The 63,154-nt window shown below is 39.7% G+C and overlaps 1 protein-coding gene across 1 annotated transcript; it reads left to right on the top strand.

Moving 5' to 3' along the window:
• The first annotated feature begins 40,526 nt into the window (after positions 1–40,526).
• On the top strand, positions 40,527–61,566 carry RRP15 (ribosomal RNA processing 15 homolog). Its single transcript, XM_066546412.1, has 5 exons — positions 40,527–40,642; positions 43,892–44,166; positions 45,998–46,095; positions 46,919–47,120; positions 60,901–61,566. The coding sequence occupies exons 1-5, from the start codon at positions 40,576–40,578 to the stop codon at positions 61,051–61,053; spliced, it is 795 nt and encodes a 264-aa protein (XP_066402509.1). The 5' UTR covers positions 40,527–40,575; the 3' UTR covers positions 61,054–61,566.
• The last annotated feature ends 1,588 nt before the right edge of the window (positions 61,567–63,154 follow it).

Here is a 63,154-nt window from a genome sequence, read left to right as displayed (position 1 = left end):
AAAGTGGGAGCAAAAGCTATTAGCCTCCCTGAAAATACTGTGAAACTCCATTTTCTGGACATTGACAGCTTTCATTACTGGTTCTGGGTAGCATGAAATGTATTTGCCTACTTCTCATTTGCCAACAATGTTCAACAGGAAATCGAAGCATCCCCGTATGAAGTTTAAAACCCAGGGCTCCTTTCAGCTTGTGCAGGGAAGACAGGTTAAGGGGGGAGCAATGTGTCTGTAAAGTGTAGGCACAACACAGCTCTGTGGGCCAGATCATTGCCCTCACTGCTACTTTTAAATTGTTTTTACTCCATTTCCTTAACTGGCACTGCACTAGCTGCATTTAACAAAAGGGCTGCTGGGTTGGGGAAAATAAGCTTGAAAACAAGCACTTACTGTTCAGTGGATGCATGTGAAGCCAAAATGCCAGAACAAAGCTGAGGTACCAAGAGCTTTTTAAGCCTCATTGAGAGTCCTCCCGAAGTTTGAAAATGCATTTAAAAAGAATTAAATCTAACAACATATTTTAAAATAATCAAAGAAAATTGTATTGGAAATAGCCATCCCAAACACACAATAAATTGTCTAGCCACATTTTTAAATTAACCACAAAGTGTGATATATAAAAATCAGCAATAACATTTTACAATTCTAATAATAACATCCAGTCTGCAGGCGTGTGATTCAGTACACATTCCTTGGGAATGTATTTGGCCTTTGGCCCTGTGTCTCACAGGGCTCCTGAGGAGAGAGCAGCATGACTATAAATTTATGACTGGATTACCTGTCATGTGTTATTCCTTACCTAATTGTTTCTGTAACCTATCGTTATCCTTATTATTGTTCTTTCCCATTATCCACTTAGGACTGTTTAATGTATGTGTTGTAGGGGAAACAATGGAATTCCGGTCACTACTGCATTTTTTATGAAAAGGCTATTTTTATCCCAAAGTACAAACAATGTGGCTATAAATATTCCCTGTCCTCCACATATTGAATTTTGATTCACATTTAAACATTGATTTCAAAAATATTCTTTTCCTTTTATGGTTAATACAGAAACAAATGCTGTAAATTAGAGCTGGATTCTGGGGAGAAAAAAAAAATACCCTCTGCTCAGGACCTTACAGCACTGGGTGACTGGAAATAGTTGGATGGGATGGAGGAAAAGAGTAGATGCACACAGAGCTGTGGGTAGGCAGAGATTAGGGAGCAAGGGCTTAGGCAAAAGCAGCAGCAGCCTGGAGTACAGGATGAGGGGAGGCAGGGAAGGAGATGGGCACACAAGGAGAGCACCCACTCCTGTGCTTCAGAGTGACAAACCCTACTTATCCCAGATGGCTCCTTTGGCTGTCCCCAAGCACCTGTGCCATACTGCAGGACTCTCTTGGCTCTGGATCTGCTTTTGCCCTTCATTTAGCTCAGAGTGCCCTTTACCCTCTCTGACAGCTTGGTATGATGGATCTTGATGACATTTAGCCAGAATTTTCTTAAACTTTATGTTTAATTTAAAATCATCCATGACTGCATTCAGATGACTACTTCCTTGGTCACAGATATAAATCTGCTACCAATAGGAGTAGAAAAGGCAACTGTAAGTAAATTTCTTTGACTGTTAAGATTTATTCCTGGTATTTCCCACTAAATCTGTGGTAGTGAGATGAGAAAATCTTTCAAACTGGTAGAAAACATAGTATTAGTATATGCAATATTTTGTATAGCTGTAGTAGTTCACAATTGTTACAAATATGACAAAGCCTCTCTCTGCACTTTACAATTTTAAAATATGAAGTCCAGTTTCCATTGCATGAGGTAGAGAGGCATTATGCCTTTGAGTATGTGGTAAAATAAGGACATAGCAAGGGTGACCAATGTGGTCAAGGACATAAAAATACACAGGCTGTAGCCACTTGTTCCTAGAGGCTATTTAGCAGACTTAAGGTAGACAGAAAGTAAAAGAAGCACAATTGAAAACCTGTTATTTTTCGTTTAAAAATCATTATTTTGGGGTTTGACAACTATGTCTACTTAAAAAAAGTTGAGTCAGACTTCCTTGGTAGAAGGTATTCTATAGACACTTATACAAAGCTTCTTCAGCATGGTTTGGAAAACCCTGATACTTTAGTCATGGCATTTCATGAGATAAACCAGCCTTTTTCAACATAGGAATTAATGTGGAGCGTATTTTAGAAATAAATATTTTCTTTACTTATTTTAGGCCACTTGTCATAGTTTAGAATTTTAGTCCTGTTTTGGTTTTTTTTAATAGCAAAACGTCTTAAGCAATTTTATGTTTTGCCTTCAAGGGACAGTAACAGAAAATCACATCACACAGCAGCTTCTGCCCACGCTCACTAGCTAAAACCATAATAGCATATGTTAATGTATACTATCTAATGGACTTTTAATTCTCTTATAATTTAGGGAGTTGTAAAGAGAAAGGAAAAATGTGGAGGAAGAAAAAGAGGATATCAGTATGCAACAAGAATACATTTATAATTTTTGAAGCTTTAATTTGAAGGAAAAGGTAGATTTACGTTGCTGTCAGAATAGCATTACCATTACCTCTTTTAGAGAAATGTTCACTATTCAAGTATACCGTTTAAAACTCTGTCAAAGAGAATTTCCTCTTTCAAGGACTGTTTTTCTAAAAAACCAAAAAAAACAAACCAGAGAAAACAGACCCTGCTTATTCTCCTTCCTGACCTATTCCTCCAGGTTGACAGAATGGCCAGCTTGGAGACCAGACAAGGTTCACATGAAAGCAGGAATATTGGAAGTACTCAATCACTGAGGCACAAGAAATCTCTCCTCTCTCCCCAGTTTTATAGTATTGTTACTCCACTGAGCTGAGTCTGGGAAGAAAGTTGAGCAATCAAGCAATTTACAGTAAGCTCTGTTTAACTGCATGCTTTGGAAAGTAGGCTCATATGATATAATAGATATTCTGTCCAAAAAAATCCATTTTACTAAATTGCTACCAGGTTCAGTTTTAAATTGGTAAAGATATAACTCTTATTTAAAGTCATGTTTTAAAGTGACACAAAATAACTTTTGTATTTAAACAGACATCAGAGCTTTAACCTGCAATGGCTCTGGACATTCCTAAGTGAGGTGCTATTTCTGTTTGTCCCATTAGAAAGCCAGAAATACAGTCTTTCCAGAGGTATAAATCACATGTTTTTCTTTCTTAAGTATCACAAATACCAGATCTTAAACCTGTCACTGGTGTTGGAAAGTATATGGGAATAATGGAGCTCAAGCCAGTGCAATTTTAGAGAGGAAATTCTAATTTTTACTGAAAGAAGATAATTCATTCTAGCCTCTTGTTTCTTTGAAACATGGCAGCTCAGGGCTTTGGCATGTTAAAGAAAGCATATGTTAAAGTAATGTCAGGCACCTTCAATTACAAGCACTGACCCCAGCCTATGAAGGCATTTAATCTTCTAGTTATACTTAAAGGTGTGCTTTGAGATGGACATCTCATATTTGAAGTTAAGGAATTCCATCTCAATGGAAAAGTCCTTTTCAGGAATTACATAAAATTAAATGAAGGATAAAGGCTGCATATTCAACATAAACTAAGTTCCATTTTTAATTCCATTACTGTCTCCAGTAGAGGAAGGACAGAAAACAAGGGAGCATCCTCCACCCTTTGAATTCTTGTACACACCATTGGTATTGCCCCAATATGGAAAACACAGGCTCAGCATTTCTGCAGCATCTCTCAAGAAGCTGATGGGTGCCCCAGAAAAGGAAACTATCTCACTCATCTAGAGATGTAGCTGTCTACAAAGGTGAGTACATGATGCACCACAGAGAAAACATCTTCTATTTCCCCTGTGCAAGCTGTAGTTTATTCCTGCAGATAAACAGTAAGGATCCTAACTAGATCACCATAATGGATACATTTCACTGGATATGTTATTCCCATCTTAAAATGGCATTTGAGCACATCTCTGATTTTCTTTAAGACCTCAAATTCTTTGCTGGGTTAAGGGTCAAACAGGTATTATATGCAACAGAATTAATTCTGGTTTATGTATATTTGTGTGTGTGTGTGAGTCATTTTGTTTATGCCAAGTAAAATAAATGCAAAGACAAGCATGTTAGCAGCAAAGTGACCCTTTAGAAGTCCTAAAAAATTACTCTTGCAGTCCATAGTCCAACATTTAATAATGCTGAACTTGATAAGGGATCTCAGAACCTGAAAAAGGAGATCTGAAAGGCACCTTTATAGAAAACAATTGATTTGCTTCATTTCATTGAAATGGCTAATGCTTTGATGGTTCATATTTACAATAGCTTGTCCTGTTCTTCAATGGAGTTGATATGTTGGAGTCTTTAACATCATAAACTTGATCAAAACTTCCTGGGTAATAAACAGAGCGGATTTAAGATGTGCCCCCCCCCCCCCCATCATACTACTGCAGCCCATCTGTGTGCCAATTTGTAACTAAAGACATCAAGAAATGTGTTCTTCATGCTCAGATGCCCTTGGTAGTTGAAAATAGTTCTGAGAGCTCAATATGCAAACTGGGTTCAGAGTCTGAAAGACTTCAGAGTGAAAGATTTGACCTTCTGTAGTAAAAGGCTGTATCTGGCTAAATCTATTACTGAAAGTAGAGATTTTACACACTTCACAATGAAATCTGGGTTTTAAATTTTACCTGCCTTCAAAACAAACCCAAATCTGAAACAAAACCAATCCCCAAATTTCTCCCTATCTTTCAGCTAAGCATAACTGTCTTCCCAGCATCCCAGAATTTCCATCAACAGGGAGAGTTTCCATGATCATACATAGCCATATTTGGGGGTGAGGAGTGGGGGGTGGTTGAAGGTTTTGGCAGCAGAAAATGGAAACTTTGACTTCTCACTGTCACACATGAGAAGTATCACTCCTGCACATTGGCAACTCTGTGTCATGACCACTGTGTCCCAGTGATGGGACATTCTGGCAGGACTTCTAGGAAGTTCATCTCATCTCATCTCATCTCATCTCATCTCATCTCATCTCATCTCATCTCATCTCATCTCATCTCATCTCATCTCATCATCTCCCCTCATCCTGTCTGCTCAGTTAATTATTTATTTGTCAAGAAGAGTAAACAAGGGGATAAAAAAATAGATAATCCTTTGTCTCGCAATGCTGCAGAAACAGTGTGGCAACTGGGTCTGAGAACTAGACAACCACACTAAGAGCAAAGTTACTTATCACACACTTTTATGCTGGCACATATCACTGATCATGTTTTTCGTCATGCTAAATTACAAGTAACTTTGAAATTTTAAGTGTGTATTAGCAACCTTATTTATGTCTGTCTCTTGAAGCTTCCTCCTTGCTTTCCATTCCAAGGGTATGTCAGAGACTTAGCAACGACAGACTATTAGGACTAGAGAAATATATTTGTAGTACTTGCTGCTCCCACATTTCACTTTGTCATTTGTTTGCTTGCAAACCACTGGAGGCAGATCTCAAAGCCTATTTTCAGCTATGGAGATATGCAGATAGGTGTCCATTGTGATTTTCACATAGACTTGGTGTCCAACTCCCATAAAACCAGTAACTTTATAAAACTGGCTCAGAATCAGAGCCTCCATCACAGACATTTCAACAACTACACTTCTTTGCATGACTACAGACTTATTAAATTCTTTGAGCAAAACTTGGACACTTTCAATATATTCCCATAAATACCTAAAAATAAATACTTCCCTTTATTCTTATCTACTATTGTTGCATTATAAAAAAAAAAAAAAAAAAACCTTGAAAAAAGGGGGGAAAGAAAAAATAAAATTGCAAGCAACTTGTGAAGCTCTGTCAACAATGGAGAGAACTTCCTGCATTGTTCTGCCTGATGTGCTGCTCTGAAGCAGCTATATGGACAAGTGTTCCTAAATATGAATCACCTTTTCCCTATTTGTGTGAGTCTAGCTGTTCTTTTGACACTCTAATACCATGAATTCTTTCAGAAGTATGATTGATTGGATCAAAGTATTATGCTGCTCTTTTTCTTAAAGCAAATTATCTGCATTGCTGGAGATTAAAATAGGTTTGTTTTCTAGCAAAAGTAGATCCATGTGCCTGGTCTTCAAAAAGACCACACTCTCTATCTGTTATGTTGCTCAAGAAAACTAAATATATTGATGTTTAGGAGAGATTTTCATAAAAGAATAAAATATAACTCATAGGAAAAGCATGTATAAATACCAGAAAAATTATAACAGTGAAATCACCTGCAAATTACAGAAAATGTCTAATCCAGGAGAGTAGAAAAAAGGGTTAAAAAAATTGCAAGAATTCTAGAAGCTCAGATGACTTTGGAAACACAGATCAAAAACAAAGAGACTGGAAGTATAATTAACTCCATTACTGCTCAGTCAAATGAAAACAGCTGTGACACCCTGTCTTATTTATGACAGCAGCAAATAGCTCTATTCCCTTGCTGGTTATTGCTGTAGGACAGCAGTGGTTCTACAGCAGGTGAAATAGAAACAAGCTGCTAATATTTATGTCACTAGATCAGGCTATGGATACAAGATTTATGCAGAAGTTCTATAAAAATATCCAAGTAGCTTTTATATCTTCTGCAGCAATCCTCTTCCAATAGCAAACTAAATATCTCTTTATTAAATATGATCCTATGTTCTAAGTTGTACTGAGGCAAAAAGGCAGCTCCCCCACTGCTGAAGATGAGAATGTATTTTCACTGCAAACCCAGATTTGTTCACTCTAAAACATAAATAAAAATCTTTTTAGCTCTCAAAACCACTCAGTTATTTGCAAATCCAAGCTACACTTTGTCAATGTGGTGTGGGATATGTGGTAGCTTGGTAAGAGAACTGTTTGCTGTACTTTGAAAAGCCTGTGCTTTTAACAATATGGAAAGCAAAGAAGAAAAACAGCTTTCAGATAAAACCCTTACTTTACTAGAAAATGTCATTACCTCCTTTGATATATTAAAAAAAAAATGTTAGTGGGCAGATTTCCTAAAGCAGTTTTTTACCCCACTGCTTTAATCACTGTGCTTACCACACCTAATCGCTCTTCTTACTCCGACTAACTGCCCATTAAATAATGACTGAAAATAAGATTGTCAATAACAGGACAGAAAATAAAGCAAGTAGGATGTTGCATACTTCACTGCTAACCTTTTTACCCTCTCCCCTCCTTATCACCCTTCCTCCTCCCATTCCCCTCTAGTTTTGATGTTGCCTGCACTCCCCAGCTTCACGGTGGATTGACACTTGCTCACTATCACAGCCCCTACCTGCACCCCCACAGATCCAAACCCCTTTATTTCTCCACCCCTCTTCCATTATGCACCAGGAATTTGCTCTCTAAGCACTTCACTTTGGTCCCATGGGGCCAGATTTTCTCTCAACACCCCCTGTCTTCCAGGGACTTTGGGCAACCCTGACATCCCTGCCAGAAGAGGTCATCTTCTCCACTTACCCCATGGATCCCACACCACAGTCACAAGTGGCAAACTAGGTCCTGATCCCTCTCCTAATGTGGGCAATATCATGTGCTTCTTCCCACTCCACCCAAAATGATGCTTCTCCCCTTCTTTCTGGTTATTTCACCTAAGGAGCATCATCAGGAACCAGCCTCTGGGGTTTGGCTATGCAGGAACACCTTTACACCGCTGTGTCACCATCCCCACATAACACAGGAATAACGGAACAGATGAATTTGGGAACCAGACTGATGCCATGTGTCTTTGTGTCCCCCATCTGCTTGTTGCTTTTTTTCTTTTTTTTAAATATTTCTCCAAAATCCTCAGTATTGATAATGTCTCCTGGAATTTTTTGGGCCTGTCTACAGCATATGCAAATAAAATGCCATCAAGATGATCATGAGGGTTTCAGAGGTAGGTAGAAACAAATCTGCCCTTTTTCTACCACAAGATATGTTGTTTCTACACAGATACATGGTTCTAAAGGGTTTAAGACTTTCTCCTCTTTCACTTTCACTGAAATTAATGTGCATAAATTGGCTGAATAACTGCACATGTGTTTAGGGATTTAGTTATGCATGAGCACAGCATAGAATGTGGTGAGTTTTCCAGTGTTAATGGTCCGTGGTCTGACCATTACACCTTTACCTGGCCTTTTTGCACCTGTCCATAAGAAACCATGGGCATCAGCTCTCTTTGTGGTAGCCTTTAGCATCTCAACTAGCCTTGAAGACACTTTTTGGTCCTTACTCTTCCAATGACTCATGGTAGAGAATACAGGAGTGAATCCCTGGATCTGACAAAGATGTGAGCAAAACTCCAGCTGGCCTCAGCTGTACTAAGGTTGAGCTGCTGGCAGCCTTGTGGGCACGTGCACAACGCACACATTAAGACTACTTGGCATTTTAACACTAACACTGAGCTACTGTTTCCAGCTCTTCCACAACCCAGATGTTGTTTTCCTCAATCTGGCAAAAAAATTTATCCAAGTTTTGAGTAGCAGTGGTAATAGCTGCAGATTTTAACTCACAAAGGGACGAATTTTGCCTGTGTTTACTTTCTGCAGAATGGAGAAGAAGCTCTAGATGCTTGTAGGAAGTAAGAATATAGTAAACATACTTTCTAGCCCTTTTCTTAGGCAATGAAATTACTCATTCCTGCCTAGTACAAAGGCTTAGCCCGACAAGGTAATTTGTGCAAGCAATGCAAATTATGGAAGTGGTAAAGGCATGCTTGGATTTGGATCACAAATCAAACTCTCCCAAACCTCACAGAGATCCCAAATGATTTCCCTGCTTCCAGGAGAGACCCTGCATTTCTTGGCTTTCAGCCTCCCTGCAGCTGCAGCACCATCCCAGCTGTGAAGGCAACACAGAGTGGCCAGCTGTGCTGGCAGGGCTGTGCTTCCCACGGAGCCATCCCTGTGCACCCTGCTCAGAGAGCTCTGGGACAGATGAGCTGAACATCCCAGGCAGCCACAGCCACCTGGGGCCACTTGCTGCATGGTGTCACTGAGAAGACTCAAGAGTGAAGTTTTTCATTCCAGCTTGGTGGAGATGCTCAGATTCTAAAGCTTTTGCCTCCTCTGGGTGAGTTATTTTGCTGTAGGAAATCACCTCCAGCTCTAGCGAGGTGTCACTCTGCAGCAGCCCTCAAGCATGGCAAAGCACAGAAGAGCCAGAGCTCAGTGAAAACCAGAAGTGGTCAAAAGCAGGGCAGGGTATAAGGGATGCTTCACAGGGCATGCAGCTGGCAAGGCTGGATCCCTTTGAATCTTGGGTTGGGAATGGGTTATAAGGGACCTGAGGCACCTGTACAGAAAGGGCTGGTATCCCTCAGGATTTAAGGAGCCTTGCACCCTGTTGGACAAACATGTAGGAGCACAGGACAGCCAAGGTTCCTCAAAGGATGCCACAGACCCAGGTTTGGATTGCTGGATCAAGCTCTGAGAGCTGACAGTGAGTCCTGGACCACTGTACAGGAAAACATCCTTCTCTTGCCTTCTGCAAAGGGCTGTGCCGAGCCCAAGAACATGGCTGACGTGGAAATGGGAGTGCTGATACTGGATGCCATCACTGCATCTCTCTTTCTATATTTTAGCTGGCTAAGAGCATGACTAAAAGCTTTCCTCTATTATAGTAGCAAAATCAGATGATCCTGACATTTACTGATGAGGAAGCATATGAGGCTACACACAACCAGCACCAAAATAAACAAAAAAAATTTTTGCAGCCTTAATGACAGATTCACTTATTTTGGCATATCTTCCCAAATTTGGTCTATAACTTAAAGACAGGCAATGTTTAAAAATTCAAAACCAGAAGTGCAGGCTACCCTGGGACAATTCTGCTGATCTTTCAGCAACATGATCAAGAGAAGAATGTAGTCTATGAGGTATTAATATTTTTAGAATTAAATAGTTGTTGCCTTAAAAAAAAATATGATGCCATTTGATACAATTTATCCAGAGAGTAGAAATATAATAGTACTCCAAATCAAAACACCAGAGCTAAGAATAAAATTTAAAAAAATACATTTAAAACATACTGTACTTAGTTAAAATAACGGCTAAATGTCAGTTTATCTTTCTGTATAGGAATAGCTTTAACCAGCAAAACACTACAAAAATATTTTGTCTTTTGTATAGGGACCTATATTAACTCTACTTTGTGAAGGGAGAAAAAAACCCAGATTTTTAATTAACAATTGGAAATTGCTTATTAACCTCAAAATAAATTAATTTCTTTATCTGTCCCTAGCCCACATCACTGAGATGGCAATAGTAATTAAAAAACAGATAAACTATTAAAAAAGTCCATAACTTAATGCACACAGGCAACCTGAGTTCTTAAGTGTGCAGTGATAGAGATATTAAAAACCCTCACACTGATAAGATTCTGCTTTAAAGATGAGACCTCATATGCCAACTTTCAACAGAGTGATTTCTTAAAGTCAAGCCATAAACCCTAAAACTGGGATTTCATGGCAACACTATAATTTATAATACTTCTACAGTTTTCAATTATTCAGATGCTCATGGCCCAACAAATTGAATAATGAATGGAGTAATGAATTGAACCCTGACAAGATGATAACAGAAAATATTATGAGTAGTCAATACACAGTGGAAACCACTTATAGAAAGATCCCTCAAAGAAACTACTTGTTTGAAGGACACATTTTCTCTTGAAATCCAAAAGACTTGCAGGAAAATGTGTGCAGGAGTTGCCATTAACAAATAACCACTGAAGGCATAAACCTGCAGAACTGTAGTATATTTCTAGTGACCAAACTGTGAATCATAATCATAAATAGACCAGTTATATTTTCTGTGGATGTAGGTTATGCATTTCATTATTGCTTTTTTTTCCTCCCTCTAATGCCACAGAGAGAGAAAAAGAATGGCCATATAAATTCTTAAACACTTTAGCTGCAGGCTTAGCCTTGGAAGTGTGATGATATTCCACAGATGCTAAAGCACACAGGTCTTAACAGCATTTAATACATTTGCATCTACACTGCAAGCCAGAAACATAAATAATAAAAATGATAAATATACTGTTCAGAAATGGCAAAGGTAATGCACGTTTGTATCTCCCAGCTAGTATTTAAAGGAGTAGTGCAGGCAGCCAGCAAATGCCACGTTAAAAAAAAATAAAATTAAATTAAATCAACACAACAAAAACCCCCAACCTAAAATCAGATTCAAACAAAGCAATATTCTGCATTAGCAAAGAGATAGTTAGCTTATTCCACATAGTGAAATTTATGAGATATTGACAGTTTCAAATGAAGGCAAACAACACTGCCTTCCAAAAACTGCCCCCAGACTTCATGCCAAAAATCAAAATAAGCCTTTTATGGAAGACTGGAAAATACTGGGCTAACTATAAGAGAAAAAAATACTGACTCCATTTAGAGTAGGTCTAAACACAAGGCCAGTTATTTGTGGCATGTTTTGCTTGAATCCATGCTTGGTCTTCAGTGCTGGGTCAACACTTTTACTGGGTTCACCCAAAAGGCCTAAATAGCTGTAAACAGTGTGAAGGCTGGAAATAAACTTAACAGCTCCAGACCCTTTGTGACTGTACTTGTGTACTACCTAAGTTGATTCAGCTAAGAAAACTATAAGGTTTCAAAACCCTCAAAAAAAAAAAAAGAAGATAAAAAGGAAATTCAGAAGCCTGGAGGTTTTATATTCAGTACTCAAATATCATAGTGGGGAAAGAAGTGTCCTTATTTCTCTCAAGTAGTGAAAGTGCCTATTTCCAGCATTCTGAAGAAAAACCCCATAACCCAGGAACCAGTAGCCAGGTGGCAGAGCCAACCTTTCAGTGACACCTCCAGGTGCTCTGCTCCTGTATGGCCACCTCTAATGTGCAATGACAGTTCATCAAAAAGCTGCATCAGCTGGGAAAAACAGATCTATGCCTCCATCTCCAACATGGGCAGAGCTCCCAGCATGTGCAGCTGCCAGCTCACAGCCCTTTGAGAAGCTCCCACGCCCTCACATTTGTGTGAACTCAGCCTGGACCACCTGGGCAGTGGGATATAGCTGGGTTGGTGTTCACTCAGCCCAGACCACACATGCAAACCCCTCTCTGCTTGCTGAACTTAAAAGGAGGAGTTAGTTAGCTCTCAGCACCTAAAAGATCCTGCTCTTAGGTCATGGAGAAGTTCAGATCTCTGCTGTAATACTGTAAATCCACAATTAACTACATGGATGGAAGAAATAAGCAAATACAAATATGTAAACTGTGTGTATATGATTTTTCTTCATTGTTTTCCTCTCATAATAGAGGGAAAATCAGTTATATCTGGAAGTTTGGACTAGTGCTTTTCATTTCCCACTGAAAAGGCAAGCCTGTCTTAAAAGTGAATGGGCTTTGAAAACTAAATGCTGTGACAAAATCACAGTAATTACACTTAAAAAATCACTTACATTTTTATTTCAGCATTTTCAGCACCCTGCTGTTACTAAGTGACCTCCAATCATATTATAAACATTAAATTGCACCCTTTGCCTTTCCATTCTTCTTAAAATTTGTTTTTTAATAGGTCTGCCACTGTTCTTTTTCCATGAGCATTTTTTCTGGTATTTAACTCATCAGCTGTGACAGCCTGCATTGCTTATCAAATCCAATATCCCATTATTGAAATCATTATCTAGCCATAAAAATACATTGATTTGTGTTTACTGTTAATATTTTAGAGCTTAAAGCACATTTTCCTCACCAGAAGCAGATTTGGTGGTCAATTCTGTCATCCTTGCTCATCCTGAGCAATGAAGCCAATGGAATGGCAAGACTTAGTGTAGTACAGGGGTATGATTCTTAACCAAAGACAGAAATTTTGGAAGAACTTTATTTGAATTACTGCTGTCATTCTTAAGCTCAACTTCTGCTGAAGGCAGTGGGAGCTGCTCTAGACAAAGCCTAGTAACTAACTAGTTTTATACAAGCTCAAATTGTGCTCACCTTCTTTCATTTCCTTTCCTCACAAAGCAGCTGTGAACTGGAAAGACATGCAGATTTCTTGAAAAGGATATGGGAAATCTCTTTGCAAAAAGTCTGACCTGGAAATAGTCTGTCTCACTTGAAAATGAGCCTCCTGAACAGATATTCAGCTGTTCTCAAAGGGATGCTTCAGTAAAGACATGTAAATTTCAGCCTAGTACCACCAGTATAATTTTGATGTGGTGGAGCCCTGCCCCCACAAGGTGGGGACTTTAAGGAAAGATTTAAAGTCAGGGATGTAACATTTGGAAAATGTCAGCTAGCGACTAACAGAGAAAAATCATCTAAAATATGTATTTCTGAAGCAATTGCACTGCTAGAACTTCTTTACAATGGCATTTTCTCCAGCTGGGAGCTGTAATAGTCTTTACAGCTAAGTGGAGAGGGACTCTTCAACTATAGAGATAGGACAAGAGGGAATGGCTTCAAACAGAGATAGGAAACTCAGTTTAGATATACAGAGGAAATTCTTTACTGGGAGGGCAATGAAAATTGGAACAAGTTGCCCAGGGAGGTTGTGGATGCCCCAAGCCTGGAAGTGTTCAAGGCCAGGCTGGATGGAGCTCTAAGCAACCTGGTCTAGTGGAAGGTGTCCCTGCCCATGGCAGCAGGCTTGGAACTAGATATTGTTGAAGTCCCTCCAAACCCAGACTATTCTATGATTCTGTCTGTATAGCCTGTGGTGTCTGGGCTTCCACTAAACAGTTTGGGTTAGAAATGACTCAAAATTTTAATATAAAGGTAATTTATTTCTATGCCTTAGCCCACACATTAGCAGTAATATGAAAGGCACTAAAACAAGGGTAATATTTAAATTCTGTTAAAATTAGTGCTCCAATATTCCACAAACATTTTGGGCTTTACAGACAAAACACATCTTACAATTGTAAAATTACTATTTATTATAGTTCCAGTACAATAAATCTGTACAACAAATCTTCATCACAAAACCTCAGCTCCTCTAGGGCCTAACACAACTCACTGCTGGTGTTTCAAGACACACATCCTGGAGCAACATCAGAGTGGTTCAGTGGTTCTCACCTTCCTACACACCACAGAGAAACATTTATGCTAGTAGCTTATGCAGATGCTAATATATGGGTTATCAGCATAAATCCACTGCTCAGTATGGGAAAAACCTCTAATTCACCTACCAGGTTTCTGAAAGCTCAAAACTGACACTATTCCTGATATTGCCACCCTATCCAGCAGCTCTGGCTTCTCCGAGACCTAAAACATTAGATGAGCCTGACAGATCAGACAGGGGCAGCACTGCTGCCAAATCCTAGCTATGTGAATTCCATGTTTCCCACTTAAAAGCATTGCCTGAGTGCCTAATCCAGCTAGTTTAGGCGTACATTGCACCTCTCTTCTCAGCTGGCCCCAGGATGCTCCACCATGAAGCTGGGCATGGCTGTGCTGACAAAACAAACACCTCCTTTTCTTTTTTGATGGGGAAGTGCTGCAAAGCATGTAGGTATCATCATGAAATGAAAAGGCTTGTTAAAATCAGATGTTATTTAGCACCCCTTTCAATATGTTGATTTTTAAATTTCTCTGAGGAGAGGCACCAACAGCTGTGCTGAGAAAGGAGGGGTTTGCTGCAAGTACTGAAGAAGGATATGTGTCCTTGCTCAGAGCCAAACACTGAGGCACCACCAGCAGTGACTCCAGAGGTGTGCAAGGGGACTCTAAGGAGCTCACTTTCTTTGGCTGAGCTTACCCTTTATTTGATCACTGTTTAATCATCCCTATTAACTATTTTTCTTTTGCTTCAAGAGCTCCTGAAGATAATCCAAAGGATGTAGGTCATGTTATTCACTGAACACACACACATTGATAATCACACAAGACAACAACAAAATCAGTAACAGCAGTGAACTTCTGGTGCAAAATAAATGGAAACATGGGTTACAATTTGACATGAGGTAAAGATTCAGTCTTTCTTCTACATATCCACTTTCAACCCATGTTCCTTATCCTATGCCTTTCTCTTGCAAGAGTCATCCACACTTACTGTGAGTGACAATTCCTGTAGCCTTCAAAACAGCAGTGATTGTGTGCCAAGCCAAATTCACTTATGCAAAAATACTAGGGTTTTGGGGGCTGTTCTGGTTTTGGGGGATAGATACAAAAAGACACTTTTTGTAAATACTGAAAGTGACTCTCATTAGATTGTTTTTAGCTGCCTACAGACCTAATATGATTCAGCCCACCAAGAGTCCACTTCTTGGCCAGACCAGACCTTGGGGTCCTTGCCCTCCAATGGTGAGAAGATATGCCACTGTCCCAAAAGCAGTCTACTCCCCTGGAAGTTCCTTAAACTTCATTCAAGCTTAAATGTCAAATAAACCTGGAACTGGTATTTTGCAAAACTATTAATATCATCAGCATCTAACAACCTGATAATATGTAATTTATCATAAATTTTAAACATTTCTGTAGGAATTTTTGCTTTATATTATTGACACCTCACTGGTAAAACTTGTTGCTTACATGGTAGAATTAAAAAATGAAAACTACAGAAACAAAAAGACAAGCATATTTAAAACTCCAAAAATTATTTTAAATATTGTGCTAATGCCTTTTGAATTGTTAAAGAAAATGAAACGCTAAACCATGTTTTATTAAACCATAGTTTCTACGATATCTACTTTTCCATAAGATTGTCTCATGTTTCATTTTATTAACTCTGAAAACACAGCTGGAGTTAACTAATAAAATAGCAAGCAATTTGGATTTTTTAAATCATCCTTCACAGTTAAATTTACTAATCCAGTTAAAACTGCCTCACTTCAAAGCCTAATGTGTAAAACATTTTTATCTCACATGCTAAGAAAGACTAGGTTGAAGAACATTTTTGACTTACAGTCAAACTTGATCTGCTAAACACACAGCTCCACTCAGTGACAGCCTGGTTTGGAACAGATTTCTTTATTTTTGGAAATCTAGCGTCACTGAAAAAATACTTTAGAAGTGTGTACATACCAACTCAAATATGTATATACAGTCCTGCTGGACACAGTGAGATTCCATGTATTTAAAGCACCGCACCTATGGAGCATTTTGCCGGATGAGAGCTGTATAACAATATCAACATCTGGATTAAAGGATAAACATCCATAAAATTAATATCTAAATCAAAATTTTAGCATGGTTCTAACTGCTTTAAGCACTTAGATAGCATTATGTACTTGGACAATCATGTACGGGGAACACATACCTGGCATTTAGGAGTAAATGGGGTTGGAATCTGCCTGATTGGGATGGGGACATGGAAATCTGATGGACAACAAACAATGTTTGTTTTGGACACAGGGGTCAAAAGGAAATGTGTGTGCCTCCAGCTTCACTGAACACAATGTGCAGAATCTGAACACCATCTGCAGAATTCTCTTCTCTCTCTGCAATCAGACTATCAAGACAAGGAAAACATCCTTACTGGAGTCTTAAAAGTCACTCTCCTGTAGCTGAAAGCTCTGTGTGGCAGAGCAAGTATTTTGCCCTACCTGTCATTTCACACACCTGTGCCCATCCAGGCCTTCTCTTGTCATGGAGACAAAGCCCAGAGCTGAAGCATACCAAGCTGAAGAGAGAAGACCACCATGATTTCTGTGGGATTGGGTTCTGAACACTTAACAACCTCCCTTGCTGCTCTCCAGGAGGTCAGGCTTCAGGAGAAGTCAACACATAAACCAGAAACGTTTGCACATTTGAAAGGTATTTTTTAAATACTAAAATAAACAAGGAAGGTGGGGGAAAGCAGAGGAAAATCTTCCTCTCTGATCATTAGTGTAAACCTACTTCTTGGCACACTATGGAAAATTAGTAGCTTTTAAGAAAGGGCTTTTAATTGCTTAATCTAAGTAATGTGGACAATGGCATACGTGTTTTATTTTAGGGTCTATCTAGCCCACTCAGAAAATGTAATGGGCCTAATTTTCATTTAGTATAGGTCTGTGCAGTTCCTAAAACATCTAAATGGCTATTAATTTAATCAGGTAATTTAACTATAGCTCTAGAAAAGGCCACCAGCTAGTTGTCACGCAATGATTATGAGGATGACATTTCTATCCCATGATGCCAGAGGCAGACTTTGATACATCATTTTCTTTTTGAAGGTTAAACTCAGATAACCTGCCTTTGGCATTTAATTAGCTACATATTAAACACTCTTTTAATAATAAAATGATTAAAAATTTTATTGCTTCTCAAATGAGGCCCTTTTAGATAGATTTAATGACTTGGTTAGAGCACTGTAGTTTGTGAACCAAACCTTAGTTAGACCAGTATATAGTATAATGATATGCTTTACAGCTTGCAAAATCTGTATTTTATTCAAATGACTGCCATAATCATTTTGGGTAAAACTTATAATGCATTCTTCTGTATTTTTAAGTCTAACTGGTAAATGTCATTGAAAAGTAACTGAGAACCAACTGATTTCAGGATTTAAAAAAATGTTCAAATTCAGGTAGTTACATTAAGCTGCAGCAGGATTAATGTACTGTATTTTATACAGAAATTGTTTATCCTTTTAAAAATCATATGTTCACAATTCAGTATCTGTAAAAAAAACTCTCATGTTCACCTAGCAATGATAAAAAAAGCGTGAAGTGGCTGACAGTCTCCACTCTTTATTTGGTATAAAAATGTAAGCAATTTAATGAAAACTGACACCAAAAAAAGATAATATCTTTCCATTCCTCCATGGTAATAACAGTGTCATGACTGCAAAATAGCTGTAAAGATAATAATTCCATGGGCTGTGCCCACAGAGCAAATAGCACTATAAGGCAAAGCAAGTACATGGCATTTAAGAATATATTATATGTGTTTTATGTCTGTGTGCATATAGATTTCTCTCTATACTTAAACCAAAAAAGCACCTTATCTACAGATTAAGGTAATTATTAAAGCTCAAATTTTTGTGGCCAGAAGTTTGGCCTGCCAAAGTCTCATCACCTTCACAGCCAGAACTAGGTCATCTCCTCACAGGCAGTTAGTTACTGGCAGAGACGCGTAATGTAGGAGTCAGCCTACCATCCAGTCCCCTTAAAAGTGGTCCCTCAGGGAAGAAGTACATTGTCAGGACAGCTGGATAAAGAGGGAAGTTCATCTCCAAGTCTGTCAACCTAGCACTTTTCATGGGCATAAAAATGAAGGAGAAAAAACAAGAGCAAACCAAATGAAGAACTGAAAAGTGATATCTTTTAAGCTGTACTGCCTTGTTTCCAAGTCTTTGAAAGATTTCTCTGCTGGAAAAAACAGTCTGTCCTCAACATCTACTCAACCCAATTGTGACAAAGCTGGAACCTTTTTAAACCTGCCCTTTTGAAGCAGGAAGGACAGATTATTTCCTTCACCAAAGTCTATTTGAGAAAGGAAAAGTGGGAGGCCATGGGGATTGTGGTTATTCCCTTTTCATTTTCAAACCCCTTCATCCCTATCCAGATGTAAATTAGGACAATCTACAAGTTACTCTGCTTACAGACTCAGCTGAGATGCTGCTGGGAGAAGAAATCTACTTCTCCCTGTTCTTCCCATGTTTCCTGAGCCAGAGCAGTCATGCACCAGTGTCCTTCTCACCACTGACATCCACACAGTTTAACACCTCAGTTTGACACAAGACACCACAAGTAGATCAGGGCAGGTGTTTGTGCCAGGCCCACGAGCACATCACCAGTGCCCTGAGCAGCCTCTCAGGCAGTGGGTACCTGCCTTCTGCCTCAGTGGTACATGGGCCTGCTGTGTCCCTGGAATTTGTAACCACCAGCCCACCTGGGCGGTTGGCTGACCCTGGTTGTTGCTGTTGGACTCGATCTGCTCCTCTTGTTCAGGTGCTGTGGGGCTGAGAAATTTCTTTCTGAGCTTTTCTCTCTCTGCTACCATTGCCTCTGGTGTCATCAGCCCTTTGGAAGCAGCCTGCTCCTGCTGCTTCTGGGCAGGTCAGTACAAAATGTTGGGCTTTGTTTTTGTGGCTTATTGGGGGTTTTTTGGAAGGTTTTGGTGGTGGGTTTTGTTTTGGTTTGTTTTCTTTATGCCTGGCCAGTCTGACTCCTGGTAACTGTTGAGAGTTCCTGTCAATGGTTTTGTGCTGATGTATGGACATTCAGAGCATGCACCCTTCGAGCTTTTGTAGGCCAGACCTCATTTCAGTGTTTAAGATGCCTGCATGCCTAAGCACATGAAACCTGTAAAATGTAAGAGGTGCTCTGCACCTCACTTGGTACTTGCAGCACTGAACCTGTGAGATGAGATAAAACTTTAGAAGTATTGTCCCGATAACCCAAAAGCAGTACCATATAGTGCATTTACATTTTATAATCTAGACAAAAGTGCTGCCTCAGAGGACCACCACAGAAATGTTTCTAGTAGAAATTGAAGTAGATCAAAGAAAAAAGATCAGATTATCTGCTCTTGGGCATCCTTACAAAGGCAAATGGAGAACATGTAAAATACCACCATTTCACTTCACCCACATGTTAGTAAAATGCTGTTAAGCCACTGGGAAGCAGAGCCATGTACCAAGAAGTAAAGATTTTAGAAGCTATTTCTTATATAAAGCAGACTTTTTGCTTAAAGAGACAGTTTATCACTGGGGAGATGACACTCACATTGTTGCCTTTGTACCATCCTTTTGTGAAGGGTGGGAGAAAAAAATCCCTTAGTTTGTCTTCAAGCAGGTAAAGATTCCCTCTCCAGAAGAATGATGGTGATGAAGAAGACAGGCTAAGGATTTTCTGAACTACTAGATCTACAAGCATGTGAGGACAAAAAAACAAAAGTAGTCTTTCTAGTAATTTTTTTTTTCAGTATAAACCATTTTAAGCATGCCTTCCTGCTACTCTTTCCAAGATACTTTAGTTTTCTTGGGTTTTTGTTGTGGAAGTTGAACCTTCCTTTTCAAACTGCCCAACTCTGGAAGCTACTGTTACTTGAAAGCAGAGCAATAAAACAAGCAGCAAATCTGCCTTAAAATACAAATTCCCTCTTCCAGTCATGCTTGTGCCTGCCCTGGGATCATGCCCACCTTCTGCAAAAATTCCTAGGCGTATCAGCTTCCATATATCTCATTTTTCTTTGTGAATAATGGCCATCCCTTTTCTTATGTTACACTTCTGTGCCCAGCTATTCAGTTTCTGCTTTTTCACATGATCTTGACATCATGGGATGATACTCCAGTGTATTATTTTGCTATGCATCCATGCTGCAGGTGAACTAGTTAGTGAAGAAGGTTCAGGCAACGCTCTCTCTTTGTACTCCTGTTTTGAAACTATACCGAATTTTCACTCTTTGAGTTCTGCAAAATGACTTTTTAATGTAGTAGATTACATGGCCAAGGACAAAATCTATACTGAAATACAAATTTTTAGCCTTTCTGTGCCTCTTGCAGTGCCCATCAGGATTAGTCAACATGAAAATGGGTTAGAAGCTGTCCTCCAGCAATAGCACCAAGCTTGGGTAAAAAGCCTGAGTGCAGGAAACTGCCTCCCTGCAGTGATGATCATGTTTCACCCAATTTATTCAAACACATCAGTTATAGCTAAGCCAAAAGATTGCATTAAGGATGCCATATTAATCATTAAGCCAAGGTAGCCACTTGCAGCAATGAAATAAAACTTTTCACTTTCTCCTGGGCATGTGATCCCACTCTCCCCTACACCCTACAGAGTCTGACCATAACACCAATAAGCATCTAACTTGGCAAGGAGGAAGTTTTCTGATTGCACAATCAGCAGAGCTGGCTCACTTGGGGATCTGACAACCCAGAGCTGGCCTAAGGGAACAAAACTGTGACTGGGACCAGGATGGTCTCCTTCAAGAGCAGTGAGCCTTCTGCTGGCATCCAATTATGTCCTAAATAGGAAATGAAACATAAACACACCTCTCTAGCACTCCTTCAATAGAAAGATAAAACACAGATGTAATTTGTTGAGAAAAGGCAGTGATCCAACTTTGTAAAAACCATAGGGTAAACACCTAACAAGACTGTAAGCATTCCAGCATCATCATGTGATTTTTGATGACACAAAGAGATTTGGACCTGCACCTTATACTTTAACTCCAAGCTACCTGCAAAGTAGTAGCAAATACAAAGTGGATCTGAAAACAAAGTACACTGCACTCAGAAACTGCAAGAATTCCAAATATTCAAAACCACATTTCTAATTATTATTTAAAACCAGCCACAAAAACAAAACCCAAAGCTCTGCATATGAAGTTTTAAGCTCATCTCATGATTACGAACTGGCAAACTAACTATTTGTAAAAGAAAGGACACTAATAGCACTGTGCCAGCAATGATCAGAAGTACAAGGTTTAAAAAAAGGATGATGAGATGCTTCCATACAAAAGCTTGATGCAAAATATCATGGGGTGAATAAATATTTCCTTTGACTTCAATGGCCTTTTTGTGAGGAGTGAAGTGTCTGAATTTAAGAGGCAGGTTTTTTGCTAAGATAATTAGAAACAGAAAATAAAGCTATTAGGATTCCAAGTTTACCTCCAAAAAACATATGAATTTGGAAAAAAAGTAATCTTTGAAATCCCAGGATTTGGTACCCCATCATTTGCAGAAGAGTATCTGGTTTCCTATCTCATTTACTATGGATAGAAATATCCCCTTCCTACTCTTACAACACTTATCAGATTTATATTTGCTTATGTTCTTTAGGAAGTAGAAGGTGATGAAAACCACAATGAATTTGATATATTTATTTATGAAAAAGAAGTCCAGTGAAACTATACATATAGTTTTATGGAAACCTAAATAAATAGAAAACACACAACTATAAACAAATTAGACAATTAAGAAGACTTTTATAATCAGAAAGATACATGGTTTGACCAATAAAATTTTGACATAACTGTTTTAAAAATATTTACTGTTTTAAAAGTTAAATTCACACCATTAGTTTAGCATCACTTTTTGTTATTTGAAATACCAGAAGTCAAGAAAAGATAGTACAAATACATTTTTACATTTCAATATTCTTTAGCTCTGAAACTAACAGTGAATTTTAGTGGTTTTCAATCTCTGGGCTTTTTTAGGTACATTTTGGCAAGATGTTATGCAATTTGCATTACTTTTCTTTTAGAGAATGGTTTTGTGGCCAGAGCTAGAAAGCAGCTGAGCTCAGAAGACAAATACTGGTTTGGAGTTCCACATATTTATAGCATGTAATGCTCCTGGCAGAATGAAAACAAACTCAAGAAAGCATAAGGTTGTTAAGTTTTTTGTCATGTTTTAACCACAGCCAGCACTCAAGTCCCACACAGCTGCTTGCTCACCCCTCCACCAGAGGAATCAGGGAGAAAATTAGAAGGGTAAAAGCTGGAAAACCTAAGGGTTGAGATAAAGATAGTTTAAGAGGGAAAGCAAAGAAAACACGAGCAAAGAAAAAGCAAGGAATGAATTCACTGCTTCCCATGGGCAAGCAGGTGTTCAGCCATGTCCAGGAAAGCAGGGCACACCCCATCATACTCCAAAATCACCTGAAAAACAGAGCATCCCTTTTATATGAACTTCTGGTTCAACCCCTGGTGGCCGTAACAGCTTCTATGGGTTAAAGGATCACCATTAAAATAAGAATCAGGATGCGCTTTCTTGGCATGACTCTGTTTAACCCCAAAATAACTTTTTCTCTTCAAACTGGGTGGATAGATTCTACTGAATACTACTCTATTTCCAAATGAAATTAAACTAGTTTATCCATAAGGATTCATATTGAAATTCATATTACTTTTTCTATTCTGTGTATGAACTCAGAATTATGTGTATAATTTGTTCCTGAACCTACAGCCTCATGACCAGAGATAATGGAGCAATATACTCTTCCCCCATATGCTTTGGACTGTACCAGAAAACACCTGATCCTTTTGTTTTATTCCTGACTTAGTGTTCGAAACAGTAAAGAAGTGATCACTTGTGTTTTAAATTACTGGGTGTATTTTGATCAGACATTTGTCTCATACAGAGTAATGAAAGATCAAAGTTGACTGCCTTTGTGGCAATAATGACTCAGGAGCATCAAGGAAGTGATTCATTTTCTGCTTATAACCCCATTGCCCAGTCTTAATATCCCTTTACCTCCAACAGAAACTCCAAAGAGGAAAACTTTCCATACAGGCTACACATTCTCAGTTACTGAGCTCAGCTGCTGTGCTCAGCCACACATACAAGATGCAACACTGCACTTCCTTTACTAAAAATTCTTTGCCTGTAGGAGTCCCTGTTGCAGAAGTAAAGCTCAGTGTGCCCAGTGGAAGGGAGCACTTGCTCCACTGAGGAATAAATTACTGATGCAGAAGGCAAACACAGGAATTGCTGCATTTATATATATATCTATATAGATAGACTTCCCACAGACATATACAACTCTTCCTGTGTAGGGTAACATCAAGGATTCTTGGTTTTACAAAACCAAGTAAAATCCAGCTCTGCTTGAAAACTACTACCTGCAAAGCACAGGAGCTTTCCTTTCCTTATGTGAAGTACATGAAACTCTACTCCCTGCCCACACAACCCCAAAACCCAAAGCTGTTGTTTCTCTGCACACTTGCTGCTTTGCTGTCTCCCCTCAAGGGCAGAATCTCGGGGGTTTCATGTAATTTGTATGAAAATGTAATGCTTTCCAGCTCTTTCATTTATGTTATGCAAAGTCAGGATTCTCCTCTGCAGAATTTAAAGCATACCCAGTGAAACTTGACAGGTAAGGGAGGGTAGGTGGAGGAAGGTCTTAGAGGTCTGAGAAAGTGAACATAATTTACAACACCTAAACCCATAAAACCTCATTAAATATGTAGAGGCAGCACACCTAGCAGGAGAGGGAACTGGGTAGGGCTGGCCCCAAGCACAGAGGACGCGCTCCACAGAGACTCCCTGCTGACCTTCAGTGGGGAGAGGACTGTCTCAGGGAGCTCTCCTGCACACTTTCCTGCTCAAGTCTTGTGGGATGCTCTCCAGCAAGGCAAGCTGCTGGGAAACCTCTCCATTCACCCTCCCCCTGCATCAGTAGTGTATGAAGTGTGGGGTCTGTGTGTACATCTGTCCATTGTGCCACTCCTTTGCTGGCAGGGAATGCTGGGGTGAATGAGAAATCATTACCCTGTGGCACTACATTTAAAAACCATTTCTGTGATGTGCCCATGATTTTTTTGCAGTTTCTGCTATGGATCTGATTATCTAGTGTTTTGAGCATACAGGTAGGGTGTAGGAAATGTAGCTGTCTTATGAACTGTGATCCACCACAGCCCAGGAAAGCCCATCATTGGGCAGAACTTATCCTTGTCTCTCATTAAATTCTTCCCCCAGTCCTCCCAGCTATAAGAAGACCATTATTAAAATGCCAAGTCTAGGAAGTGTTCAATGTTAACAAATAAATTTTTCAGACAAATGCTGGTTTGGGACTTTCCCAAGCATGTCACACTCAGTCTGCAGATGTAGCCCATTTCCATGGTCTCAGTAGGAACAAAGGGTTTTTAAAGACCCCACATAGACAGATACAGAGCCAGATCCTATACCTCAGGTGTTAAATCTTATGTCCATTGGTCAAAAAACAAGAACCATTTCCAAATATTTTTAAATGCCTAGTATTCTCTAAAAGGAGGGCTAAACACATATAATTTACCATGACACCAACTGAAATCCATCCTTCTCCTTCTAGTTCGTTACCTTCTTTTTTCCCCTCTCCCTCCTTTCTGTTTCAGTGAAAAAAAAAAAAATCCATCTTAAGCATGGCACTCAGCCTCTCAGCTTTACTATGAATGTGAAAAACAAATGCTGAAAAGAAATGTACCTGGCTCTATGCAGGTCTCTAAAACACAAGATGCAGTGAAAGAGCTGTCACAAAACTTACTGCAAGTATAAAAAAAAAATCTGGGGTTTTTCTTTTGCATGCTTCACATCTAATCAATTTACAGCCTGACAGTATTCCTTCTTTCTTACTGTATAAAGGCCTGGTATTCAAGCATTTTTGAGTGATAATTCAATAGGATTAAATTACACTCATGTGACAGCTCAACCTCACTAATGAGGTACATTTCAGTAAACTGTTGACAGAACTGTCTGGAAGGCTTCTTTAATTTACCAACATGTAACAACATGGGAAAAGCATTAGTCAACTAGATGAAGATGAATAAGCACTGGGGTCTGGGGGCATTTTGCATTAACACATGACAACCTAAAAGTGTTTTTGTCATTTGCTCTTTTTAGCCCAAGGCAGTCACTGAATAACTGGTACCTGTTAGTGTGATTGACTTACCAAAGCAACAGAAGGGATTATATTTACAAATGTCTGTATAGAAAACAAGCCAGAGAAATGTCTTTCTTTTTTCTTAAAAGATAACAGTTGTTCTGTGGGAAGATGTCTTACAGCTACAGCCAGGCTGAAAGAACATTTAAATCTCCTCAGTCTGCCAGCATGCTACATCCATTATTTCATTTCAGAGGTTCTTTTAAGACTAGAATTTTTTTAAGCTTGTTTAAAATACATCATTCCATAGAGCTGTTGACTAGCAATAGTACATACAACTTTTACTAAGCAGAAAATGTAAAAGGAAGAGTAAAGGCAGCAGAGACAAACTCTGTGGCTTCAGGCAACACAAAACTCTTCATGTGCATCAGTTTCTGCACATATACTGCTATTAGCAGGCTTAAATAGAAGCTGGGGGGCACTTAATGAACTGATGACAAAATTAAACTAAGGAGAGACTTAGGGAGACTAAAATGCAAATGAAAGTGAAGATAAAACAATGCCAGTAACTTAAACTGTGCAGCTTCCTGTAGGTGTAAATCAGTGCATGTGATTTTAAAGATGTGATGCAAAGTCTCTTGCCCAATGCACTCAACTAATGTATCTGCTGCATTTTTAAAACTAGAAAGGTTAAATAATTGCAAATAGCATAAGATTTGAGCTAAACCGGTTGCACCATGACTGATGGGAAGTAGTCCACTGAAGGAAAAGTCTGCCTTTCCATTTATTCAGGTTGCATATTCAGAGTGTCTGTGTGTATGTGTGTGTGAGTGCTTGCGTGTATTTTATTCTGTTCTTCCTTGGTATCACCTGGTGCAATGCTCACAGTTCTGTGAGTTTGTATCCTTAAAAGGGACTGTCTGTTTCAGAAAAATTAAAACTTTTCTTGATGGAGGGGGAAAAAAGACAACTGAACCAGAACACAAGTTTTCCAGTGTAGTGGAGACAAGCTAAGCATCCTAAAATAACACTGTGGTAGAGGACAGAGGGGCAGCAGGAGATCTTGTAGGCTAACCAAAAGAGAAAAATTCAAAGGCTGAATTCACTTGAACAGGAAGCAGACCCCAAAACCACATAGCTGTCTGATTATATTGAATTTGAACAATATGAAAAGAAGAGAAACAAAAGAGGCATAAATGAATCTTGCCATGAGTAAAGTTGATGAGGTTAAATAATAGATAACCACTAAGCCTTTTAAAAGATTCATCTTTTCCCATTTGGATTTATGGTAGTCTGCAGCTGAGGGCTACAATAGCCTTAATTTTTTCCATCTGTACTGGCTCTACTACCTGACTACCTAACTTCTTTCATCTGTTCCTTATTAAAACCAGACTTTATCTCACCAAGGTAACCCTATTGTCTGTGACCACAAAATGAAAAATCATAACTTTTAACACCAGTGAACAGCCCTCCCCAGTCTCTTCAGCATTTCAGACTGGTAAATATGACTGATGAGAACAAAAGGGGTACGTGGGTAATGCCTGGGGAGTGGCATAACTGCTGTGGTCTCATGCTGAGTGTCCCTGCTACCCCCCTGTCACTGACACCCCTGTCTCTATACAGCAGCAGAGACACAGAACAACTCAGGCACAATATTAAGGACAACCTTAAAAATGTACAGTAACCCACATTTTGATCCCTTCACACAAGTTACTTCCTACATACACATACATAAGAATAAAAATACTGAAAGTCTGGGGCTGGCAGGTGCTTCTGTCCTCTTCTACAGGCAATCCTCTGCACTCCCCCCCCGTGACTCTCTTTCTTTCTAGCTGGTGTTTTGTATAGGCCGTACTCTGCTTCACAGCAAGTAGTGGGGAGCCAAGAACTTTTGACTGCATTTGCAAAACTGTTTTGAAAATGTATGGAGAAATGTCTCAAATGACAAATATCCAGAAGAAGGAAGAGGAGAGGGGAAAAGTGATTTTCATATATAAAAGAACTTGGTTAAAATGGTTTCTGAAGAACCTTACACCTTGTAATCTCAGTGATGGCTGATTGAAAGCACTGATGCCACAAAAGTAGAGTAGAAAAATAGACGCATGCTGTGCTGATAATGTATCTTTTTTAACAGTCTGAGTCTCTGGGGCCAAAAAGGGCTGGTGCGTGACTTTGTCTCTTCCTTTTTTCCCTCAACTCAGGTGCAAGTGTATTTATTATTCAGCAAGCTGAAACCTTTTTGTCACAAAAAGTTAACTTTTTTCCATTGAGTTTTACTATTTATTGGAAAGGGGAAATACACTGTTTTCATGACTGCAGTGCCAGAGTAGCTCATGGTCCTGTGCATTCATCATCACAGAATTACTTGAAGGACTATTACCTGCTCTTTGTGAATGGCAGACTTGAGCTCAGAAGCTGGTGCATTCAAACTCAGTGATTTGCTCAACATTACATAAACTTTTCTGCCACAACGAGGCCCTGAACTTGGGCCACCTGAGGTTGTCTATATGGAAAAATCAGAAATTTATAGAAGTTTCTTTTCAGACAAACCAGCTTTTGAAAACACCTAATTCCCTTCTTAATTGCTTCTTAGGTCTACCAAATGTCCACAGTACCACACGACACCTTGAATAAACCTCAGGATGATCTTATCAGGCTTATTAAGAAGTCTATTGATGGCTTTACGTGTTTTTCCTGTTCTGCTATTTTATTATTAATAATTTTTAACTGTGGTGTAATCAGTAAGTGAGACTGAAAAGGCTGGTGTATATTGGTGAGCCAGGGAAAGGCTAAGAGCCCTAGCATACAAAATACCATGAGAAGTAATTGTCTAGCTTGTTGAAAACACAGGGTTTCTTTTTTTTTTAAGCACAAAACCTTCCTAGCTAGTCACCAGTATCCTTAAGGATAATTTCAACTGGTTTCCAGGGGAGACAGGCAGGAATCTTGTAAATTCATTCCTGCCCATGAATACCTGACCCCTTACAGAAACAGAACTACAATTGTAAGGAGAGGTTCTCTTTCAGAGACTAGAAGTCATAGGTTTCCTCCCTTTTCCCTTCTAGCAAAAATACTTGGAATAAGTAGGACTTAAGAAACTAGTCTGATCCCCTGTAATGTAAAGCAGCTTTTTTTCAAGTCCATCTCATAGGTTGCCAAAAATACAAAAAAAAAGGAGGGAAAGTTAAAACACTCTGATAACACACTCTCATTTACTTTTGGATGACAGAAGGCAGCTTCAGAGCATACATGAACCTAAACCACTTCTCTTCCTTGGCGAGGCAGTATTTAGGGACATCCATGGGTTATGAACTATGTTGTGTTTTCTCTCACACTCCATGACTTTCTTAGGTACAACAGATGCTTCTAGGACAGTGAGCTGAATGAGCACAAAGATCTAAATCCATATAGGCTCTGTACATACAGAAAACCACAGAATATCCTGAGCTGGAAGGGATCCACAAGAATCATCAAGTCTAGCTCTTAAGTGAGTGGCCCATACTAGGATCAAACCCACAACCTTTGCACTATTAGCTCTCAGCAACCACATGCCAGACAACCAGCAGAGGATTCACCACTGGGTCAGATCGACACTCTAGCACGTAAACAGAATGATTAAGTTTGTACTCAATACAGGGGAAGAAATTGGTCAGTGCAGAACTTGAAATAGGACACCGGGGTGCCAGAAAATCTGTTTTTAAGTACTTCCTCCCTGACAGAGCCAACAAGCACACAGCCTGAGCTTGCTGGCACTGCTCAGCCTCTCCAGCACCCTCAGCAAACTCCACAGGGCACAGAGCAGAGCTCTGCAGCCTCCCTTGCTCCATCCTAGAAGGGAAGGACAGCAAGGCACCTTCCTGAGACTTTTACTGTGCAGTTCTGGAGCTGGATCTTGGGGCTATTTTCTCTCTGTGTTGAAATATCCGTGGGTTATTAATTTACTATATGCCCATCACTGTCTTGATTCTTCTGTTCAGTCAAGAGTGCCACAAGTCAGTGTCCTTTTTCCAGGACTGTAACACAAGCACTGCACAGGTGGCAATGCCTTCGGGCAGTGACATCTGCAAATCCTGCACTTTCCAGTCCACAGGCAGTGCAGGCAACTGTCAGAAATGGCAGTCAGCTCCATCCTGTCCTCCTTGGCTCCAGTTCCTGGAACACAAGTCCCATTCCTATCTCTGCTGACCAAAGGTAACCTCTGGGGCAGAGGTGATGGGCTGGGCTGGAGATGCACCACCTGCACATGAGTCAGTGCTCCAGGGTGGCTCCTGCCTGCAGGTGTGGGCCTGAACAGCAGTGGAGCAATGGCCACAGGTAACACCCATCTGGAGGTATCTCACAGACAACAAACTGAGCAAATAGCTCAGGTCCCACCTTGTCCTTTAAAACATGTCTTTATTCATGTTTGTGCAGCACCACCTAACACAAGACAGAGATGAGGCATCATCCCATAAATATTGTAACTGTTCTAAAAAGTACAGCACCTGTCCCAAAAAATCCAGATTGCTTGTTTGCCATCCATGGCCTTGAGTTGCCCCAAGAGAGTAGCTGGTGGGCAGAGCATGGATATCCTGCTCCATCTTTCAGCTCAGGGAGAAAAGCACACTCTGAGCTGCTACTGCTGCTATCACTCTGCTCTTGCAGCTTGGAGCACTGACAATTCCAGGTCTGCTGCCCTTATCTGCTACAAGATCTTCCAGCCAAAAGATGACACACACGTCCTGTTATGACAAATTGCTTAATTACAAGTTTGGCAATATGTAATACTTTGTATTTGCAGCTATCGTTAAAGCTGAAGGAAATGAAAAAAACATCCATTACCCTGAGAAAAAAGTCTACTCTTACCATAAATTTCTGATAAAGAAATGAAGTAGGTTCAAGTTTAATCACACCAGCAGTAAATCAAATATCAAATTTAAAACAACGAATTACAAAGAGCCTCCTCACAGTCACTTAGCATTGATAAATTAGTAATGTAATATTAAATTATTCATATCTTTTTTTTTTCCTTAGGACTATAATGATATACTGTACACAGCACTGATAATTTACTTAGGCTGAGTCCATTCATTTAATTATGCTGCTAAACTTGGTAGGCCAATTGGTCATCATGAGAGTTTCCAGGCAAGCTAATCACAAATATATAGAACATGTCCCTTATTGTCCCCAGCGGCTAAGTGCTAAAATGCTATTTAGTGCTCAGAAGGTTAATGTCCTGCTTATGTAAATTGTCCAATTTAACATTCAGCAGCAGTATCATAAATTCTGGCTCCAGGATTTCATTAAACGTATGTTCAAACTAGTTGACCTTAAAGGTTAACAAGCACAAGTTAAACAGGACAATTATTTAACTCGCTTCTTATCAAGAGACTGAAGCGCTCTAGCCATTTAATAGTTATGCATACTTCACAATTAGAATTCTTAAAAGGTCTCTGATAAAGCGGCAGGTCATGAATTTTCATAAGGATGTCAGATAATAACTATTTATCTGCACTTGTTTTTCTTTCTTATAAACTTAAACTTTGATCTTAACATTCAATTAGAAATGATTCCACAGAGAAAGACTAGGTGACTCAAGGAGCTTGTCTTCACATTAATTTGAATCTAAATTAAGCTTTAAAAACATTGCATCCATATTGTCTCCTACAGAAATTAATTCAGAAGTTAGCGACCTATTCTTCATGCAAAAACCACTTCAGCCTTTCAGCGTTAGGCGATCGAAAACCACTGAATGCCAAATTATTACATCAGGTTAACAACCGCATTTTAATGCAAATCACAGGAAGAAAACTCTCCCTATACATCATGAAATAATTTGTATCATACACAATTAACTTGCCTGGTACTATGTTAACCAAAGATGAAGACAGATTAGCTGCGATCATTCCTTTTTTACGCTGCCCTATTTCTCACACAGCTTCTTTTCCGTAGGCTTTGGTGAAATATGAACAGCAGCAGCCCCTGGAAGTGGCTGCCACAGCCACCGCTACCTATGGCAGTGGTGATGCATTGAGAGCAGCTCTTCTGCTGACATTTCAAATCCCAAACACAACTTCTAAATGCAAAGGATCAAGTCATAGCTTCAGGGATACATTAAAACAGTAAACATACACGAGAAATCTCTGGAGCTGACAGTAACTATATTCCAAGGAAGTCACAAGAAACCTTTTCTATTTTTTTCCGAGATCAAAGGTACAAGGTGATTTCACTTTCAGATAAAATAGAAACTACAGTTTTATAGTTATAAATCATGCAATTGCCACAGTATTTTAGAAAGAAAGGAAATGCAAGAGAAATTTAATGGTTATTTGAGAGAGAAAAAGTATTTTCCTTTTTCAATATGCTTATGCTTTCACCTAGCTCATGAGGATCTTTTGAGAACAAAATTTTGTTCCTGAGGGTGTCTGCTGAAAATAGGATCACAGGACATTTTAGAGCTAGGGCCTAATTTTTTTCAGTAATATATATTAAGAAATGCAGGTCAGTGGGATTAAGTCCATAAAGATGGGATGTTGGCTACCTATTTTCCAGTGTTCAATTTTAAAAGTTTTCTATCTTAAAAGAAATCAGAAAGCTACAGACTTTGGCAGTTAGGACAAGAAATCAAGAATAAAGTTACGTCATATAAGCCTAGAGGGGAAGGGACTAAGACTCTGAGAGCTGCTACCTGCAGTACATTTAAACAGCCAAAGGAAGTGTGATATATTCTAATTTTGTGAAATTAGCAGATTCCTTTGGCTTGCTTTGCCAGAGTTTTGTTTCCTAAAAGCACTGTAATTTAATGATGGCAAAGCAGTACATGATGAATACTCATTTGTCTTTCTAATGGTTATTGAAAACCTTGCAGAAATAAAAGAATTTTCTAGCATGCTGAAAGTGACAGCTTTTTATGACCTCATATGTGGCTCCTTTTCCAAACTTCATCTTTTGCATTCTGGCTTCAAATTCTTCCTGAAAGAGGACATAAATAAAAATGAATGGCTAATGGACTAAAAACACTTATGATCAGGTTTTCATAACGAACATTATTAATGGCTTCCTTTGCACATGCACTGACATATAGTGCAATACTCATTTCTAAAGTAAGATTTAGAGACCTATTTGCAATAAAAAGCTAACAGATGCAAATAAAAATGAGAGATTCCATTACATAGCTACACACAAAGGATTTCTATTAAAGATAAACAGAAACATTTTCTTCTAAAGGCAGAAAGAGCTTCATTAGAAACTCACACATGTATGTAGGATTCACATTTATCTCCTCAGACATGAGTATGTTTCTTTTTTTGTTATCAACAGTACTAAAACCTTGAGTCTGGTTTTGAGTAGCAATGGACACACATATCCTACTTTGGCTTTTCCTATAGTTGTGAATCTTCACACCTGAAAAATCCAGTTGACAGAACCCAGATCATCTCCAAACAATGCAAAAAGCCCACCAAACCCCAAACCACCCCCCCCCAAAAAAAAACAAACCAAAACCCACGAAAACAAGTAAAAATAAGTGCATATCCTTCTGCCAGACTTCTAGTCTTTCTCCCACAGCACACCACCACCACCTATTTCCTTTTAAAGGGCAACAAGACAGAAATGAAATCCAGAAAAGACAGGCAACTTGAAGAGTTACTATTATATAAAAAACTCATCAATCTGTCCAATTATTGGTTAAGATCACCACAAATCCTCTGGTCTGGCTCCTCACAAGTCCAAGATTTAGGTAAATATTTTTGTCCCTGTTTAGAAAGGCAAGTAATTTTTCCTGCTGCCACCATGGGACCCCAGGCACCCCATCCTGCAGAACAAATGAAGATCCTGTCAGCATGGGGAGGTTCACTCAGGCAAGGAGGCTGAATGGCCCCATGAGCCTGATTTACTCCACAGGACTTCTTCTCATAACAAACCCATGAACATTTACAGAACCCACTGCTTCTGAATTTAAAAGTAAAGCTCATTTCTCTGACTCCAAGTTCTTTCAATAATTTCCATAGACACATTCCAAACATCCAAACTCATTGCATCAAAAGAAACTCGGGATTTCACTTGCGATATCTATTTCTGTTGGAGCTGCAGTAAACAAAAAACAAACAAACCAAAAAAAAGCTATTTGAGTTTAGTTAATCTCAGCATTCAGATGAGAACTGAAAGATTACTTCTATAACAGGTTTGTCCATTAGCAATTCCATCATTAAGGTACATCCCTAGAAGCATATGGGCAAAAAAATGAACTTAATAAACAATGACTAGTAATTACAGTTTTGCACAGGCAACAAAAATACTGTATGTAATTCTATTTTGCCTTGACACACTGAGGGATCTGCTACTGAATTTGGGGAACCAGGAATGCACTTGTCTTTTACTACCTTTCATCTTTTACTAAAGATGAAATTTTCCTAAAACACTTTGAAAAAGAATCCCAATGTTAATTGGGAGGGTGCCCATTGTTAGAACACAGGAAAAACTTGATGAAGACAATTGAAGATTGGATGATGAATCTCTCGAGCAAGTGTCTTAACAGAATGGGATTCTGGCTTGATAGAACCACCTCTAACTTTATTTCAACATATCTAAACACTTGTTCACTGAAGAGTTTAGGTCCCTCTAAATATCGCCCAGGCCCAGTAAGACTCCTGATAGATCTCACCTCATTTAAATGAGTCTTAACTACTATTGTTGGCCAAGTTCTCATTCAGCTGAAGGAGTAATAACTGAATTCACTGATTTGTAGATTATTTTCACTCTGAGGAGACGGGAGTGTAGAAGGGGGAGGAATTGATTTTTAGCAATAAATTAATTGGCAGCAATACATCTGAATGCAAAGTTTAGTTTTGTTCGTTTAAAGTGTTCTTGTGACCTTACTTCTAGGAAAGTTCAGGTTCCTGAAAGCATACCATTACTTGAAAAGCTGAGAGTATGACAGGAGACCAGTTGTAAACCAATTCCCATTGTGCTTCAATTCTCAGGAGGAAAAAAATAAAACTTAATCATTAAGTACCGAATATTTGCTGAATGAGAATTATAGCTTTTCATCAGCAATTGGGTGCGAGTAGGGCACCCCAGTAACAGCTCTTGTGCCTGCAACCTCATGTATTCAGGCTTCATCAAGGTAATTACACATCGGCTTAGTAAGCATGTTTTAAGAACTCATGGAAAGATTTTATAATCTGGAAGGTCACAGGTATAGAAGTCTTGCTGAAGAGGGGTTTAGAAGCTTTTTGAAGCTTGATTTTATTTGGTTTTTTGGGTTTTTTTTTACTGATTGGTGTAGGATAACTTATCAGGTGGTATTGAAGGGAGGTGTATCAAAATCTGACATTAAATGAAGTGCAAGAATCCATGCACTTGCTGATCTTGGGCAAACAAGTTTGAAGTAAAGGTCAAGTCCAGCTAAAACCCGAAATTTTCCTGTCTTAGAGTTTAAAAAAATATATCATGGAAATTTTAAGCTAATTTAACACGATTTTTCTTTGGCTCTTACACCATTGTATGAGGGTATTATCTCATACTCCTCAATTATCCCAGTACAGATTTTGCTTTGTAGTTACAATACTGTTTTTGGCTAACCCTTCTGCATCTCTATTTTATTATGACTTTTATGGCCAATGTAAAATCACTGCAGTGAGGCTTCAAGTGGTTTTGTGAAGACTGTTATAATAATGAACAAAGTAGATCTGGAAAATTTTGCTATTTGAGGTAATAATTAAGCATAGCTTACAAATATTTAGGTGAAAATATATAAACCTTTCAACTGAAAATATATATAAACTTCCCTGAAATTATTCTGTAGTAGGAAATGACTCATAATTAGTCACCTTACAGAATTATCTTTCTCTGCATTTTCTTGCTTTATGTGTCCCTGCACAACCCTCAGTGCAAAAAACAAAGTTACTTTTCTGGCACCCTTGTCCCACATGGAGGTTTAATTACAACTTGGGCATTAAGCATTTGGATTTTCTTCTACTAGAGACAGGCTCAAGCCACAATCTCTTCTGCGATTCCCAGGGAGCAGGAGACAACTTCTGCACTTACCTAAGGTTTTCTGATTTCTCATATAACATTAGTAAGGAGAAGAACAAGAAGCTTGTTCTTCTCCTTACTAATGATTACTGAGAAATCTTAAAAATTATCAGCTGTCATGAACATAGCTGACAATAATTTAAATGTAAAAAACCCCACCCCTAAAGCTTTAAAGATTTGGATATATTCATTGACCGTCTCATTCTCCCACCTGCCCTCCTTGACTAGTCCTTAAACATTTAAAATCCACTCAGGATACATTTTTGGAGACAAGCTCATTTTCTCAGTTGCTCATCGCAGCTCCAGCCAACTCCTGTGATGCGGGTATTGATAAATTGGAAAAAATCTGACATGAATTTCCTAAAATTACAGTCAGTTCATGTTTTGGACTTGATTATTTCAGGTAATACATCACTACGATAATTCATTCCTGGGAAATATAGGAACAAGAATAATTATTGAGGGTGAATAAATTAATGAATGGAGTTAGGGAAGAACAAACACAGAAAAGTTTAAGATTTAGGTACATATTAGGCAAATTAAGTCCTTTCATCTCTTTTTCATTTTCTTATATTGATGAGACAGAAAATAATAATTGCTCCTCAACATGACACATAAACTTACATATCTCTCAAACCAGGAAACTGTTTAGCAAATGGCACTGCAGTATTGGTTGAAAGCTGATATATAATAAAATAATAAAATCAACAATCACACACAGAATAAATTGTGTCAAATAATAGGGGTAATTTCAAATTCAAGCACTTTAAATTCAGATTACACAGAATTAAGATTATCCAGCATCAGTTCATGCATACACAGGGTACAAACCTGTTGCACTCAGTGGGCAAGATTTCACAATTTATTTTTAGAATCATTTCTTAGTCCATGATTCTGAGCTTGGGGTTTTTTAATGGACACAAGAGGCCTTGTCTTTTCTGTTTTTCATTGCTGAGGTAGCTAAAAATTGCACAAGCACTCAGCTAAGTCCACGAACATGTTTATGTTTAAAACTACAGGCATAAAGGTTTGCAAAAGTTGTATTTACCACTCTGTGTCTCCCTCCTAAAAACTGCACTGGTGTTTGTGAGGATCAGGGATCAAATGAATTCACATGGAATGAAACAGAAAGTTTCCACCTGACCTTGCTGGGAGCTAGACTAGAACTTTCAGGAGGTAAAACATTTGCAGAGGACCAGGTAGTACTTTATTATGGTTTATTAAATGTCAGTTTATATGAGTTTTATTGAATATGAAATTACAGCAGTAGTTATTATATGACAGCACAGTGTTCTATGATTTACTCATGAAATGCTCTTTTTTTCTTCATCTGCAAATACCCTGCAGAGCTGAGGGGAAAACATGGCATCAGCTAAACCAAAGAAATGGAAATGAGAATAAACATATTTAAATCTTGAGGCACTGGAGAGTTTTATCATGCTCATCTCCTCTCTGGTGTTATTGATCTCTCTTAGTGAAGGAATCAGGCTATGAATATGACCTCCAAATGTGGCAAAGATTTTTAACTTTATTATACTGGTTCAGAATTCAGTCTTCATTGGAACAGAAAGGGCAATTATTTAGGGGATGTGTGTGAGTCAAGGCAATTTGTTCAGAAAGGGAAGAGGAAGAGATTGGTAGCAGCCAAAGAAGAAAGCTGGAAAAGAAAAAACAGCTGGAAAGTTCTGAAACACTTAGTGTTCAGCTGGGATAATATGTGCTCAGATCTTGGGAAGCTGAGGATAGTGGCACATGAATACATGAGGGTTGCTACAATTCTCCATTTTCATGGATGCCAGTAAGAATTTCTAGCACAGAACAAGGGGCTACATTTGCAATTATCACTTTTTAAAATTTCTATTCTATTGAAATTTAACCATGAAGAACTTGATCCAAAGACTGGAGGCAGCAGGTATCTACATTTACTTCCAGACCCATCCAATTAAGCCAAAACTGGAGCCCTACCTTAAAGGCTTTAGGTGGCCTACACCCAGGGTATTGAGAGGCTCCACTCTGGGATGAAGATCACAGCTGAGAACTACAGCCTGACTGAACTTTTTTAAGAAGGGTAATCCTGTCTGCCTAGGCAAGAGCTCCTTTCAACAGAACAAGACAAGCCTCTGAAGGCTTTCCCACAAGAACTAAGGGCAGTGCAAAACTTTTACTGTGTTGCTAAGAACAAGGTATGTTACTCTGTCCTTGTTCTCCTTTATACACACCCACTGCACATTTCCCTGTGCCTTTGTGTTGAAGAACATCACACAAACCTCTTTCCTAGAGACAAACGGACAACAGACTTATGCAGATGTTGGTCACTTTGTTGCTGGGATCCACAAAATAACTGTAACTCCGGAACACACCAGGACACAGGAATTGTACAACTCCAAAGAGAAACCAAAGGGAAGTTTTGTCTTTATTTGTTCTCTGTTAAAAAGACAGACCAAGAGAGCTGGGGTTATTCAGCCTTCAGAAGAGAAGGCTCTGGGGAGACCTCTCAGTACCTAAAAAGGCCTAGAAGAAAGCTGGAGAGGGACATTTCATAATTTCATAAAGCTGTGTGGTGATAGGACAAGGGAGAGTGGCTTCAAACTGACATAGGGCAGGTTTAGATGAGATATTAGGAAGACATTCTCTACTGTGAGGATACTGAGGCACTAGCACAGGTTACGCAGAGAAGCTGTGGATGCCCCATCCCTGGAGGTGTTCAAGGCCAGGTTGGATGGAGCTCTCAGCAGCCTGGTGTAGCGGAAGGTGTCCCTGTCCATGGCAGGGATCTGGAACTGGATGACCTTCCAAACCAAACCATTCTATGATCCTAAGAATTTGCTGCTGCTATTTCTCTAATGAGCAATACACAGAGACTGCTTCAACTGACCTTTATTGTTGATATTTAAACTTTCAGAAAAAAAAAAAAAAAGTTAACATATTTAAAATCTTAGGAAAAAAACCAGTTAGGGCTGCAAATTCTTGCACCATTCTTTTTACACTTTTGGATTGGATTTTTTCCTGATGTTGGCCATGGTGCACACATACATAAAAGTTTTGTGCTCTGTTTCATTAGCCAAGGTTTAACTACAGACCCGTACACACAGAATGCCAGCTTGTGCCTCTGCTGCTCTTCAGCCACAGTTCCTCATGATAAAGTGGGATGTAACTGCTGCTTTGTCTGGTTTGGAAAGATTCTGTAGTCTGGTTACATCTCCAGCATTCCTCAGACCACAATTTCAACACAGAAAACATTCAGACCAGAGTGATGGGAGACAATGACAGTCATTTGAAATGAGGTTTGGCAACGGATTTTCTCACAAATGCTCTGGGGTAATGCTTGCAGAGAGAATTGTGCTCCCGGAGATGTGACTTGTTAATTCAGTCTGAGGGAAGAAGATTCAGAGCCGTCATGTATTGGAACCTATTACAGGACTTAATCTGAAGATTTTGACATACTTCCAAGACAAATAGGCTACCAGGAGTGAGACATGTTCAATAAGGTGTGTATTGTAGGAAATGAGGGCTGTAATTGCCATGCTGAGAGAGCTTGTTGTCTATGCAGTTTAATGACCTTCCCCTGGCAGTGTCCCTTCCGACACAATGGGATTCAGAGATGAATCATGGAAAGGGTTTTTATCATCACACAGCAGACTGGACCGAGTAGTTACTGCTTATTACTGGTGGGCACCGTAGCATTTGAGCCCCACAGAGTAAAACATTAAGAATTACATCTCCTGTAATGCTTGGGCCTCTTCATTAAACATCATGGGGGTGTTTGTAGTTTCCTTGTTACTCTGCACATCACAGCCGTGGCCCAAGATTTTCAGCACAAGTTTTCTCTTTGCTTGCAAGAGTGAGTTAGACTGAAATGTGTACCAGATAGCTCCACTCAGCAGCACAGATCATGACAGAAACAAGAAGTCCAATCCTGTTTGTCCTTAGCACTTAACCAAGACTTAACTCAGTCTTTTTAGTCTTTCCTTGTGCAACAGTTTCTCCAGTCAAGTCAGAATGTCTGTCATCATTTTTTGATCTCTCTCCAACTTCTAATTTTCCCACCTGATACTGAGGCAGGAAAAGAAATTTGCTGTCTTAGCTGCAATCCACATTATTGAGGAAAAAAGGCGGAATGAGATGTGCAAAGACATAGGTCACTTAATGTGCAGGGCTGCAACAACAAAAGAAATACTTAAAAAAAATAAGGTGTAGAAATTAACATTTTTAAAACCTGAAAAATACTGAAGACTACCCTACATGTAACAATTTCCCCCTGTAATACCTATATTCATAAATGTTCTTGTGGTTATTTCTACGGCACTACTTTGGGGCTTCAAGGAATGCTGGAGCTTCTATCCCTCAGCATATTTTATTGCTGCAAGAACAGCAGGTCTTGATAACTAATTTTCATTTCTTTAGTTTAGAGTGCTTTTATGTAAGAAGTTGCCCAAGATTTGCTTCTTTTACAGTTCTGACGTTCTAGGTGGTGCTGTTTTCAGGATGTGCTTCTAAGAGATGCACCAAATTGAGTGATTGGATGGCTGGCAGACTTACAATCTGGCCCTAAAACCTGAGTGGCCGTTTAGTGCTTGTGAAGTGACAGAAAATTAGGGTTACTAAGATTTCTTTCACCTAACATGGAAGAAATTTTGTTTTCGTACATGTGGCAGATGGTCTGCTTTTCCAACCAGCCAGTGCTAACAACAAATACCACCACTAGGAGAAAGCGATTTCAGTACATCAACCGGAGTTTGCCAGCATTTCCAGCCCCTCCTTTGGGGCCTCAAAGCAATGTTTGGAAGCGTGGCTAAGTTTTCACTGGTTTCTCTAAGTTTTTCTCGGTACACCAGCACTGCGGTAGTGCCTTCAAATTCCTCTTCGCACCCGGATTCCTGTATGCGTATATATATATAGACACACACGTATATACATATATATATACACACACACATATATGTATACATATATACACATATATAGAGCATTAATTTCGTTTTATCTTTGCCCTGTCCCTCCACAGCAGCCCCCCAGGGAGGAAGCGAACAATGAGCCCGAGCTTTGCCGTGCTGGAGAGGTTCCCAGGGTACTTTCCATGCTCCAGGTGAGCGCAGCTTTCTCGAGGCATGGAGCCCCGGGAGGGCCCGATCGGGGCCTGCCTGGGGCGGACCCCACAGCCGGGGGCTCAGCGCAGGGCTGGGCTGGCCGGGCCCCTCCTGCGCCCCAGGCCCTGCTCCGGCCAGCTCCCTTCGCTCCATCCTCGGACCTGTTTCTGCCCCCCGGAGCCCCCGGCCCGCCTCGCCCCGGCCCCACCCCGGAAGCGCCTCTGGCCTGCCCGGAACCTCGGCAGCCGGAACGCAGCTTGGCGGCGCCGGGGCCGGGCCGGAGTGCGGCGCCAGCTGGGCCGTGGGGAAGATGGCGGCGGCCGTGGTGGGCCCACGTGGGCGCGGGACCGAGGGCACGGAGATGGACACGGACAGCGGTAACGGCAGCAGGCACGGGGTTGGGGCTCTCTCTTCTTCTGAAGCATCGCCGGCCGCCGCTGTGGGCCGTTTCTGACCTTGGAGGCTTCTCCTCTCTGCCCCGTCCCAGCCCGCCGGTGGGTCCGTGCCCCTTCACCCCCCCGGCTCCGGACCCGGGCCGAGGCTGGCGCCGGTCGGCGTGGGGGGAACGGGAGCTCCGGCCCCGGCCCTGCCCCTGCTGAGGCCGCTTCTAGCGGCGTGGGCGGTGGCTGCCATTCGCGCGGGGCCTGCTGGCTGCTCCTGCGCTGGCCCTTGGGCTGTTCCCACTCAGCCCGGGAGTACCGCCCACAGCTCCTTAATTCCCTCGGCCCACCGAAACAGCTTTCGCTGCCCACTTTCCTGGGAGAGAGGGGAACGACTGCAGAGCTGCACGAGTTCCGTGTCTGTGCCAGCCGGGATCTGCTTCTCACCGAAGGAAAGCCCTGGGACGCTCTCGTTCCAGTGATTAACCCTTAGCGCACGGTTCTGCATCGTTCTCGCCTCCTTGCGTGTTATGAGAGTGTTGCTAACCAGTTGTGATCACTTCTTCGTTCTATCCTGTGACTGGACTTCTTTTTCTCTTTATTCTGGGAGGAGTCAGGGTTGTGGCCGTTTGGAACTGTGGCTCCAGCATTCGTTCTGTTTGGTTTGAGCGCCAGAATTGAACCAAAGGGAAGCGTTGTGTGGGAGCTTCTTTCAGAGCTCGTTGCTTAAAGTTCGCTGTGTTTTAATTGTGTCTACACCTTGATCACTGAGCGAGTCTGAAAGAGTGAGATAGAGAGATGTGTATGTGTATTTCACAGCAACACACACAGAAACAATTAAAACTTTTTATATTAAATCTATGCTAGATATCAGTCTTTCTTATTCAGAATAGGGCCCCAGGCCTACTTCTGATTGAGTTAATCTGGTTTAAATTATTTTGAAATACCTCCTCTTTATCTCATGCTGTTGACTGATAGTCTGATGTATTAAAGAATAAATTATGGCAGGTAGTGGAAACCTTGTTAATTTTTCTGTAATTGTTGAAAGCAAAATGTTGTTGGTATTCTCCAATTTTATTGGCAGAAGATGTTATGTAAAGGAAATGATACATGTTTTTGCAAATTTCCTTTTTATAAGTCTGATCTGTTTTTTATGGCTAACTGCAAAAGTTCACCCTAAGCAGTGTGGGGGAGTCAGGTTTGGACTTTCTGTAGGTGTTTGCTTTTGTGTGTGTAAAAAAAGTCACAAACAGGGCTGATTCCTTGTTTAAAAGCTAAAGAGCAGCATGGACAAGGCCCAGGGGTGAAAACTTGACGTTGTTTTATGTGTAGGAACCAGGATGTGGCTCCTACATGTAAAACGTCATGTGGTGCTGCAATTACTTCTTTTCAGGCGATGGTTTGAATTTATTTTTTATTGGAAACTCAGAATATGGATGCAAATATCTAGAAGGATATTAAAGGATAAAAAGGATGCCTTTAAATAGTTACTGAATGTGTTGAGAAAATTTGCCACTTCTAAATTTCCAATTTGTAGTAAGGACTGTTGGAAAACACTCCCATAATTTATTTTGAGTGGAGCATGACATACCACTTGGTAGTAGTAAAAGTCATACTGACAATGACCAAGTATTCAGTCATTATTTCTCTTCCACATTTGTTCTGTAACCACAGACTCTCACTTTTTTCCATCAGGATAACCAAATGCTCCCCAAGCCTCTAAACATGCCTGGGCAGTAGAGGTTTTGTTTTAAATTCGTCAATGCTACTGTTTTGCTGCTATGTTGTTTGTTAGGTTTTTTCTGGTTGAAACAGGCACATGGAGAAGACAGAATAATGAATTAATGTGGCAGAAGAGTGTATGTTTATGGTTGATTAATAATTAAATAGACGGTTGATTAATGGGGAATATCATTAATAGCTGCCTGCATCGTTTCATGGAGAACAGATCTTGTGAAGCACTCCTGGCTTCATTCTCTTAATGGTTTGGTTGATAAAGGTACTTCATGGGATATAGTAGTGCTTACAAAGTAAAGGACTTGGCTCAGTAGAACTGTGGTTTAAAATTTAAATTTTCTTTTTTAAAGAGTTTGAGAGTGGTAAATGGATGAAAGTGAGTCACATGAGGAATCTGGGACTGGGTGGGATCAGAAACCAGCTTCCTTCTGTTCAGCATTTGGTTTTGCAGTCTTGAAAGTTGTATGTAAGATAATTAATTTAAAATTTAATGTGGCACAAATATTACTGGAATAGTAGTTAATGGTGGCAGGACTTGGTGTATGCTCTCCTCTTGATTACATGGTGAAGTGAAATAACTCAGCTTATTTCAGTACACCCTAAACTTGCAGCCCATTTCATTCTAGTTAATCACCTGCACTGTTGAAGACTTCTATTTTTGCAGTTTGACCTACTGAACAGAGTAATGAGGACTAGCTCTTCATGTATTTCTTGTGCTATCAATTTGGCTGTTTTCAGCTATCTTAATTCCAAACTTTGGTATTGTAACTTCAGTTCCTTCTTTTATTTTGAAGGGCTCATAGGGGTAAGGATTTTGACTTTGGGGGTGTTTTATACGTGTAACTTGAGCAGTTACTTACCCAGAAAAGCACAGTGCCTCTGGTTTCTTTTGAGCTGCCTGTCTTGATGCTGTATTCCACAGAGCAGTCTCCCCTGGGTTCATTATGCTTAGGTAATTGTATTTTTGCTGGCAGCGTTGTCTCTGAGCAGGTTTTGCTGTCACATAAGAAATGCCCCCCAGCTTCAGTTTAATTCCTGTGGCTGTTTGCAGCCAAACACCAGATGTCACTGTTGCAGTTTCTCTGGGAGTGTGTACAGGCATATGTGCACATATTTGTGTGGATAGGCATTTATAAGTTACACTTTTAAAACTGGAAAATAGACAGGTTTTCCCACCACAATTACCAGCCCTAAATATAAAAATTTTCAATAATCTAATAATAAATGTCTATGGCTGCCCTCTCCCTTTTGCGCAGCCTCTTTCAATCACTTTTGATCATCACTGAGGTGAGCAAGCATTGCACTGGATAGTTTCTAATAAATTCAGTATAATGGTGTGTGTCTGCTTGAGGAATTAATTGTAACAGCACATTTACAGTAATACCTTGCTCTGAACTTGGATAACATTTACATGTGGAGCAAATGGCACTAGTGAAGGATTCTTGTTATAAACAATTCCTGATACTTTTTTTTGCTTAATTTGTTTCCTTTTTTTTTTTTTATCCCTAGGTTCTGAGTTAAGCTCAGAACTTCCAGAAGACAGCTACTCTTCGGGAGGTGAAGCCCTGGATGGTGATGATGAAGATGAAGCAGCACCCCCTGGCAATGTGGCTGAAGAGGCAAAAAGCTCCAAAGATGGCCCAAGTTCAGGATGGGCAGATGCCATGGCAAAAGTGCTCAACAAAAAGATTCCACAGAATAAGTCCACCATCTTGGCCAAGAATAAAAGCCTGGAGAAGGAAAGAGAGAAAAAAAAGCAAGAGAGGCAAGAAAAGAAGATGAGGGTGAGAAAAAGATGCAGTATTCCATGTGCAGTGACTGTGAGATGGGCTACATGCAAGATAGTCTCAGAGCACTGTCTCAAATCTCTGCTGAGTCTGTCTCAGCTTTGGAGTCTCTCCTTCACAGTGATCTTGAGCAGATTAATTTTTTTTTACTTTCCAGTCATGCTGTGTAAGGTTTTTTCTCTTACTGCTTCTTATGGGTCATCAGGCAGGCTGAACATTGGCAGCAGGAGTGTTCCAGTCTGTCAGCTTAAGATGTTTTCTTTTTTGAGGGGCTGAAAGCAGCTACTTTAAGCTTGATTTTCTACTTGGCATTGTTAATTTGGGGTGAAATTCACTTTGTTGGCATTTCAAATTGAAATGGTTATCTACCATAGAAAGTGAGAGGGAGAAAGAGAAGAAGACTGCTTCCATTTAAATTGTACTGTGACTTCCAAAATCAAGGCCTCTAGGTTGAGACTGCAGTAATCAATGATGTGGTTGTGCATTGTTGTTTGCTCCCCTCAGTCATGAATAGAAAATAGTTTTCTCAATAGAAAACTTCTGATCGGAGCTTTCTATTACCATGTCTGTGCCCTAAACTGCTTCTGGTTCTGAAACTGGTATGAAGAAACCAAACCATGTTGGCAAGTCATTTGTTTGTGCCTTTAGTGGAACTTTTAATTCCAGGCTCTGGTTGATTTTCCTTCAGGCTAGAAATACATTAATAGTTTTAATGTCTCATCCTACCAGTTCTGTTTCTGTGGGATAACCAGGTTATTCACCTGACAGTTTGGGACATGCTGCAGTTGGGCCGTGGCTTGCCTTTAAATTCAGAGAGCTTCACTACAGCATCTGCACAGTTATGGTTGTCCTAAATACCTGCTCTCATCCAGTAAATATGTGAGAATACTGCAAAACAGAGATGGGCCACAGGTCCCCAAAGTGACTTGTTTGCTTTAGAAAAACTTGAAAGCAATTTGCCTTTCATTGATTTCTTGCTGATGAAAGGTAGGATAGGGCAGTTCTTTTGATCAAAGGCCAAAGCATGGTCATAAACTCAGAAATTCATAGTAGTCTGCCTGTAATTATAAAGATAAGGACTCTGAAATTCCATTAGAGACTTCTTGCATAAAACAGATTTAATGGAACATCACCAGGCCTCAAACACTGTTAAATTGTTCAGAGGGGAAGAAAAACTTACTCCTAAAGCAGAGGTCATGAAATACAGTGGTCTCCTATTGCAGCAGAATGGTTTTCTGTCTGCTGGTAGGGAAAGGGGACCAATTTGGTTTTGAAATGGAGAGCCTCCAAAAAATAGGCAAAAACCAATACTGTACACATGTCTTGTTGTCTGGTGGACACTTGGTGCTCTTCTTGTGTTAGAGTTCTGCCTGTTGTACTCTTTGCTGAGTGTTGCTTTGGTCACAAAGCCATACTGGGACCAGTTCTGTAGGGGGAAGTCAAATTCTCTACTTTCAAAATATGACATGCCAGTCTTGATGGACCCAGGATTTTACTATGTATAAATTTCTCTGTGATCAGCTCTGTGATCAGCTTGTGAAGTCTGGGATTTGAAGGCTGTCTTTGAATAATTTCCTTGCTCAAGGCAGTTGTATGAAAGCACCTTTTCCTAGGCTTTTGCTGCTGGATGTAGATGACTCTGAGATCTGAGTGTAGCCCCTGTTGTGTCAATGCAAGAGACTTGTCCAGCCCTATATTGGAGTTCCTTTTACTTTCAACCAGACTGAACTTTGTAGATACTTTTTTTTCCTCCTACTACATACTCTGTCAGGTCATGCTGCATTCTCAAATGTCCATGTTGTTTCACATAACAATATTTATAATGCAGCTTGATAAAAAGCGGGAATGGGAAATGATGTGCCGAGTGAAGCCAGATGTTGTCAAAGACCGAGAGAAGGAAAGAAATCTTCAGAGAATTGCCACAAGGTAAAAGTTTTTCTGAATGCTTTCCTTAAACGTACGTATATCAAAAAGAGGAGGAAAAGGCCTGTGCAGGTAATCTGTTTCCAATCAGATTGAACTCTTAAGAAGTGACTAGCAGGAGCTGAGAGATTTATAGACAGGTCTGCATTGTACAGTATCAAGTTCAACAAAAGATTTCAGAAGCTTTATGAAAGAGTAAAAATTTAGATGGGAATCTAATGTTTGCTTAGCAGGAGTGCTTTGTTGCATCCCCTCATTTTGTTAATTTAATGCCTTAAAAATGCAGAACAGTTGTTACTACTGTTCTGGTTTTTTGCTTCTCCACAGAGGATTCACCAGATCCACAGTTGTGAAGTTCAGCTGCCTGTTCACATTGTGGTAGTTTGATGTCACAGAACTAGCTGAACATTTTGATGTGCTGCCTTTATGTCCTTACTCATTCCTCTGCCCTATCCCCCAGCTTCAACTGCCGTTAAGAAACTTGCTTGAGTAATTTAATAACTGATTTTAGGACAAATAACATGCTCCCAAGGATGAAACATGCTCAAGGATGAAACTGATCTTAGTGCCATGTTATCAGGCTTACTTCAGAGTCTGAATAGTTTGTTACTGGTTCCTAGCAATAAGTATGAAGGAGGAGTAAAAATTGAAAGTCCTTTATATTCTAGTAAATGTTACTTCTTAACCAAATCGAGGTTCCAGGTCACCATTTTGGGGAGTTAGAAGCCATCCAGCATCTGCACTGATTGGCTTTAGTAGGGGGTTCATTTCTGTGGAAGGAACTTGAGTTAAAAGATTTGCTTTGTTGTCTTTTTCCCTGTCCCAGAGGTGTTGTACAATTATTCAATGCTGTCAGGACACACCAGAAGAAAATGGAAGAGGAGGTGAAGAAAGCAGGGAGCTCTGAGAGGAAGCGTGCTAAACTGATGTCTTCTGTTTCAAAGAGAGATTTCATTGATGTTCTAAGAAACATGGAGGGGGCTAAAGGAGCCAAGAATCCTGCTGGAAAGGCCACTAAAAGTAAACAGGTAGGCTTCATCTGTGAGAAAAAAAATCTTACAAAGTACCTTCTCAATATAATGACTCTCTGTTAATGTGCTTGCTCTTCATAAACCTCTGACCCCAATGGCTGGGATGTTTTGACTTGTGGAAGGGAACAAGTAGCCTATTTTCCCTGTCTTTTGACTATCAAAGTACAAAACACTGGAAGCTCTTCTGATAAGACATGGAGCCTTTTATGCACTTAACTTGGTTTAGCTATGTTTAAAAAAGATTATGAAACACTAGATTTTGTCTTGGATTTTACACCAGGCATGGAACAAACTGCTAGATTCTGGTGGGTTGTGACATTTGGAATTTGGCCAGTAAGAGTTAGCTCCTTGAAATTGTTAAAGACCTGGGGGCTGTTCATCTTACACAGTGTGTTAGACTGTACTTGTGTGTCCCCAGAGTTTGGTCATGTCAAACTCGCTTCCTCTGGGTGATTGGTGTCTGAAACTGAAGGTTTGCCATACAAAATGAGTACCACAACAGAAAGAAACACAGGCGTATTAAACCTTATATGTAGACTTTTCTTTCCCTGATTCTCTGTGTGCGTTGGGCTGGTGTGGCTTCCTTGCTCTTGAGATGTTTTGGAAAGAAATACATTCCACTTTTCCCAAATGTGTTTGAGACACAGTGTAGTTGTACTCATCCAACTCTTCATCAGTTCTTTCAGCTCACCAAGTAGCTCAGGGTTGAAAACAAGTTGCCCAGACAACTCTTTCTCGTATTTCAGAAGCTGCACGTTTTTGAAGCGTATTTGTGTTCAGGTTTGAACTCTGTGCTTGGTGGTGGGTGGAATACTGTAGTTGGCACAGACACACTGCAGTTAACTAAGTGCTTTTCCGTGCCAGCAAGAAATACTGGGAGACAACATTTTGTCATATGTTTTTTGTTTGTGTGCACTTGGGGAACATGCTGAAACACTGCCTGGCATGGAGTGCTCATACAATTTTCATGCAAGTGCAATATTAAAGTATTTTTTAAATTCTTTGGATAATGAGAACAATTTAGCTTGGTGCTGACACTTTATTTCTCCTTAAATAATTCCAGCTTGCTTGTTTGGGTGGGGGGACATGTGTATGTGTGTGGTTCTCTTTTTTTGGTTCATTTGTTTGTTTCTCCTCCCTTGGAGTAGCAAAATATTGGAAGAATGGCAGTGCCAACTACTGTTGTAGTCAGCATTAAATCAATATCTGAGCAAGAACTAGGACCTTTGTTTTGTGCCACATTGTAGCAGGGCAATTTTTTAATTGCTAGGTCAGAAAACACAGATTGCAAATGTTTCTATGCTAAAGAAAAGTTTTATTTTGGCAGCATCAGTAATAGCATATTTCCATTCAAGACCTCTGGAGATGCTATAGCTGCTGGCTGGTTAGTCTTGGGTTTGAGTATTAATGTAGGTGCTGCTTTCGCATTGCTTGTGCACAAAAGCTGGGGTGGGGATCGGGATTTTTGGTTGGGTTTTTTAACTGTATGTCTGCCTAGACAGACCACCCCCCTTCCTCTCTCCCTTGTTTCAGTGATTCTTCAGCCTTTGCTTCAGTGACTCTCCATTCAGTTTAATAGTGAACCAAACTCTTCAATAACTCCTTTTCAAGCTGTTCCTAATCTGCCTTATTTTCTCTTGAGAACATATCTTACTCATTTAGCAAGCTCCCCTCCTGGTAGTTGTTGAGGGTTGAGGTTGAGGCCAAAATCTGCTCTTCATTCTCTTTCTCAGAATTACACAAATATTTAGCCACTGAACACTTCTGCTGGCCTCCACTGTCATATCTCTGCTTCTTGGTCTTTGAGAGTGTTTCAGAGGGTAGGAAACCTGGATGAGGTTTTTCGGTAGTAAATTCCTTGCAGCAGGGTTTCAGCAGATTGCTTGTGCCATCTGAAAGCTTTTGTTTGTTTGTTTTGTGGGTTTGTTTTTAGCAGTCAAGAGTATAGAGTGTATTCCTTTTTTAAAAAGGGGGGGGAGATACATTTATTTATCTCAGCAAAAACAATGGAAGAGATGCCAATCCCAAAATCCAGGCACTCTGCCATCAATTAAAAGGCAGTCCAGAACAATAAAAACATTACCCCACCCACATAAAACAAGCAGTCAGCAGGAAAAATAGCAGAAAAAAGTTTTACCAGTGAAAGCAAACCTTTTTTGACTCAAGCCTTGTGCTGTGACAAGACTTGACTGTATTTTGAGAATGGGTGAAAGCGTTTTCTTGCTCTGCAGCAGTTTTTAAATGCAAAATGTGCTTTGCATTTTTAAAAGTTTGGCAATTTCTTTCACGTGTCAGGGGTTGTTGAAGAAACCCCTTATAAAGCTCTGTTGATTGACTGTTTAGCCAAGTATATTTATGTGTGAAAAAAAGAAATTAAATGCTCTGTAAAGGCCCATCTGCAGTGGTATAATTTCAAAGTAGCATGACCACTTTTTGAATTTTGTTCTCTGTTTCCATCAGCTTTATGCGTGCCTGGGAAGGGCAGGTAACATGTGCCCCACTAGAACATTGTTCATAGTCTTGTTTACTTTTAGCCATTGGCCTAAATGTTACTTGGCATATACCTAACCAACTTAACTATGAAGGAAAGACTGTAAGGCTGTGTAAGTTTTCCTGTGCCCTTCATGTGAAATTGTAGCCCTTCTTGGAGTTCTCTGTGCCCAGCTGGGAGTAATTATTTTTCTGAGCTGGAGCCAAAAGCTTTGCCTTTCATATCATTTGCTGTTTATCAAAGTATTTCTTAATCCTTGCTGAGCCAGCTGACTTGTGTAATATTTTTTCCTGTTTTTTTTCCAAGTTACTATGCATGATGCTTGCCTCTGGGTAAGATCATCTAATTTCTCTCCCCTCACCACCTTGTCTGAAGCCTTGCAATGTTGGAGAAAAATGTAGTCATTAAAAAAAATAATAATAAAAATCCCACTTGTTTGTGTTCAGATGGGCTTTAAGTTTTGGGTTGGGCTTTTTCTATGAATCTTTTATTGGCAGATATGAGAGCTTTCAATTTGTTAAACAAAATCCTTACACACCAGCTTTTCTTTTCATAATGTGTTGGTCATATCTTCTTGTAAGACATTACAAGAAACTTTATGAAACTATAGGTTTAGAAAGGGTACGTGTCAAAAGCACTGTTTTTTCATGCCTGGAGACTGAAGTTATTTTATGTCTATAGAAAGAATACAGAAGTAGGTAGTGGCAGTAAAGGATTCCTTGTAGGAACCTTTTGTTTTCTTTAGGTCCTTAATACAGGGTGCTCTTAGGAAGTACCCTTGCTTCCAGGGTCGAGTGAAGTTTCTGTTCTCCTAGAGTTGCACAGATAGGTTGGCTAATGTACCAAACTACATGAAGTCTTGAAATCTTAATTGTAAGAAGACAAGCAAATTCAGAGGAAATTCAGAGTTATTCTCCACGCTTGCTGTGTATTAGTTACAATTTCATTGTGACTTTTGTAATTTGTGCTGGTCCCTGTTAAGCATTTTACTGTGTGGTAAAACATTTTTTAGTGACACATAAACAACTGGCATGAAAGTTACAGATGCTCTTTAAGACAAGCATAACCTGCGCTCATTGACCTTTCATTTTTTATTAGGACTTTGTAGAATGGTTTTGCTTCAACTTGTAAACTTTCTTAAACCAGATCTGTTGCAGAACATTTCAGTGGTGAAAGTAAGAGCAGGATTTCCTGGTCTACTTCAGTAACCATGATCCAAATTCTGCAAGGTAATCTTTCTGTAAGCTAGGCTCACTACATGACCCCAAGGTACAATTTGCTTCCTGTGTTGGGATGACATCTGGAAAAAAATGGTGTGTTGGTCTCAAAATAGTACCTATTCTAAAATAAATTATTGATGGGAAGGAAGATGAGTGGAGAAGAATATAAGTGCTATTTCATAGCAGCGATTGCTCATATGGGACTTAAAGTGCTTTTCCAGAAAAGTTACTCCTACCTCAAGCAAATTTTATAAGTGCTCCAAGTATCTGGTAAGTAATTTGTAAGGATAGTGATTAGAGTCAGACTTACTATAGATTTTTCTTCTGTTCATGAGACTTTATTTTAAGCCGTAGTTTGAAGATTGTTCAAGGGCAGGAGGAATATTATGCTTCCAACTTTGACCACTGTTCTTGCTGGGGTACAAGGATTGTCATGGGGGCTTTCATTTTTTAAGATAAATGGGGTATAAATTATGCTTTCCAGCTTAAAAGTCGCATCAGTTTAAAAACTGAGAGTGACTGCCTTCTTTTCTTTGCAGCTTCTTGAGTACTGGCCATCAGCTTGGTCTGTTTCTTTCCACTGCTTTTACAGTGTAGAAATGCGGAGGGTGAAAAAAAAAACAACTGCTTTCATTCATATACCTCTTTGGAGTGACAATAGTCTGAACAGTTACTTCAACCTGCATTATGAAATTGTTTCTGAAGTGTGGATGAAGGCAGAGATGAATTCTGGAAATTTGGTAAGGTGTATCAACACCTCTTTCAATCTTATCAAGAAACTTCCTTAGGTGATAATAGCATTGCAGAGTAGCACAAGTTTATTGCTACAGCTGTTGTGTGCTGGTTTTACAGACCTAATTGAAGGAGTAACCAGGCATGCATATATTCCAGCAGATTTGAGGGGGCAGCCAAGTATTAATTTAGTTCAGCTGTAGCCAGAGTAGATATATTCTCCCAGTTTTAATAAATGTCTTCCCATCACATGCACAAAAACTTTTAATTTGGATTCCTTTGGAATCCTGCATTTTTATCTGTTTTTCCTAACTGTATGTACATTCTCTTGAAGGTTACCCCATATATGTTTGGAGCTGATGCTTTTAATGAAGTTTTTTGGTTTTGTACCAGAAAGTTGCTGACAACTAATTGTATGCTGTATTCTTAGGGATAAATACAGTGCAACCTGCCACCAGTTTGCTATATCCTATAATCCTTATGTTCTTTAAGGTAAAGGGTTGTTGTGCAGTACTAAAGGTTGTTTGATTATGACATTTTTCTTTTAAATTTGTTTAGAAGTTGTATTAACTTAAGAGAGTTTGGGTCATCAACAGGATTGGGTTTTTAAGACGTGCAATTGTTGTCATAGCAGGTAATGAAAATCTGTGTTAACATGGGAATATAGACCTTCTTCAATCTTTAAATGTCAATTTAAATTTGTCAGTGTTACAATATTTAAATGTGATTGATTCAGTGTCAATAAGTTGACACTGTAAATTCAACTCCACATAAGATAATTAAGGGTCATGTGAAGGGCAGTATTTTACTGGGTTTACCTTTTTTCCTATGGTATTATACTCAGATATCCCTTTCTGTCCTATTTATCAGATATTTGATCAGAAATCAGGAACGGAAAAGGCTGTGATTTTGCACTTTGTTCCCATCTACCTCTTTTTTTATCTTCTTCCCGTTCTGTGTTCCTGACAGGTTCTTTCCCCCTGCACCTGAGGGCCAAGCAAGTATCCCGTGCCTAATGCAGGAGCAGCCCTGACAGCTGTTTGCACAGAAAGGCCAGTCCCCTGTGTGTCATCATGAGTCACTCTCAGTTCAGTTGAATGCTGCCTGCTAAGATGCAGATAGTGTGTGATCAGTGAGGACAGATATCTTAAGAGAATTTGGATGCTGAATACTTACTGCATTTACTGAGGTGATGACCTGAGGTTTGGGGAGGGCAATCTTCCAGATGTTTATAACTTGTCCAGATCCAGGCAAATGTTCATGGAGATAGCAAAAGATATGTTGCCAGCTCCAAAACACATCCTTAACTGATTTTTAACTTTAATAAGAATGAATGATGCAAGGTTCCTGTAGAAAATGTCTCTGTCTTCCTTACAGCTGAAGACAAAATACTTTAAGTTTGTCTTTCTGTGAAAAGGAATGAAGTGGTTATATTTGAAACATTGCAGAATCCTTCACCATGAAGCAGTTGAAGCTTGGCAAATTTTTAAGTGAATATAAACAGGGACTTGTGATTGAAATGTCAGGCAATGCTGAGACAGCTCCATCTGTCATATTTGAGAGTAACTTGCCTTGCTATTTGTTTATTAGTGCACATGATAGTATGATGTGTTTTGTTTTCCCAGAAGATGTTGCAAGGCTTTTTTTTTTTTCAGTAAAACTATGTCAGAAACAACCACATTTGAAAAACTTGTGGCATATATCTTCTTTTGATCTTCCTGTGAGTATACAAAGCACAAAGAGTCAAATCCTATTAGACTTTTATCTGGTAAATCAAGTTGGAAGCCTTATAAAAGCAGCTCTCCACTCTTGGCTTTGTTCATAACTCTTATAGGCAGGGCAGTGTACTTAGAGAAAAATACATCTAAACATTTCATAAAGTTTTATAGAAAAATGTTCTCTGGAAGTAAGAAGGTTTGGGTGGAGCTTGTCTATCTGAATAAGTTTGTTTTCCCCATTTGAGCATTTGCTATTGGAAATTATCAAGGAAAGTGATTCCTTTACTTTGAAGTCTTATTAAGGTATAAAATGTTGTGATTTCCAGAGTGTGTGTGTTATAAATGACCTCTGTGAGTACCTGCTCATCTGTTTATCTTGGTCAATAGACTTCAGGAGTGGTGGATCATACTCCTTCCATCCTGCAATTGTTAGAGGGTTGCTGAGTTCAGTAATTTTTTTTCAGTCGTGTGGGAAGTCCCAGCCAGGTTTTAATGAATGTTTCTGAAATTTACTGAAAGATTAGAAAATGTACTTTTTAAAACCTGGTTAGTATTACAAATTATACTAAAACTACCTCTTGGAAAGGTCTGACCTCTTTTTGGTTTGCTGCTGAACTTTTGGACAGTGGTCTGCAGGGGGTCTGTGTCATTTCTTCTCCACCTGCAGCTGTTGGGAAAGCCCATACAGAAACATAGAGATGCAAAGGTCAGAAATGCAGAGAAAGGGGAGCCAGATGTTTAAGATAAGGGATTGGGATCCTGGGCAGTTTACATCTTCCTTCATCAGGCTGCTTTTAGAAAGCAGCCTGGGAGTGGTGAGGGGTGTGGTCTGTTCCTTAATGAGGTTGCCACTCGTACATGGCAATGTGAGGGGAAATTACAGAAATATAAGATCAGAGAAATTTGGATTTGGAGACCTCTAGGATATAACATAACCATTGAAGTAAAACCAAGGGCAATGACTGTAGGGAGGTGAAAACAGACAAGCTGCTTAGCAGACAGGAAAACGTCATTGTTTCACATTTAATAATAAAATTGCATAAAGCTTAGTTCCTTGTAGACTCTGTTTTGGTGTTTTTTTATTCCTCACCCTCCTACCTCAAAGGTTTTTGGATCCTTTCACTTCTTCTGGGATTCAAAAGTGGAAATCCTGAGTTAGGAAGAGGCTTTTTCCTTGCCCCACTTCCTTCTCATCAGCTGTTCTGTGAGATGATTTCTCAAGTTCTGGAAGGGACAGGCATGGTCATTACTGTAGCCCTTATTGTTTGCGACAGCCTTTTGGGACTCACTCCGTTATGCCTCTTGCTACATCATAATGAAAGACAGTGGATGATTTTAGCATCATTTGTTGGAAATAATTTGAGTGATATTCATATTATTTAAAAATTTGCAAACTGCTAATTTATTGAAAAAAAAAAAATCAGAAATACTCCAAACAGCTGCAGGTCTGCATGTTTCCTTACTGCAGGGCCAGCAGGCAAGCTTTTATAACAACTTGCAGAAAATTTTAGGTACCCAGCTGAGATAGTATAAGAGTCTTTCATAAATGGGTGACATCTGAGAAAAATCTGTTGTGACTGGAAAATGTTTCTCTAAAGTAAACTGTTGAAAGGCATTAAGATGTGACTCCTGAGAGATAGCACAGTGGAGGCCTTAATCTTGACTGCATACTTTTTTACTAGGTACTCTTGCTATATCTGTGTATTTTCCAGGTAGAGCTTGGTGGTTCAGGAACTGTGCAACTTGCTCCTGGTGTAGCATGCCCATGCTATACATCATGCTCATTAAAACATGGGGAGTCTTGATGCCAGTATGGCCAAACAGGTCATGCAGCAGCATGTGGTGGAATTCCTTGTGCAGCACAGGGGTTTCTGAGATGGCTGCTGTCGATGGCTGGAGTACAGCGCAGGCTGAGGAGTTCCAGAGCGTCCTGTGTGCAGAAAGGGCCTGTGTTACGCTTGAATTCTTAAACTATTTTTGCTTTTCCTGACAGAAATAATAATTTATGAGGTTTCTGGTGAACCAAGCCTGAGGAAATCTGTTCTTTCATAAGCTTTTTCTAAGATTCTTCTTTGCAATTGAGCATTTAATAACAACACTTCTGAATTTTCTTCGTTGCTTAGGCCCAGGTTTATGCTTGTTTTTAGAAATTCTGTAATTGAGTTCTGACCCCTCCAAAGCTGGGCCATGTTTAAGCCTCTGCGTGCCAACCCAAAGCATTCCTTCTCATTCACACATCCCCAGTTGTAGTAAATCCTAGAGGAGGATGTGAGGATGGGGAGATTCCTCGTGCAGGTCGTTACGCTCTGGGTGGTCTTCTGGCTGTGCTCAAAAGGAAAACCACTATTTGTTGTGCTTGTAGTAATAATTCCAGTGTGTTACTTTCAGAGAAGTTTGAACAGGAACAGCAGGTCTCAAAACACACTGTAAAAAAATTTCATTCTTAGATTATTTACTAGAGTTGCCAGAGCAGATCCTGGTGTATATGAGAAAGCTTGTGATCTGGGTAAATCCCCTGTCCCATTGTTGATACCCACAGTGCAGTGTCACTTCAAGTAAACCAGGGCAGTTTAGTTCAGTTGCTCTAATTTCTCATTCAGAGAGAGAATGCAGATGGGCATTGAATAACTCTCACCCTAAGGAATAAATGATTGTGCAGAATTAAACTGCAGCAGAATACATTTCTGTTGTGCAGCTCACATGTTCTGCAACCTGAAAATGCTTCCCAGAGTGAGTTGCTGTGAGAATTCAGCTCAGAAGTTCAAGATAATATCAGTGTAGGTTGTATTCTCAGTTTGCATATTTGTGGGGTTTTGGCTGTTTGGGATCAGGCTTACATAGGAGCCTTTCCTAGAGTCTTGCTGCAATTCAAATCAGATGAAGTTGCTGGCAGCACTAATGATCAAACCCAAGTATCATTTTCCTGTTAAAAATCATTACATTTTGTTTTCTGCTTACATTTCTGCTTTAGATACTTTGGCTGCAGTTTTTTTTCATTTCTTCCCAGCCTGGAGGAAATTTATTTTCTTAGCCTGTGAGCTCGCATATTGCTGAAAACTAACTTAGGAGAAATTATTATGCTGGTGTTCTTTGCTTTTCATTCCCTCCCCCTCTTCTGCCAAGTGGGGGTTTTATTATCATTATTATTGTTATTTTAAATTCAGATTTAACACAGCTCAGTTGTATGCCTGTGCTGCCTGATTGGGTTTTTTTGAGCTCAGTTTACATGGACTTGCTTGGGGATGAGAACCAGAATAGAAGCAGTCATTCAGAGCTAGATGCAGGCTGACAGGGAAGGTAATTGTCAGATGTATGTGAGAATGTGTTCTGGCAGTTACGCTTTTTAACTTCTTCCCCATGACAAAAGCTTCGCTGTGTCTCAAGGTCTTAAATGTTTGTACTGAGCAAAACAGGAACCTGGGGAGGCAGTTCAGATTAATTAGACACGTTAGAATTGTTTTCTCAGTGCTTAAATTTGTTGCTTGAGAGATATTTATGTTAGAAATTCCTTTCCTGACAGGTACAAATAAACATTTATTGTAGGTGATGGTAAAGAGAGATGCCCCTGCAAGCTCTGGCATTTCATCTTATACACAGAGCAAAGGCGTGGGGTCCAGTGTGCTGATTGTAATCCCTAGGTCTGAAAAATGTTCCTTTTTGGAAAGCCTGGAATTCCTGTCTTCTTCTGGACACTGCTCTCGGGGAATCTCCGCGGTGCTGTAGGTGTGTCTGTTGTTTTGCAGATGCAGAAGCTGGAGTTGCTCAAGTGACCCAAGCAGGTGGACAGTGGAGTGAAATGCTGTCTTTTGTCTGATTTCAAGGCATATCTTCTTTTAATGCCATTACTTACCAGTAAGCACTGTGGACTTTGGTCTGCTTCAGTGTAAGGTTCTGAAGAGCTCAGGCAGGTATCATCCTGCTTGAGACGGGGCAGAGAGGATTGATCCCACACCTTGGTGTCAGTGCTGTCTGCCACAGCTCCAGTGCTGAGTTTGGCAGGTCTCAGTTGAATATACTGTCTTGTCATTTACCAAGAGCAAATTTTGTCGCTCCAGTTTTTTGTGGTGGTAAAGAAATGAACAAAAACATGGAGATTTCAAACTTGATCTTACAGCTGCTGTTACTACCACAAGGCTTTCATAGACCAATTCCTTTAAAAGCATCCAGGAGGCAGTTCTAGCCTGGATCTTGGAAGGGTCAGCTGCTTGTTCTAATTGACAGAACTAAGCTTAGTTGGAGCTTAGTTTGGACGTCTGTTTGGTGGTTTTATTAGGACTTGGCCAAGAATTTCAGTTCCTCTTGTCCTGGTGCAGATTTTAGTAAGTGTGTCTTCAAAGCACAATTAGTTCAGGAAGTATGTCCCCACTACAGAGCCCTACTTGTGAGAGGCTTTAGCTAATGCTGTGATAGCCTAGCAAGTAGGCAAGCTTTTTTTGTTTTTTTTTTTTTAATTTATACTCTTTTTCAACTGGACTATGAGTCCATCAGAGCAAGTATCAGCACTAGTGTAACCACAGTGCATGCTTTGTTCTGCCTTATTTCAGCTCATGATAACAAGTTCATCACCAGCAATTAGTAAAACAACAGTGACTCTTGAGGTATTTTACTAATTGCTGCCTCTCAGACCTTTTGAAATAGGTTGCCAGACCCTTCTGGCAAAGAAAACCCAATTCCAATGTATAAAAGAGGAGAGGAAAGAAAGCAACACGAGAATTTTTCACTCCTTGCCTTACTGAAGGATTCACATTATGTAGCATTACACTCTGTTGTTTATATAGTCTGCTTTGTTTTCATTTGGGGATGTTCAAAGGGGACTTCAGTGTTGTAGTGAGATGTGCATGAACAGCTGACTGGGAGTTCAAAAGCATTTGTGTAGATTGAAAGTTGGTTTATTTTCCACGTGCCAAGAATCAGTTTTGTTTTATTTAGATGAAACTAGATTATGGCATTGAAAACCCAACTGTATTAACATTCTTACATAAAGCAAGTTGGGAAGTGATGTTACAGTTCAACTAATTGTTAATTATACAAATATTCTCACTGCATATTTTCTTAAGACTTTGGGAATGTTTTGTGATGTAGTAGATTTGGAGAGTTTTTATTCTGAGGGGAAAAGAAGTAGTAAATGAGTTAGGAATGAAGATACTAAATAAGGCGTTTTCTTCACTTGGAGGCATGCTTAAAATTGATTAAATATTTGCTTTCAAGCATTTAATCTTCATCTTTGAGGCATGAACATGCTACCTCTGTCTTTCTCCTTTGGGCTTGTTGTAAGACTCTATTCAGGCCTTTGTGGTGCCTTACAGAATGGGTAATGCTATGGAGGATCAGCATCCCTCTTTTGTTCAAGTCCTGCTTTTGTCCTGTTGTTCACTTGACATATCCAGAAAGAAGGGCTAATGGTTGCTGAATAGTAGCTTGGGATGAATTTGAGGATTGAGCTTTTCAAACCCTGAGCTTGCAACTGTCATTGCTGATAATAATCTACTCCTTCTGTGCTGTTAAAAACCAAAACAAAATAAGAAAAAAAAAAATTCCCCGTTCTCCACATCTGGAAAAAAAAAAGAGTTCTGTTGGGTAAATTGCTGAAAACAAAAAATGTAGATGTTTTGTAAGAAATGTGGGATATTTCCTTTTAAGTATTTCAGATTCAACTCTCCTAAATTTCACTGTTCAAATATTGATTTATCAAAGATCTGGGATTAAAAAAGAACTTGGTGATTTTTATGATTTTTTTTAACTGGTCTTTATTCTGCAAAGGCAAACAGGTACAACTGCAATACAGTTAAAAAGGAGGAAAACAATAGTTACCTTCTCCTTGCATCCCAGAACAGACTACCTGTCTTTGCACTATCATAACAACACAGATGAATCTTGTGAAAAATTTAATGTCTGCCTAGGGACCTACCTTATCTGTAGCTCTTTAAATCCAGGTAATTGATTGCCCCTTCTGAGATGATGTTAGGTTTACTGGGTGTAACACTTGAAGTAAATTGCTGCAAGAGTGGTGAGTGGTTAGGAGGCACTACCCTTGGGAAAAGGGGAATTGTTGGATGGGAGAAGCCATTAATGAGAGCATCTGTGAAGGCACAAAAGCAAACCCTAAACTGAAACCCAGTGCAAACATCTCGAGGAACAGCTGTAGAGTTTGTCTTTATTTGAGCTGGGCCCTGGGAAATTCCGTTTGGGAAGAAAAGGATAAGACTTCTTATCCTATTTTTTGTGAGGGCAGTGTTTGATGAAGAACTGCAGAAGTCACATGTAGCATTTCTGCTTTGATTACCTGTTAAAAACACATACCTTGTTTGGCAGGCATTTTGCACTCAGATAACTTCTGATGGGGTGATAGGACATGTTTTATTTACAGTAATGGACTTGCATTCTTCATTTCTTTTTTCTCCTGAAATCAAATTCTATATGCTGCTCTATCCCAAATCTTGATTCCCACAGGCTTCAGCTTAAATATGCAGTGGTATCACATTCCTAGATATGCATGGCACAAAAGAGGCGTGGACAGATGTCTACAGTGATCATACATGTACTGCAGGTTTTGCATCCAGGAGGCAAATCTTGTCCGCTGAGGATGCTGAGGTCCCTTCTTTGGAGCAGGGGAGTGGGGAAAGCCTCCCTGGGGTGCCAGTGTTAAATTTATTTCCAAAGACCTTGCAGAATTAAATTAGTATTTTCAGTGCCCCTAATTCCACTTTGGTAGGACAGTTTTGTGCTTGCCTGCTGGACACTGAGCCATGTTTTTCCTCAGAAATATTTTGCTGCTTAGGCATAAACACTGAAATAAATCCTTCCTCAGTACATCGAGCAGCTTTGAGTATTTTCCTCCGGAAAGGATGCAAGCATAGCTTCCAGCTGTTGTGTGAAAGTATTGCCACAGGATGGGGCTGTTGCACTGCCAAACGTCATCTGTCACCTCCGGGAACCGCGACCGAGCGCTGCTTCCAGCGCTAACCTGAAACTCCACTCCCGGCCCTTCTCTTTATTATTCACCAGCCCATGCAGTGGGCCTCGAGTTTATCCACTTCCAAGAGGTAGGAAATTTGAAGTAAGGTGTTGTTGGCTTGCTAAGAGTAGATCAACTTTGTTTCTTTTAGAGGCAGCTTTGTACCAATGACAAGCCCAGGTAGTGAGGTAATAATTCACATAAAGGGGATTTGGTTCACGTGTCACCGAATATGTTAAATATTAAATTTGAGGGGGGTTAAGCCTTTATTAAATCCATATTTGTGTTTTAGAAATGTGCCAAGAAGTGTTCTAATGAAGCAGCACCTGGGGGTTAATAAATGATATCATGAATCCATTCTGATTGCCAAGAAAGATTTTAATAAAGGAAGCAATGCCCAGGGTTGACTGTTTCATCCGTGAGGAATAATTGTTGTGTTTCCATATTTCTTTTATTGGTTGGTTAAAACAAGTTTGCATTTTAGCATCAAGTAATTTTTCGTTGTTCTGCATGTTTCTGTACCATTTGCACCAAGACCTGGCCCCCAGTCTGCTGATTGTAGGAGGTGTTATTTTGATTGCCTGGAGACCTTGCATCTTTTACTGCCTTTCATATTTATCTCGTTCCTCTGTTCTTTCTTCTCTTCCCCTCAACCATTCAGGGTGAAGTGAAGTCTGAAGAGGGGCCAGAATGGAATATATTGCGTGATGACTTCATGATGGGAGCATCTATGAAGGACTGGGACAAGGAAAGTGATGGAGAGGGCAACAGTGAAGAAGGAGGTGGTCTGAAACAAGAAGATGACAGTGACTGAATGAAAACCATTCAAGATAATGTTTTATCTTCTTACGTTTGTTTGGATAAAAAGTCAGCATTCTATGAATGTACAACACTTGGAGGATACCTCTTTTAAAAGGAAAAAAAAAAGACTTACACAACCTTGGAGTGTTTTCTCCTCCATGTCAAACTTTTATTTAATGTAGCTCCATTTGCTATACTGAAATCCTGAAATATTTTCCAAAACAAGTATAATTTTCAACATATTTCCAAAACATTTTGTACAGTCAAAATAGTGGCACTTGCCCAATGAAAGATAGATTTTGCCAAGGTCATTAAAAGTTTACACATTAGTCATGGCAATTGATGTATTAGTGTGCCTGCATTTCCAAATCACTGCTGCACTTTGAAAAGTTGTTGCAATTTGCAATAGAAATGGCTTACAATAAACACAGAAATGCTGTCACCTTGTAAAGTTATTGGACTCCTATACAGTCTTTACTACTTTGGCCAGAAAAGGTTCTGTAGATAATAAAGGAAAGTAACCATTCATGTGATAGTTCTGGTCTAGGAGCATTAATTTGATTGGAGACAACTCTGGAAACAGAATTGTAAAGACAGAGACTTGACCCTACTGATAGGGTTTAGTATTTATATATGTATATATATATGGTTTTTCCATTGCAAGTCTGAGATTGTATAAGCTAAGAGTCTGGTAGGAAAGGGCAGTCATTGCTATTTCACTGGGGAGGGAGAGCTTTTCTAACAATACCACAGAAAATGGTGTTCAGTGTTGTTATGGTGTTCTGGCCTTTTTCAATGAGGAGCCAGAGCTCTGAGATTGATCCTGTGGGTTTAGTCAGCTCTAATGCTAATTCCTCAGGTGTGCAAAGGGTCAAACCAAAGCCCTTCCTCTTAGTGTGGGCCATAACAGTAACAAATTTGGAAGTCATCTGTCAGGATAACACAATTGCCTTTCTTTAAGCTACAGCATTTCTCTTCAGTAGTTGTTGGTTGCAGAGGTGCATAAGCTAACACACATAAGAATATATTTTATGTAAGCATACGCAGAAGGAATTGTGTGGTGATAAGGGTGTTCTAAATGAGAGGCTGGGGTTGAATTCTGCTGCCTTTGCTGTTCCAGACTGACTATCTGATGCTGTGTCATTTGTTTAACTTTGCTATCACATTTCCCCATTTGCTACATGAAGAAAAAGCCTTGGGGCCCATTACTTGATAGTTAAAATGCATGGTACTGTTCTGTCCATTTCAACAGATACCTTACAGACAAACCTTTCTTTGTACCTGCTTATAGGCAAGATATGATTAGGAGCAACTTTGAAATTTTCAGTCTTCAGTATGGAAATGTGCAGTAGAATTTAGATTTTCCTAACAAAGGCATTGTTTGAACTTTGTGTATACTGCAGGATAAAAACTATGGGTACAAAATGGCAGAGAACCCCATCCCAACAACTGGCAATCATTGTCTTATCCCTAGCCTATTCATCTGGTATATATTGTAGCATAATTCTTCCAGGAGAACTCCAAGCTAACAGCAGAAATGTTTAGATTTTCAAGCTGTTTTGAGTGTTAAACATATTAGATATCTGAGGAGACATTAGTTTGTGGCCTGATATTTATTATCACAAATGAAGGCATACACCCAAAATACCAAGTGGCAAAACCACACAAGTTTTACATATGGTTATCCCAGCTTCTGAAGGCTTGACATCTGTACAGCTGTGCAGTGAGAGGCACCGTCTCATGAGTGCAGTGCAGAAACTGCTGCAATGGGGCTTGAGTCCATGAAGCAGCATAACAGTCTAACCTGACACTGCTCTCTCTCTACAGAGTTCAGCTGCTTTCTGTGGAAAAATTACATCAGCACCCTGAAATCTACAGTTGCTCTCTAGTTTCATATCAGCAGTTTCTTTCCATAATCAAACTTCTGGAAAATAATCTTAAGTTTTCCTTAGGAACTGTGACATCCTGAGGTGATTATTAAAAATTTCAGAATGTTTTCCAAGTACTTTTAGAATACTTGGGTGTTTATTTGTGTATTTTTGGAGTAATGTTTTGATTAAAGCACTGAAGTGAATCTTGTGTGTTTAAGAAAAATGTGGAATCTATCAATATTG

Source organism: Molothrus aeneus, chromosome 3, assembly GCF_037042795.1.
Source record: "Molothrus aeneus isolate 106 chromosome 3, BPBGC_Maene_1.0, whole genome shotgun sequence".
NCBI lineage: Eukaryota > Metazoa > Chordata > Aves > Passeriformes > Icteridae > Molothrus > Molothrus aeneus.
The sequence above is the reverse complement of the archived record's forward strand: the minus strand, read 5'-3'. Positions and strand labels throughout refer to the sequence as shown.

Bases quoted from the DNA above. Each gene is read 5' to 3' on its own strand.
- RRP15 (XM_066546412.1), top strand. From the start codon at position 40,576: ATGGCGGCGGCCGTGGTGGGCCCACGTGGGCGCGGGACCGAGGGCACG. The intron at 44,167-45,997 runs GTGAGAAAAAGA...TTTATAATGCAG, and splicing joins GGCAAGAAAAGAAGATGAGG to CTTGATAAAAAGCGGGAATG. The intron at 46,096-46,918 runs GTAAAAGTTTTT...TCCCTGTCCCAG, and splicing joins CTTCAGAGAATTGCCACAAG to AGGTGTTGTACAATTATTCA.